Here is a 72,089-nt window from a genome sequence, read left to right as displayed (position 1 = left end):
GACGAAATCTCAGGAAAAGAGCTCCTAGGTGCCACTCGAAGCTCAGAACAGAAGATCAACCTTCCCTTGAGGTCGAACACTTAATCAGCTTGCCACCCTTAGTCACAGCCATGTTGGGATTTCTACACTGGTGTTTGTAAGTTCACAAAACCCCTCTCGCACACACAAGCTCCACTCTGGTAGGGAAACCGCATTAACGCTTAAGCCGTGGGATTTCCTGGGGAATGAGTTCTGGTGGCTGCCTTTATGCAGGGGCACAACACAGACTGAGCCGCACGTCTTCAGGGTGGCGGTGCTAGCAGGCACTTGTATTAATTGCGGCAGTAATTGAACAGTTGTCTTCATTAGTTCCAGTCCTGTGCACCCAGCTCAGCTCGCAGGATTCCCAGCGATGTGCTCTGTGTGGAGAGAGGCTTTAAGACCTGAGGCGGATTTAGAGAGCATCGCAAACTCTCGGCCCCCGAAATCTCTGAGAAGACACGGATGCTCACCGATGTCCACCGCCGCCGAGTTCCCTTAACAACCACGGCATTTGGAAACAGCGAGAAAGACACGGAGCAGAGGGATACGGCAACAGAGAGGAGCACGAGGAAGCAGCCTCGTCACAACCAACCGTGTGACTCCACCTGCAACACCAGCCAATCAGACATCAGTCCTGACTTCTCCTGCTCAAAGGAAGCAGCTTAACACTGTTGGGAGGCTGAGGTGAAAATGCCTTCAAACCAGCAACTACTTTCGTCATGTAATTTGCTCTGAGGTGTGAAATAAAAGAAGACAAATAAGTAAAGAACACGCACGTCCGCCTCTGGCAGGCTGGTGCACTGGGGGTCAGGAAGAGCGGAGAGAAAGATAAAGTGAAATTAACAGCAAGGTCTCTGACCCCACGCACACCAGTTTGAAATGGCCGGAACCATCCGGAAATCTTCACACGCAAATACAAAAGCAGCGTCTGACCTCATCTTGAGACTGAAGAGGTTTAAGTGAGTTGACAAAAAAAAATAAAAACAAAAATACGGCGGCAAAGAGAAAATGGTAATTTGACTTCCGAACAGATATTTCCAACTCACTTTAAGGTGCATTTTAATACGCCAGCTGCAATTTGCATCCAGTAAAGCTGGCCAATTATTACAGCATGAGGCAAGCACGAGGCTTCAGGAACATAAATAAAAAACAAAAAAACAAAAAAAAAAAGCAGGTAAGAAATAGAATCCAGTAAAAAGGGGGTGAATTTAGGTAGAGCAGGCTAGCACAGCCTTTGATCTGGTCTTTAGGCTGTGCTGACATACAGATTATGATGGAATTATTGTGAGTGCTCTCAGACTCCCTCTGAAAGTGAAGAACGGGGACATTAGCAGCTACATAATGTTAATGATCATTATTGGGTTGAAATGCACTTTGCAATCTGTGTCATTTCAGTAGGTTTGAGTTGAGAAACGCAGCACTTGACTAGTTTAGAACAAAAACCTTTCACACAATCTGGGGGGTGTGACAGAAGGCTGGATGGGGGTGGAGTCAAGTCTTACTTTAAATATCATGCCTAATGCTCATCAGATGCTTCACACGACACCTCCCTCTTCTTACGGATTTGTCGATTTCCTAGTAGCTAACAGCTTCACGATATGGGAACTGATTGCGCAAAACTGGAACAAACAACAACGCCTGTAAGCACCTAAAATTGATCTTTTATGAATATTCAATGATGGGGGGAACTGAACTCCTCATTTTCACCTTCCCTCCTTTCACTACATTGCAGCTTTTTCTTGACTGCATAATTAATGAGCATGAAGTGGAGTGTGAATGTGTTGCGAAATAAAAAATAGAGGAAGACTTTCATTCTATTTCCTTGTTATAAAAGAGAAAAAAACAAAAAGAAAAAAAGAAAAGAAAACAAAAATGTATTTGGGGTTGGGATCACTTGTCGTTTGTTTCATAGTAAAATTAAATTAGTTACAATAGATGATTAAATGTTGCAAAAGAAATCATGAGAGCTGTCGCCAGAGATTAGACTCAACTCAGCCAAACAGAGGTGGTGTCCATGAAACATGCACTAATGAACTATCATACACTCATACACACACACACACAAACACACACAGACACACACACACACGGGCACACACACACACACACACACAAGCACATACACACGAGCACACACACACGAGCACACACACAAACATGCACACAAACACAGAAATTAGGCTCAACTCAACCAAACAGAGGTGGTGTCCATGAAAGATGCACGATCTTGATGAATGAACGATCATACACACACAATTACACACACTCACACACACACACACACACACACACACACATGAATATGTGATCACACACACACACATGCTCACAAAGATTAGGCTCAACTCGGCCAAACAGAGGTGGTGTCCATGAAAAATGCACTAATGAACTATCATACACACATACACATCTCACACACACACTCACACACAGACACACACACACACACACACATGCACACAAACAGAGATTAGGATCAACTCAGCCAAACAGAGGTGGCATCCATGAAAAATGCACTGAACTATCACACACACACACACACACACACAAACTCACACACACATACACATGAGCACACATATGAGCACACACACACTCTCATGTAAGTGCATGCACAAAAAGCCACACACACACACATACATGCACACATGCGTACGCACGCTCACACACACACACACACACACACACACACACACACACACACACACACACACACACACACACACACACACACACACACACTCTCTCTCTCTCTCTCTCTCACACACACACACACACACACACACACACACACTGGAGTTGAAAAATTCCCACCCTCATACAGATTTGTTTCTCTGACATCAATCGCTGATCCTGTAATTTTCCCGACCTTTCTGTACGTTCTTGCTCTCTGTGCGTGATGTGCTTTTAAAAACGCGTGTGTGCCATTTGCCTTCAAGTAGACAATTGGATACAAAAAAGGAGAAAAAGGAAAAAAAAAACATCAAAAAGAAAGAGATGGTAGCAGCATATTTGCTCGCTAAAGAGATCTGCTTATTTTCCAAAGGTACACAGATACCCCCAGGAATAGATTTACTGGCCTAGAATCGGTTGTCAGAATTTGATACATTCAGAAGTTATGCAGAGAGCCGTCTAGACAAATTCATGCATTTGTGATCTCTCCCCGTCGCTGCTGTGTGCTGCTGGGGAAGGGGAACATTAGTGGGTTGGCTCCGGGCAGCAGAACAGAACAGCCATACGAGAGAGTCAGAGAAGAGGAGTCATGTAACCATAACCTAAACAGGAAGTCTCCTCTCTGCCCTCCCCCAGCTGTAGACGAGTACAGAGAAGACGCTGTGTGGAGGTGCAGCAGGGATGAACATCTAGCAAAGGTTGGGAATTACGTGTTTAAAATTCAGTCTAACATTCCTATAATCAGCTTCTTACTCTTTTAGTCACAGTATTTTGTGGTCAGGGTTAGTTCAGAGTCAAGGTTCTGAGAATATTTTTAGGAATTTTTTTAAAGCAATTTATTCAATTTCTTTTAATTGTTCAATCAGGAGCAAGATCTTCTGCAAAGAAACCAGGAGTTGTATAATAACGATTCATATGAGCAACTCAGCAGTCCTGTTTCTAATTCTCCTCCACCTCTGAAAAACGTTCTTTAAAACATGTGAGTATATGCCAGATCAAAAGCACCAGGGCCAACGCTCAGATGGGATTCCCCGCCACAGCAAGCAGCTCCAGCTGCTCCCAGAGAAGGTTTCCTTCTCCCCTTTATTTAGATTTGTTTACCTGCATGTCCATCTCTCCACCTGCCTGCGGTGCAGAAGGCCCCCGCTTTCCCCCCCAGCTACACCCTCACAGCCCCCCACCAGCTAGACCCCACCCCCAGCTAGACCCTCACACCCCCCCCCCCCCCCCCGCTGCGCTGGCTGACCACGTTCGCTCTGTAAATACTTCGGATAAGTATTTTGCTCATGTGTTTAGGCAAATATCAGTGGGGTGGCGTGGCGGCTGTTTGGTGGCCATTAAGATGCAGAGAGCGCGCTAGCTCTCAGACACCGCCTCTGTGTGTAAAGGTCAGTACCCCACACCCTACCCCACCATCCCCATCACCCCTCCCTGGGTAAATAAGGGGCCATATACAGATGTGGCCAACTGGGGACACGCTCACCTTAAAAGGGTGTTAGGCACCATGACACTGGGATCCACATCCCTCTGTTTACCTCATGCCAACTTCTTTCTCAGTAAAAATGGAATCTTTACACCTTTATTTATACCAACGTTATATGACTTTAACGCCACCACAGTCCTCTCCTGACTTGCCTCCCTCCCTCACACCCCACACATTGCTCACCGCTTTTCTCTCATCGTGCGCGGCATCAATCCTGAGATGCAACACTGTCTGCTGTTTATACCAATGCAATAAATGAAGATGGTACTAAGAAGACAAAGTGGTAACCTCCCCAACGTTTTAGCTGCCTATTTCGCTTAAGTCTGTCAAACTGTGCAAAATAATATTTCCAAATAAGCTCAATCATTCGTCAACCTAGTCTTTTTTTTTCTTTTTATCATTTTTTCATTCTGACCCTCGATGCGTATATTAACTTTTCAAAATTAGGAAAGAAATTTAAATAAACCAAATTACAAACAAGGCAGAAAAATACAGCAATTGAGAGGGACTCTTAAGTTGTGATTTTCACTGATGTCTCCCCAAACCCCTCAAGCAGATTTCAGTGTGAACGGTTCACTCTCAAGCTTCCAGCAGTATCTGTCTCTCCAAGCTTGACAGGTATCTCTGCTGTCAGCATGCATCAGACCACCAGCCTAACCTGCACTGGCAGCAGCTGACTCCCCCATCAACACACCTCAGCTCAGGCCTACCCACTACTCCGGCCCCAGGCATGGCTGGGCCTAGCGGCGGCCCTGGTTGTTCTCGCGGGCTGCAGGGGCGGTATGCTACTTTTGGCAGACTGTCTGTGGACGTGGTTGACAGGTGGATCTCGGGTGAATGGAGTGAGTCATTCCTTACACGTTTCTTGGATTCTTCCTTACACGTTTCTTCCCGGCATTTGGCGCTGGCTCCCTCTGACTTCTAATGCCACATTTCATTTTTTGTTTTGTTTTTAGTTTCTGCCTTTGTCTGTTGTTTTCTCATTATTTTAGCCTAACATATTTGTTTGGCCTGTAGATTTTCTCTGTTGTCCCTCCATTTTTATAACTCATTATATCGCCCTCACCTGCCGCACATTGGGGGGTTTTTGTTTTTTTTATTTATTTTTTTATTTTGGCTTTTTTAAAACAAATTATTCATTCTAATTCTCATTTCAGCCTCTAATGTGGAGCGTCCCAGAACCTGCGACTATTTCATCTCTTTCTCTCTTTTGTTTTGCCCTCTGCATTTGTCTCTCTCTTCTCTGCGGTTCCACCTCCGCGTGGCTGCGTGAAGGTCTCTGGAGGCCCTCCGTGTGTTCTCTCCCTGTTTGTCTGCTCTCGCTGGAGACTGGGGGAGCCTGGCGGGCGTGGCACAGCCCCCCGCTGAGATGGGTCTGGTTCAGGCAGCGCTCTCTCCCACTGGGGATTTTAAACAGTAACAATGGGGAAGTTAACAGAGTAAACAAATGGGTTACATAGGTAAAACAAGTAAACAAGTTACATAATGCATATATTGACCACACTAGTGATTTAACAGACAGTGCTATAAACATGGAGAAGAAAGCACGCTGCAAATGTAGTTCCTAATTCTCAGCTCCGGATTAGGTTCTAGAGCTCATTTGAACCGGGGAGGGTCGACTCGAAGTCCATATCACTTTACGTCTTTTAGAAAACAAATATAACACAACTTAATATAACGGCCAACTCTCCTGAGCTGCTTGACGCTTGGCATTGTGTACTTAAGGAGAGGATGTTCAACTGGGACAAGGACAATTAAAATACAGAAGATGCTTTTTTTCCAATTTGTGCCTTTTCGTCCATTAGTCTTTTGTACGGCAGTTAGCCAAGAAGGGACAAGCTCTCATTTTTAGTTCTAAACATCAGACGGTGAAGTGCAGACTAAAGCAGAACGTCACCTGTAGAAAGGCACTTACAAAAGGCCGTGTGGAAGATGAAAGGGCTTCTCTGGCATACCCCATTTTACTTGTGTCAGGACAACCTTGCATCCGAGAATTATTAATGGCACCCTTGCTGGCTGTCATCTTTTTTTCTTCGTCTTCTCTCGTATTTGCCTCCTATCCCTACCAAACAGTTGTGCAAGGCTGCGTGGCGCCATCCTGGGACAGCACCTCCATGTCACGTATGGGGAGAAGAAGGAAAAGACAGTAATGCAGAAGCAGAAGGAGGCGCTCTTAGGCAGAGGGTGTAGGGAAGGGGTTCATTTTGATATCTCCAGATCTCCCATTGTGCTTGCGTGTGTGAGCCGGTGTGTTGCGAGGAAGCCGGGGTGAAGGAGTGGGGGGGGGGGGGGGCTGGGCCCAATAGCTGCTTCTGGAGAGACGTGTGGCCTTCACTTAAACAGAGCCATAAATCAGAGTACTGACGTGGGGAGAGAAAGTGAGGGGGAGGCGAGGGGGAGAGGATGAGAAAGGGGGAGAGAGAGGGGGGAAGAGAGAGAGAGAGAGAGTGAGAATGAGAGCGGGAGAGAGAGGGGCGAGAGAAAGAGAGGGAGAGGGGAACTTCAAATTGCTTTGGCTCATTCTCGCCCACTTCCTTTCACGTTTTTTTGTTGATTATTCATCTCTTTTTTATTTTTTGTTTGTGTGCCATTCACCACACCCTTTTAAGCGCTATCTCTCAGATGCATTAGCCTTTCTCCCCCTCTCTACCATGACGGCTCTCTCCACTGTGGCTGGGTTAAAAGTTAATAACCATAAGCCTGCTCCTTCCCATAGCTGCTCCTCTCACGGACTCCGCTACCCTTCTCTCTCCTCCGTCCTGAGCAAACTCTGCCGGTAACTCCCCAGGGCTCGCAACCAAATGTCACGGCCATGTTAACCCCCATCCAAATGCACACCACTGCCCCTTCTCTTTCGGTGGACCCTGCATACATTAAAGCCGGCGTGTCCTCTACGTGGCTGAGGGAGGACACCACCCAACACCCCGGCGTCAACCACAGTTCAGCGCCTGAAGAGGACACCTACACGGCACAGCCCAGGCAAGGGCAATGCATTCTGGGATGCACACGGTGACTGCACAGCCTTTTAACATGCACACAGCCTCTATATCTGTATTCTCACTTGTATGGCACGTAGTTGAGCACTACATACGTTCATTATAGGAGACAGCATGCCTTTTAAGACCAAAACCGGGGTTAAACTTAATCCTTCGAAGGATATAGTGAAAAATAAGTGAGCGTGTTTCGTAATTATCCAGATAGAGCTCCATTGCCCTTTAAACCGTAGTGGCAATCATAGCCTCACATGTGTGGTTCCTAAACACCCTGATTAGCTGGACCAGCTCTGAACAATTAAGGCTAGAACTAAGCTCTAGCAGTAGCGTTGGGTATTCCTATTACCATCTCTGAAGCACCCCAGCTGCAAGGATGGTTAAAGTATTTTACTGTAAAAGCTTTTTCTGGTCGCAAAGTGCTTGGGTACAACAAAGCATCCTTTGCAGTTGTCACTTTTGATTTAATCATTAGGAATCTAGACCTAGAATCCACCAGAAAAGCACCATTTATATTAATGTATGTTGTTGAAAATAAGTCTAAATTGAATTGATCAAAAACCGATTACTGGCAAAGGGTTAGCAGGGCTAGTATAGGCACCAGCCATCCAGAGGTATAGTGAGCTCTAGGGTGGTGTAGATTCAGCACCATGCACCAGGGGGTTAGTGAGCTCTAGGGTGGTGTAATTTAGGCATCATCCACCAGGGGGTTAGTGAGCTCTAGGGTGGTGCAGCCATCCAGCTAAGAGGGGAGGGGTCACAGCACCACTCCATCCCTGTGCTGCGAACACTCAGCCAGGCACAGAAGTGACACGGTTGCTGTGTCTCCATGTGATCACCTGCTGTTGAAGCTCTTGATGGAAGCAACACAACCTCTTACTAAAAACAAAATAAATTATTGTAAAACACAATTCTATCATCTTCCAAACTGCGATCATCAGCTGTGTATCTCTCAGAAAACGTATATCTGGAACTCCAGGGGAAGTGTGGTGAAGGTTAAAGAGCTAATCCAGTGACAACTACATGTGAAAACATCACAGATACTGCATGGTGCCTGCTGCACGTCAGCCACATAACAATGGGGGTTCATTTTCTAGATCTTAATGAGTTGTGCACTATCACAAATCTGGATGCCACTGGTAGTAGAGAGTATATGCTACTAGATATCTCTATATATACTAGAGAATCATCATCCCACTTTATGAACAAATGAAATCAGAATGATCAGCAAATAATTTAATTAAGAGTGTAGAACTAAACACAATATTGGACATATAATATTTATATAATACATTTAAATACTATCTAATATTACTTTAGAAATATTCATAGTCATAGTGAAATACAACATTGCATACATTATCGTGCTTTCTTGTCAGTTTGGCAGAATAACTCTCTCTTGTTCTAGTTTTTCATCTCAAATATTTTCAGAACAGATGAATAAGCAAAAAAGACTTGATTTAGTTCACTGAAGTGTAATTATGTTTCATAATGCAAGATGAATAAATGTTTGTTCAATAGCTGCAAGTTTAGCCAGACAATGCAATAAATAATGTAATATTTGCATCACTAGATCATACATACATATATATATATATATATATATATATATATATATATATATATATATATATATATATATATATGTATAACATCCCATAATATTCTAGTTTAATTCTAGTCTTAACATGAACGGAATAACTGACTGTACAACATTAGGTCCAATGCATGTTGGGATAATCATGTGATTATCTTCATAAGTCATTAATTTTTAAATGTCACTCATGGTATTTGGGATGATATTGAATTCCGGTGAGGATGAGAATATCTTGAAATAAGATGCAATAGAAAAAAATAATATAAATCTAAAGAGCATCAAGTGAAGCTTGCGGAGGGTAATAGTGGCATTCATATTTCAAACGTATGAAACGAGAGAGGAGCACAGTGTTTTTCCCCTGCAGACACAGCTGTGTGGAGAGCCAGCGTTCCCTCTCGGCTGTGGCTTGTTGTGTTGCCTTTGCATGATTACTATTCTGCTCCACACCGTGCCACTGCACCCCAGCACACAGGACCCAGCACACAGCTCCCAGCTCACATCTCACACCCAAACTCAGCCCAGCACTGTGCACAGCAAGGCGCCGGCACTACTGCTGATGATGACAATGGCCGGGAAGATGAGGATGATGATGGTTGCAGTGCTAAGATTAATGGCAGTGATGATGATGATGATGATGGAGTGGGGGAGGAAGAAGGCTTGTTGGGGCCTGGGGAGAGGGGGGGGTGTAGATTACAGTGAGGTGTGGAACTGCCCCCCCACCTCGGGCGGTGCTCCAGGCTGGGGCGACGTGCGGTGTCCACTATAGCACGATTATGCAGGAGGAGCACAGACGCTGCTAATCTTGCTGTGGGAGGGTGCGAGGCATTAAACGATTGCACACGGGAGAAAGAGAAAAGAGGAAGAGAGGAGGCAGATGAGATGAGGAAGAGGAAAGGGGAGGAGGAAGGGAATGAGAGAGCGAGGGAGGGAGAGAGAGAGCCAGAGAGAGAGAGAGAGAGGGGGAGAGAAAGAAAGAGAAGCCCCTTAGCTGCGATTATGAAACGGTCTGTCACAGATTAGAACCGCAGGGAAGCAGAGGGGAGATGAGCTGGAGCCTCCCACAGACACACAGGCTAGGGAGGACGCTTCTGCCCAGATTACCTGCGGATATATGCTACCAGCTGCTAGCGAGCACACACACACACACACACACACACACACACACAGATAGATAGGAGGGTGAGAGAAAACGAGAGGGAGGGAGACACAGAGAAGGATGAGAGAGGAGGGTGAAAACAAACCTAACCCAAATGGGCTCGTAATTTATAGAGGGAAAGCGGAGAGAGTGTGAGACGGAGACAGAGAGAAAGAGAAGAAGAACAGTGCCTGAGGAGAAAGTGAGAAATAAAAGAAAGATGGGGCTTGAAATGCCGGCTGCCAAACCAGCAGTGACTAAAAAAGGCCTCCATGGCTATTGTCTGGATCGCAGAGGACTGTGCAGATAAACCCACATCATTTATCTGCTTCTTATCTTTTTTTCCTCGAGAGCTTTGCCATTTAGATTTCCTTTCTGTTACTAAGAGCAGAGAAAGATGTGTGTGTGAGAGAGAGAATGGATTAATTATAATAGGATTTCTCATCCTAGAGTCCTGTGTTGTCACGCTTGGTAGTACTCCGAAATATGTAGAGAAACAAGCGTGTAGGGGTGAACATTTCTCAGCTTCTCATTAGGTAATTGACATAAGCTGATTCTGGAGCTAAACCCATAAACCTGCTTTCTGTCAGGGTCACGCTGTGACACCATATCACCCAAAGTCAGAAGAAGAGAGACAAACCCCCCCCCACACACACACACACACACACACACACTCATTATGGTGAAAACACTTCCCCTGAATCACAGGTGAAGGCTTACTTATGAACAGATGATGCAATTAGTAGAAACAAATTTTAAAGTGATGTTTCAATTATTTTATAACATATATCGTTACAGAGGGGTTGAGCCATTTGGTACAAGTCAAGTTTTGTTGTGTTGTTTTATGCCAGATGATCGAAATAATCAGCTAGTATGGTTAGAAAAAATATCACACACACACCAGCAGACAACACATGAATTCAGTTCAATTGTTCGGTTGTGTTTCATAGCAAAAGTCGTGGATATTAAGGATACGGATTAGATTCTCATCTCACAGCTACTCAGCTGTGATGTAGTACAGACCTCCTGCTGTCACCTTTATGAGGCTTTATAGCAGTTCAAGGACGTCTGAGAGGAATGGCCCTTTGAACCGAGGGACATCGTCCCACCGTCCCGCTGCTGCTCGGTCCGTTTCAGGAGCCGCGAGACTGTCGTTGACGCGTGCGGAGACAGGGGCCTGGAAGTCGTGAGTTATTACGACATCACTCTCGCCATGCCCATGACAGCCTGCGCGCGGCAGAGATAATTGCCCTTGCACTTGCCGACTAATGAACATAATTGCACGTTATTTCCCATTCACCCTGTGATTAATTGTTACAACGTTTCTTTGTTGGGTTCCCGACAAATTGCCACTTCGTAATGACACTATTGCCTCTCTGCTGAGCACACAATCAAAAATGGCACCGGCACTCCGGCAGGCAGTCTGGGGTCCTCGAGAGCCAAGTTAAAATTCAGGAAGTGGCCTAAACAGTGAAGACAACATGGGGAGCCCAGTAACCTCAAAGGCATATAAAAAAATGCCAGTTGTTTCACTTTGTGTCAATACAGATTTTGTCGCTACAGTATTTGCTGTTAAAGCTTGCATTTGCAAATGGAAACGACCTCTAAAAGCCATTCAGATATGTCACAATGAAGGTAATGAAACAGCCAGATATTTGTTAACATGTTTGTATTACTGCTTTAAATAGATTTGCTCCTGAGCAACTGGCCATCAATTACAGCATCTGGCAATATGTGTAGTACTACACCTTTGAATAATTTGTGCTCAGCTAAGACTGGATATCTTTCCCTATAAACACAACATTCTTAACATAAATCAGTACCCTTCTAATGCCCGTATGTTTCTTCTGAAATGCTTGTGTGTCTGTTGGCTGCAATTGAGAGATATACACTTGTCCCCAAAAAGTTATTGGCAAGGACAAGAAATTTGGGGATGTTTTGCTATAAATATCTAATTGAAAGGCTGTCACCCAGTTAAGCAAGGCCTGTCTTAAGAGCATTTGTTTAATAAGCCATGTGCTAATGCAATAAGGTGCTTATTTCCAATCAGCCATAACAAAGACTAATTCATGCAAGGGAGCGCAAGGTAATAAGGCATAACAAAGGGAAAGTAATGCTAGCTGAGATCAACCACCGTGACGTTGCCTTGAAACTGCAATTTGGAGACATGAGCAATGGACAGTTGGCACTGAAAGCAGAGAAAACAAGGCGGCACCGGTACATTGTGTTTGAGGAAGATGAAGAGCTGGTTAAGATGAAGGCTCACGTTAAGAGCTGTGACCCTCTTTCAAGCCCTGTTCTTGTTCCTCTGTGTGATGGATTCACTTGAGCGGCAAATCGTTCATACTGACGAATCGCTCGGTGACACCACAACACAAAACTGGGCCCGCACCATGACACCTAACCTGTGAGGAGAACCAGAGCCTTGGGAGGGAGAGACGGGGGAGGCAGCGGGCTTTGGCCCAGCAGGAGACGGTGTTCCTCTGCACGCCAAGCCACACCCCCACCCCCCAGGACTGATGTATCCCCCCTCAGTTAATTTATCCACGAAGGCAAGGGGACGTGTGTGTGTGTGTGTGTGTGTGTGTGTGTGTGTGTGTGTGTGTGTGTGTGTGTGTGTGTGTGTGTATAATGTGATCCATCTCTACGCTGTTTGGGAGAACGCAGTGTCCCTGATCACAGACCCTATCAATCTCACTCTGAGGGTGACATCAGTGCTGCTGTCACAAGCATCACTACACACACTAGAAAACACTGTACCTGCACTGTAAAACCCAACAGTTTGGCAACGGATCACTTAACATTACACACATCACTACTTCAGATAAGCGTACTGCCTGGTCAGACTTCATGCTATATTATGCATACATTATGCATTACCCCAAACATTATATTATACTTTTATAGCATATAAACCAAACACTGGATTTTACAGAGTCGGTTATGATGCACTGTGGCACTGCACCAGAAATGTCAAGGCCAAATAGCACCAGGGTAAAGACAGCTACAATGTAGCCACACATTAGTATCAATCACAGTGTGCAGACATTCACACGTGCAGCCTCAGCCACACCCACACCTAAGTACTTCCTCATCAGAACACACACACACACACACACACACACACACACACACCTAAGTGCTTCCTCATCAGAATCGGCAGGCCGTAAAGGGCTGTCCCTGTTCAACACAGACACTATAGACTGATCAAATTAGGTCCGACCAAAACATGCCATTCAGACAGGCTGGGGCAGGGTGTACACACTCACGTACACACACACTCACACACACACACACACACACACACACACACACATGCATGCACACATGCCCACACACATACACATATGCATAAAGCAAAGCCCAATCCGTGCTCTGACCTTGGGACCAATTAGCATGACTGCAGAGCCCTGAGCAGAATACCGAACCTGGTCTTATACTGTTATACACAATCTGCCTATGCTGTCTGCCTGAGATTGAATACATGTCTTCAGCTGTATTCTGGTCATCATGCAGCCAACTATTGACACACAATGACCTAGCAGTACTCTCTATCTAGGCTGCTATGTTTTTGTACCACAAGCTACTAAGACACAAAGGAACCAGCTAACAGTATCAACACTAACTACTAGTTGAAAGATTGTGCTGAAAGTACTACAAACTATTACACTATTACACAATAGTCAGCATTTTGAGACCAAACACGGAGCTAAGTATGCCAAAATTAGACATCAAGAAAAACAACTAATCACCAAAGAATTAAAAGGCAAACTGCAATCACAACAGAATGTGTGCACAACCACAAACCATGTGGCAGTAAAAGCTAGTTTGTTAAAAAAGTCTTTTCAGTCTTTTTCAGAGGGAGCGATTTTGAAGCATAATTGCTATTTTAACAGTTATTGAATATTCTAGGTTTTGAACAAAGTAAATGTGATATCTTTTGATGTTACTTTAAGACAGTTTGACCGTTGATTGATGGAGTAGTGTGGGTTTCATAACCTACCAAATTAAAATGATTTATGTTACAATAACAGCAACAAGCAAACATAACATCTATGCAAATATATATGTAATATTTGTAATTTGAATAAGTAATAAATTCAGAGTTATTTAACGTTAAGGAGTACTTACATTTATAAGTTACATATGGCCCTCTGTGGGCAACGATTATGTTGATGTGGCCCGCAGCCTCACATTACCTTGTGCTGTTTAATGTACTGTACACACTGGATGTTAGAAGAAAACAAGACACAGTCAGCAATTTGTACATATTTCTGTTTAGAGCAACTCCTGAAATCCTGTAAGTCACATCAAAACATTTCGAGGGGCTCTTTACAACAGATGTCACAAAGCAGCGTCATGGGTAAAGATCTGTGCCATCACACGGCTGTGCAGGTCTCCAAATACATATTTAAGAGTAAAGATGGCAAGCAGTCTGGCTGTTTGTATTCAGTAGCTTACTGTGTTTGAATTGTTATTTGAAAAAGTATATTTGTTCCTGTGATGTACCTGTGGACAAGACACGGGGTCTGGTTCAGGTACGAGTCCCAGTGTTGAAGAAGACAAATTGAATATTTATAAAAGGAAAATAAGATATTAACAACATATATTGTAATTGTTTAGCAATTTACTGTCCATTCATCCAAGTATCTCATACAACTAACAGTAGGACTTTTATAGAGATACACAGGCTGTGACGTCACTTCCTGGATTTTAGGCTGGAAACTAAACCATTAAAACGGCCTAAAGAAACACTTTTTCCTCCACAAAGAAGACATAGCCGCCTTCCTCTGTGTATCATACACTAGTAAGTTTTTGCCCCAATCAAATGTTCATGCATATATATTTTTTTTATCATAGTGGAAGGCAACCCCATCACAGTGCCCCACCAATGAAAAAACAAAGCAATCAGTCATTAGTAACTACTGAGTTTTCTAAATACTCTATAACGAATGCTTGTGACTATGTGCAATGTGCAGACCATGCTAACCAATGAGGTGTTACGTCTATCCCATTTGAGGTTCAGCAAATCCTCCAGGTGGCCAATCAACTGCCCATCCTCCTGTCAATCCACTGGAGACTCTAATGATGTCTCCATGTCTCATTTTTGTCTGAGTTTAACCCACTATGGGCTTCTGATTAACAGACCGAACATGGGACACTACACTCCCTTTTGATGGGAGCTGCACTATGGGTCCCATATGGGGCCGTACACCTGAAGCATGAAGTTCTGGTCCCACTCGCCACTAGCCACTCTCAGACTTCTTTCTGAACCTCTTGCAGGATTTCTGGTGCTTCTACACCCACGTGTCTGGTTTCCTTCTCTCGACTAAATATCATAGGCATAGTTGTTCAAATATTTGTCATCCATTCCTGTTGATTAATGCAAGTTTGAAGGTGTGCGTGACAGGTAACAGGTAGGACAGCGGCTCTCTTTCAGGTCATGTAGGGTCCAGCTGAACTCACCTTTACTTTGTGGGCGGTGATCAATGGATCACCAGATCACCAGGCTGTCTGTGGTAGAACCGGATCACTGGTCCACCCAGGGCTACTGGTGGTGGGCTGCGATCACTCACTGGGAGACTCTCATTTGCTCTGTCACATCGTTCTCTTTTCCACAAGTCCCCAAAGGGACTAATAACTGCATTAAGGCACCAAAGACATGCTTTGAAATATCTGAGAAAGCACAAACCTCAGCTGGGACACACACACACACACACACACACACATACACACACACACATATGCACAAGCTTCATTCTCACTTATCCGCTCTTCTAGTTCATCAGGCTTGGTATACTTGTTTACTAGATGATGAGAGTGTACATACATCTCCATGTAGACCCAAGAAATTAAATACACAAGTTAGGATGCCCAGCGCTGCTCTATAGCATTGCTCTACAATCCCCAGTCTATAGTAAATGAATGTCAAAGAGGATTATGGTTGGTGTACACTAGTACTCCATACCACAGGACCCCATCAAATCTTTCATTTTTTTGGTCACATCCCACTTATGCACTAGAACCTCTTGCCTCTCAGAATTGTAATTCTGCATGTGCTACTGCTGCCGTATGCAGTGTGTTTCTTCTGTGCTCCTCATTCTTACAAAAACACTTGTCTCAACGCTCCTTGACTGACATCAATCACCAATATGAGCGGTTTATGAAAATCTGACTATGCCACAACAGGTGATGAAGTTAGCGCTCTCCTAAGCTCATGAAAAAACTTTCCTTGCAGTGTTGATCCCACCCAGACGTCAAGGTTATTTTGGGAGTGTTCAGACGTGCCACCAACCAATGCAATGGTGCTGCAATCTTTGCAAACCCCTCCACAAACCTTCTATAATAACTACCAAAACCCAGGAATGACCGTAGTTCAGCTAAGTTAGTGGGAGTCTTCCAACCGCTTACCACCACCACCTCGTCTGGGTGTGTAGCTACAACCTGAGAGAAGAGACCATATGCCAAGATACTTGACTTGATTTTGAAAAAAAAACTGACATTTTGACAGTTTAATCTTCACACCTTGATTTTCCGCAACCTGGGAAGGGCTCCGAACGTGTTTCCGCACAGTGGATACAAACAATAACGTGATCAAGCTAGAGACCTCGGGACTAATGATGACAGTCAGCAAGCATGTTCTATGAGATTCCGGAAGGTACCAGGGGGCGTTTAAAATCCCTAAAGGGATATGACTGAAATCATAAAGACCAAGGGGCGAGAACATCACAGTACTACACAGAGAACCATCTCGCTGCAAGAGTCTTCGGTTCACAGCACCAGGGAAGCGTCTTTACGTCTCTGCATTCAAACTGTGCATGTCAACACATATATCTCCATTCTAGTGTCATTCTTCACCACCTTCACAGTGATCATGCATGCTACAAACTGACAACAGTTTCAGCTCATAAAAGCAGATCTAGCAGAAGGGTGTCAGTTCATCCAACCAGACTGGGTAGTAGGGCACTGTTATCATATGCAGAACAGAGAAACCTGACCAGATATGATCCAATACCACGACGATTCATTTAGGACACGTTAATAAAAATACCATTATTTCCTTATTATGGTAGACGTATGCAGTGACACTGCATGGTTTACCAGACCACAAAGCAGCCACTGATCTCACATTCTATATACCCTATAACATTATGTAAATCCAGTCCGGTGTGTGCGCTTTTGCAGAAAATAAGCTTACAGTACTTACTGATATATATTATCACATACACTGGATTTAGAGGCTTGAAGCATGGACATACATGAAGTAAACGGAGAAAGCCTGTGGAGACATGACCATAATCCACAGGTTCCACCATAAAACTCAGCATTCATAGGCAGCCTACAGCCATATCTGTGCTGCATTAAGTTGAAAAATTTGGTGATTTAATATGAAGAAATATAAACAGGATCTTCCACTAGGTTATTGTGTAAGTTCAACAGTGCTGAACAAAGGCAAAATAATCCGCAGAACTCTGAACACCGCATGAATTCGTTGACTGTCAGAGTATGTGTGTATGCATGTGTGTGCCATGAGGGCAGGAGCGCACTGTCATGCTAAGCTCTTTCATGGATTTAGAGTATTTGTAGTATGAGTTTGTCAGGTGAGAGTTTTCAGGCTGGAAACATAGTGATGTTTAGTCATGTCCTATATTTCCAAAGATAGACAATCCTCCATAAAACCCAAACACACACCCACGGACACACACACACACACACACACACACACACACACACACACACACAAAAGAGAGAGAGAGCTCTAGCAGCATGCCAAATCACTGAGTTCCTCTTTACTGTAGATCATAAACAAAGCATCACTATCTATCATCACTCTCTCTCTCTCTCTCTCTCTCTTTCTCTCTTTCCCTCCTCCCCTTTCTTTCCCACTGGCGCTGAACCTGTCTGATGCTTACACGTTTAATAATGATCAAATATGTTTACATGCACTAACAAATCTCTACATAATACCCTGCTCTGGTTGCATGCACATGATAGTGCCGTAGTATTATGTTAAACACCCTGACATTCATCCATAACAGCAAACGTACGGGCTTTTCCACCCCTCTCTACTCATCTTTATTCCACTTCATTCTTTCACCAGAACAGGCTGGTTCTCATTATGCAGCCTGGTCCCCTACCCTTTTATTTAGCTGATCCTCTCATCATTCACACAGGTGATGCCACTCCCCCTATCAGCTGTATGTCTGGCTTTATGTTGGCGTGGAACTGTACACCGCTGGTGCATGTTCATCTCACCTGTACACTATACCTTTTTTTCCTTAGAGGTACAGTTTGAAACAATTTGTGAACTCTGTATAAAGTGCACTGTATGTTTCCTGGCAACCTGCACTGCTTTACAGATCTGGTATCACTTAGTTAACTCAATTTTTTACTATATTTTTACATTAATAAATATCTCCCTTACATGTGTATGTTTAAAGTTTGAGTAAGAGTGTTTATTTGTAGTTGCTGACATGGACCAGTACACTCTCTCTCTCTCTCTCTCTCTCTCTCTCTCTCTCTCTCTCTCTCTCTCTCTCTCTCTCTCTCTCTCTGTGTGTGTGTGTGTGTGTGTGTGTGTGTGTGTGTGTGTGTGTGTGTGTGTGTGTGTGTGTGTTTTTATTACTGTCAGTAGATACGGGTAGAGCCTCATGCACATCTAGGACCTAAATGAGTAGAAGAGTTTGCGGCCTTGGAAGTGCGTGTCCTGCCCCGAAGCTACATTATTGAGTAATGCTAATAACCTGTCTTCACTCATTTAAACCAACTTTAACACAATTCTGCAATCTGTGTACACCTTATGAATTTCATACCTTATGAAATAGCAAGCAAGAAGAGTCAGTCAGTTAGTCTCTCTCTCTCTCTCTCTCTCTCTCTCTCTCTCTCTCTCATTCTTTCCCTGGCTCTCACCCTCAGCGCCGGTAGCGCGTGTTTGCACAGGTTTTAATAAGCGCGCTGTTTAGGAGAGGCTGCGGTAACGAGTTGCAGCGGGCGCAGCGCAGCCGGAGCAGCGCCGCGTGTTTACTTTAGCAAGCCCTCGCGAGCAGCAGAGCTCCGCGCGCGCACAGCTTTAGCCGTGTTAATTGGTCATTAAAGGCAGCGGTGTGTGGGCCTCACTAAATCTTTAAACAGCGCGTGAAATAATAAAAGAACCGCGCTGCTGGCCGTAGCGCAGCCGAAAATGACAGGAGTGGAACTTTTGGTCAGTTTCCTCAAAATTTGCATGTTTTAATGATAATTGATTTATTCGTGTTGACATGTATTAGTGTTTTTTTTGTGAAAACAATGCAAATGTAATATATTAAACATGATTTCTGTCTCCACTGGTGAAACTGGCAGGTTTTCTGCTACCACCTTTAAGGCTATAACTGCTTTAATAAGGTTTTAGAAACAGTGAAGTGTATGTTGTTAGGAAATTAAATCTTTCTACATTTTTTTGCACAGACTGTTAATGCGTTCGTCTTGAAAGCCTTTCAGATGTACCTGCTTGATCTGATTCTGAGACAGTTCAGGACACAGAGCCCCTGTTGAAAAGGCTAGGCCTATGTGAAATGCAAATGAACACTGGCACCTTTCTGAGATGTGAGTCTAGAGTCCTGCACCAGGATAGTGGCCATTGTGATGCAATATCTAGTGGTGTGTGTAACTTTAGCCCACTGGTTAGCCATCAGATTAGAATCATGTGTCATTTTATATACTGTGAGGTGCAGACATATTCTTCTTCACACATACTCAGGAACTACCTCCACCTTAATGGAGCATGCAGAATCCTTAATATGACATTTCTCCAGCCAAAACACAAACCACTTCATTTTGTGGCATAAAAGAATTTCCAGTATCTGTTGGAGTTTAAAGTGGCTGTTATTAATTATGTGTTAATTAAGTGTGGCCCACTTCTCTATACAACACTCACTAAAGCACACAACTCCTGCTGTCCTACAGCAGCGTGCCTTTGCAATGTTACTTGTGAAACACTTTTGTTGTTAAGAATCATTTATGCATCATAATCATGAGAATCAGCTATACATCTTCATCATCGTCGTCATCATAAGTATCACTACTATGCATCATCATCATAAGCATCACCTATACATCATTATCATTGTTGTCATCATCATAAGAATCACTATTCATCATCATCATCATCATCATCATCATCATCATCATCATCATCGTAAGAATTGCCTAAGTCATTATTTTACATGCAGTATTTACAGCATTTCCAGTAGTCACTTTCTCTGTGGAGAAAATTATCAAGATCCATCAGTCCTTCCCCTCCAACCTTTACACAATTACTTTATTATCTTTTATTAAATACACAATATCTTGAGCATGTATTTTTACAGTAGGTACAACATATAAACATGGAATGAAACTGTAATGACATAGAACCTCTGCACACTGGGGACACGTTTTGACAGCTGAAGTTAAAAATTCTTTTAGTACAACACATTTCTTGTGGTTATTTATACAGATGGCCTGGCTTACAAATCTTCAAATGTGATTCAGTTAGCAGTTTTGCATTTAAACATGTACAAACAAGCATATAAAATCAATCACTTTAAATGTCAGGGGTCTTATTTATTAAATTAAAATAATGATCACCCAAGACCCCACTTTGCAACACATGATCATGTAGAAGTATCTGTGCATGTTCCTTTCACCCAGATCGCAGGTCTACTTTGGATGTGCATGTGTGCAAAATACCAGCAGTCGCTGTGTGAAATGTGTGTGCGTGCGTCTGTCTGTGCATGTGTGTGCATGTGTGTGTGTGTGTGTGTGCATGTGTGTGTGTGTGTGTGTGCGTGCGTGTGTGTGTGTGTAACATGACAGAAAGAGAAGGCCAGGGGGTGTTTGGGGGTGTGTGAGGTTGTGTCGCGGGGTCCCCCGGTCTCTGTGACATCTGTGAAAGCAGAAGCTCTTTGTTGAGAATATCAGTTCAGCCCGTCGATAATGGGGCAGCAGAGTGTGAAGAGACGGGCGTGACCGAGTGGGCCCTGGTCCCCCAGCCGTGGTTCCCCTGCCCTGACCAGCGACCCCCCCCCCCCCCCCCCAGGACTCTCGGGCCGTCTGAACCCACCCCCCCCCCCACCCCACCCTGGCCCCTCACCTTTCACCCACTCTCCTCTTTTCACCCCTGCCATGCTTTCGATCATTTCATTGTCTCAGCTGAGGAGAAGCTAAGTTCACATCAGAACCCAGTGCTCTTAAGCGTCTGTGGAACATTGCTGGAGGGGGCTGGAGTACCGCAACACGCCTGCGCACTGCAACTGGCCTGCGCACTGCACAACGCCTGCGCACTGCAACATGTCTGTGCACTGCACAACGCCTGCGCACTGCAACACGCCTGCGCACTGCAACACGCTTGCGCACTGCAACACGCCTGTGCACTACAACGCCTGCGCACTGCAACACGTATGCACACTGCAACACATCTGCGCACTGCAACACGCCTGCGCACTGCAACATGCCTGCGCACTGCAACATGTATGCACACAGCAACACATCTGCGCACTGCAACATGCCTGTGCACTGCAACACGGCTGCGCACTGCAACACGGCTGCGCACTGCACAATGGCTCCACACTACAAACTCACATGCTGCTCCAGGACCAGCACTAAAGCTGGCACGTTAGGAACTCCACAAACAAACAAACAAACAACAACAACAACAAACAGCTGAAGGAATGCGGCCCTGTGAAAAACGACATTTTCTTCATTTTTAATCAAAGTTTTGAGAGTGACTGTGGAGTGGGCAGCTGGTGCTCTGTAGACGCTAAGGACAATTATTAAAACTGGTGGCTGCCTTTGGTATATTTCCTTACATGAGTGAGGATCTCTGTCTGTCTGTCTCTCTCTCTCTCTCTCTCTCTCTCTCTCTCTCTCACACACACACACACACACACACACTCACACACACATACACACACATACAAGGGGTGAATCAGGTGAATTTGGTCCTATGGAGTAATTCTCTTGCAGTGGATGGAATTTCAGCTGAACTGATTCCTAAAGTCCTGACTGCCATCTACAGGCCACTGGTATTGTTGCGCTCGTTTCTCTGTAACATCAAACCTGGCCGCGTTAAGTCAGGAAAATTAAATATATTACTGTGCAGCCAAGGTTTGAAATGGTACATGGAGTGATTATCCCTGTTTAGAGATATGATTTACCAAGCATCGTAGTAGTCCTTTATAAGCTTTAAAAAATATTTATTACCTCATTTCTTTAAGAAAAGCTGTTTTCCTTATTAAAAACAGTAATATATATTTTTTATGAGTGCATGGTACTTACAGGATGGAATTAAACAGCACAATAACACTATCTATTAAACTATTATATACTACTATATCTATTAACTCTTTGATGTACAGTGGATACATGGAGCAAAGGCGACTAAAGAAATGTGATTGGAACTGTGAAACTGTGGGCATGCGTCCTACAGCCTGTTGTACCATTGAATAAATCTGAAGAGTTAAAAATAAAAAGGCAAAATATATATATATATATATATATATATATATATATATATATATATATATATATATATATATATGTACAATTTAAAAGTCGTACCTGTTGGAATCCTTCCATTACACCATAAATGACTAAGGGAAAAAATTTGTATAAAGAGTCATGTATGCGAAATATGCTAAACAATTTCAGTAGGAGTCTAATATGTGGCGTCTAGGAGGCACAGACGTTGGCACTGTGGTGGTCTTGTGCAGGCGCCACCGACGCTCTCGCAGGCAGGCCGAGCAGTCTGGCCCATGCCGGCATGTGCCCCGTTCCCACCGCTGTGCTTGCCTAAAGTGATTTCCTCAATAATGTATTAGAGCGCTTGTTTATTATTTACTGTTTACATGGGCGAGGCGGCGGGGCTGTCGGCGAGTGACATGTTCTGCCCGTGTCGGAGCAGCCGGGCCGGCGGAGACAGACGAGCGCAGCCGCGTTGCACGCCACGCTCCGCCAGAGCCGAGACGGCTGGACCGCGACATGAAAGACGTTTCCCTTCACACCGGCTCTCCCACACGGATCCGGAGGCTGTCAGAGGATACAACAAAACAGTGGGGAGAGGAATGGGGAGGTGTTAAGCGATGGTATTAATATTAATGGCCCTGGTTAACTGGTAGCCACTGATTCTATTTTATCTCGTTGCCTTTTTCTGCTTGGTGTCCATATATGTGGAGGATGAGAGGAGAGAGAGAGAGGGAGGTGAAAGAGAACAGGACCTTCTGCGTAGCTCTGCTTCAGGGTAATTAGCATTTGTGGCCGAGGTCCAGAACTGGCCTAAAACGTACCTCAGGACGAATTCTCATATGAATGGGTTATGGTACAAACCACAAATTCTTCTCATTTCCATTTGTGGTCTATTTGAATATTTTCCATGACCCTTTTGGAGATTTAATTTAAATGTTCCTATTGAATAGGATGCATATGGGAAAATGAAATAGAGTCATCTGCGACTTCACACTTGTGTCTTCACAGTAGGTATTGAGGTCTACGAGGTGTTAACAGTGAAGTCACATTCATTTTTGTGCCACTTTTGTAGGAATCCAGAGAGCACCCACACACAGACATACACATACACACATATGCAAGGCTGAGCAACACACACACACACACACGCGCGCACACACACACACGCACACATGCACACATACATGCACACACACAATTTTTGCAAACCATAAAATGAGGGACATCAAATGCAGTTATTTGTTTGGGGCTTGTTGTCGTGGGAATAGCAAGTGTGACTGCCTTGCTTGATTAGAATTCCTTTCAAGTTGTGGAGAGCCCCCTCCCTGTGTTGTGCTCTCCATATTCCCTGACCCTGACACGGCATCATCATGGGGCTGGAGGAGGGGCGGGGCATGGGCGCACACATGCACGCACGCGCACACACACACAACCTCCCAAACATCGTCACCCGTCCTCGGCACCCTCTCTGGGATGAAAAAGTTCCACCTTATCAGAGCCCGTGAGCACTGAGGAAGAGTGTGCGTGCTGTTTTCTCACAAGTGAGATGAGTGAGAGGGAAACTCTTGGGTATTGTACATAGGGGAGCTGAGTGTGAAAAGGTGTGAATGTGTGAGAGCTGAGAGACTTCGAGAGAAACAAACTTTTCCCACACTCCTTGTTTACAATGGAATATATTCAGTCTTTACCACACTCCTCTGTCAGTAACAGTTCTGTTTCCCTACAGGAAAAGCAGAGACTCATCTCCCAAACACTTCACTCGTCTCAGCGTTTGGAATAAAGGACTTGTTATTTGTCAAAATCATAAAACAAACCCAGTTTACATACATACAGACTGATGATATATATATTTTTGTTTTAAATAATACTGCTGGGTTACGATGAGGTCTGACCTAATAAATGATGTTAGAAGGACCACAGCACTTTTCAGACACCTTTCTTCACCACCCCTGGTTCTCCTCACACTCACTGGGTGTCGTTGAGTCATAAACACAAAGCCTGTGACTCTAGATTCACAAAAGCTGGAGCTTTAAGACAACGCAAGGTGCCTCCCATCTAGATAAACAACCTCCTTTTTTAGATTTCATGGCAAAACTGAGCACAGTGTTTAATTAGTGCGAGTCATGGGAAGAGAAGGTGGGGTGGACGCAGGAGGGCGGGGGCATTGGCAGCGGCCCGGGGCAGAAAGGCAGGGGCAGGCGCCAGGGCACGCAGGGGGATGCAGGAGGAAGAGGAGGAGGAGGAAGGAGAACAGGAGCCTGGGCGGCCGATCGGTCACAGACCGCTGGCTGTCTGACGGCCCAGAGTCAGCCTGTCACCCGGGTGTGTGTGTGTGTGTGTGTGTGTGTGTGTGTGTGTGTGTGTGTGTGTGTGTGTGTGTGTGTGTGCGTGTGTGTATGCACAGGGGTGGGGGTGGGGGGTCAGAGAGAGAGGGATAGAGAGAGAGAGAGAGTGAGATGAGAAGTGTCTTACCGAGGCTCCTGTACACCACTGACCTCAGCGCACATGTGCAGATGGTGCTTCAGTGAGAAGCCAGTGCGTGTTCTTGGGAAGAGGACTGCAGTGTTTATAGAGTGACCACACTGTGTGAAGGCTGGAGTGTTGGGGACAGGCAGCCAGAAACACCACACTCGTACTGGGGTCATTTGAGACTGTTTAGCTTGTGTGTCTGCCATGACACCATCACAGACAATCACTTGCTCTGTGCTAATAAGAGCAGCATTTAGGTCTCAAATCTAAAAGTAACCTGCTCTGTTGCCCAGGTGGACAGGCTGAACAACTCTCTCCTCTCCTTCACTCCAACTCTGCCTGTGTGTGTCCAAGTCATTATTTGGTTGCATGCTTCTGTGTTTGTTTATGTATATTCCTGTGCAAATGTGTGAGAGAGAATATGTTTATTTACAGTGTACATTAGTTTGGGAGGGTGAGGGTGTGTGTGTGTGTGTGTGTGTGTGTGTGTGTGTGTGTGCAGTGGGGTGGGGGGCCTCAGGGGCCCTTGCTAATGAGCTATTTGTGTGTATTTCTAACGAGAGTGCACTGCAGTGCCCACGGCACTGTCATCAGGGGCCACGACTGACCTTGCTCTGCTGATAGGCTCTGTCGTTTGCTATATTTATGGCACCTAGCCTGTGTGTGTATGTGTACATCTGTGCATGTGTGTGTTTGGGTGTGTGTGTGTGTGTGTGTGTGTGTGTGTGGCTAAGGCAGGAGGGAGCCAATTCAGGAAGCAAATACTGTGTATATCAGCATAATGAATCAAGTGCCTGAGCAGAAGAGAGGGAGAGAGAGAGAGACAGAGAGAAAGAGAAAGAGAGAGAGAAATAGAGAGAGGGAGAGAGAGAGACAGAGAGAAAGAGAAAGAGAGAGAGAAATAGAGAGAGGGAGAGAGAGAGACAGAGAGAAAGAAAGAGAGAGAAATAGAGAGAGGGAGAGAGAAAGAGAGAATGAGAGAGAGAGAGAGGGAGAGAGGGGGAGAGAGAAAGAGAGAGAAATGCAATAGGGAGGCAGGAGAAAGAGGGCCATTTTTCCTGTGTTTTTTTCCCTTCCGGCAACAAACCCCTATTGTATTTCCTGTATTCTTCATCTTCTTGCTTTAGTCTGTTTGCTCCTACTTCTCTGTCTCTCTGTAAACACAGCAGCTCCCTCTAATCCCGCGTCTCTCTTTAGCAGAGACTCTACAAGTAGAGATCAGCGGCTGGTGAGCCTGCACGTCTGATCAGCTGTTACCCGCCAGTCTGACACATGTGAGTCAGAGCCCATAACATTAATGCTCTGATTCCACATCCCGTCTAGCTCTCTGCCAGTGTCACCACCGCCGCTCTACACACACCCACATCAGTGGCGAGCCGCACGCCCCGCACCTCAGTTCTTACCCACCCAGACATGGGCAGGAGGCAGGAGGCAGGAGGCGTGTGTTAGTATCAGTATGCAACGTCTGGGCGGCGTGTTAAAAGACGGAGGCCTCGTCTCGCATACTCATCCTCGTCTGGCATGGAGGAGAGCGTGTGCTCCATCTCCACATTACCTGAGGGGACTTAGCGGCATGAGCGGATCTAACCATGTAGGACACACACACACACACACAACAAACACACACACACACACAAGTGCACACATGCGCGGGCACAAACACGCGTGTGCGTGATAAGCAGCAGCAGGGGGAGAAGCAGGCCTGACCGAAAGTAAAAGTTTTTAATTTGTTCCTCCGGGGGGTCTGCTTACTCCCCCGCCCTCCCTCTCCTCATCCCTCCTTCCTGCCCCCTCCCCCCCACTCCTCCTCCTCCTCCCCGAGGAGGCACTCCCACCGAAATCTATTCAAATCGCATTTCCACTGGCTTTTATTGCATTTCTCATCTCACCCCATCACCACATGACAAATCACCTGAGAGGCTGGAACCGCGCTCCGTCCTCGCGCCCGAGTTTGGACTCGCAGAAGTGAGCAACTTTAAGCAGCTTACGCGACACGCGCCGCCGTTCGGGTTTTTTTTTTTTTCTTTTTTTTTTTTGTCCTTCGTCTCAAGCTGATAAACTCCGAAGGCGCTCGGCCGTCCCCGAGACCCCCGCTCTCCGTGGCAACCCTTAAAAGCAGACGAGATAAGAGACAAGCGAGGTGGCGACAGCTCCGCACCTGAGCGTGCCGCGCGCCTTCTCCGCAGGTCCACCCGCGCGCGAGCGCCCACCACGCGCCCCTCCTAATAAAGGCGCCCAGGAGAATGTCGGCAGGGATAATTAGTTTATCCCGACGTGTGACAGCAGCGCGGGCTGCATTGTTATTATTTCGGCGGCCCGGGTTGCCGTGACACTCGCGCCGTCGCCGCCGCCGTACCTCCGCACGAATCCCCTCCCTCTCAGCTTTGCGCCACTTGATATATTCCTAATGTTCCTTAATATTTTCATTTTGATGTAATTTGTGGCCCCGGTTTTTTAAATATCCGCTCTGTAATAATGTTTAATTTCAAGGGTCAGTCTGCCAAGGAGTATATTAAAGCTGATAAAACTCATTTTCCAAAGCTCCAATATCGCGCCCAGATCAGGTTAGGAGGCCAGCCGCTGTGAATATTTCATCTTTTATCATGCCGATAATGGGGGGATGACAGAGGCGCATTATTACAATGAGAGAATTGCTCATTTTCCAGGCACGGGGATGAGCTGCTGAAAAGTAGGGGGGCCCAGGAGTGTGTTTGTGTGTGTGTTTGTGTGTGTGTGCGTGCGTGTGTGTGTGTGTGTGTGTGTGTGTGTGCGCGTATGTGTAGTCTCACTCGATAAAAGCCAATTCTTCCACAGAAGAGCAAAGACTGGTAAGTGAACGAGGCGAATAGGGTGGGATGGAGGGAGGGACAGAGCGCAGGAGAGAGGGGGTGGAGGTGGGGGTGGAGGTGGGGGTGGAGGTGGGTAGAGTGAAAAGCAACTTTTGCTTGTCTGCCTGCACTCGTTTGATTGCGGCGCATAATAAATGTGGGTTGGGAGGTGCGGTCAGGAGGCTCGGGGTGCCAATGAGGACGTGTGATTGGGCCTTCTGGAATTAACCTCTTTAATTGAGCCATTATCAAAGAACAAACGCGAGGTAGAGGAGCAGGGAGGAGAGCCCGGTGACGGGAGCTCATCAGGACTCCGGGAATTGGACTCGAAAGTGGAATGACTGGGCCAGCCATCTCCTGCACTCTAGCCCATAATAAATGGGCCCAATCAGGAAGGTTCTGTGGGCCAGCTGGGTCCTGTATGGGTCAGAGCCATTAGACCCAGATTAGCCTGCTGATAGACCCATCACCCCAGTCCGTCTGCGGTCGTGCTCATCATCATAACCCAATCCCAGCAGGCTTAGAGGCACGCTGCAGGGGGGGGGGGGGGCAGGGACAGTGGTGCTACCCCATCCGTGAGTGGCACAGGAGACTATGGAGTGTGTGACATCACAGCTAGTCTAAGTGAAGGGCTTTGAGACTCAAGAATCGGGACCCTTACAACTGTGTGCAATCCGCTCGCCTTCACTGAGTGTTACTCAGTAGACTGATTATTGTCAGTTCAGAATATACTGCCCTTCAGTGCATTACTAGACCCGCATGTGTTGGCACTTTGCCTCCTAGTTTAGCAGTGAAATGTTTAGACACAAATTCTGTAGGTTAGAAGAGGCACCGCAGGCTGGAATATCTGTCTTGGTGGAAAGGCTGAAACTACCCCAGGTGGTCATGTTCTACACATATAGCCTACCTGCCTTTAACAGCAGGAAATTCAAGAGTGGAGCAGAGTCATCAAGTCATTCCCACAGCCCTCCCTCCTGTCTCTCCGTGAAGTAATCAATGTACCAGCCTTTTGAAACTGAACCAGGATACTCTATCAACCCCCTCCCGTGCTCATGCAAATATTAAAGAGACAAAGTGGTTCCACTAAGTGACTAAGTCACGATATGTTGAATACTTTGCTAGGTCTTGAAGTTTCGTAGTGCGCAAAAGCTTCGACGTGTTGAGAATAGTGTTGGAATTATTTGTCAAGACTTTTCTTCCTTCTGTGTTCCAAGACTAATGAGACGTACTACTACTTGGCTACAGCAACAAGCCTTGGAGACTAAAGTCAAGTAGTCAGGGTCACACACAGTGTAGTCACACACAGTGTAGTCACACACAGTGTAGTCACACACAGTGTAGTCACACACAGTGTAGTCACACACAGTGAGGGCAGTGAGGAAGCTTTCGTTCGAGTTAGCTGAACTTGTGTGTAAAATTGTGTATTTTCTCTTTGTTCCCCTGTGATGGTAATTGTCTAATTGTTCAGCATGCTAGCTTGTTTTCAGCAACCAACAGACCAGGGTCTCACACCATGGAAATAAACAACCATGTAAAACCTGTGTGAAAACATGCACACAAATCAGTATCTGCTCTGATTCTGAAGGTAATTTTCAATTAGCGCAGGAGTTCAGTGAGAGAACGCAAACATGAGACTCAACTGTCTGGCACAGCGTCATGTTTTTGGTCTAGCAGGCCACGTTCCCCAGTGCTGGAGGTCAGATGTTAGTCAAAAATGCTACTTATCACACTAGATACAACATTTTAATCAACCAGCCCTACATGTGGCTAAAGGGTCAAGCTGGTCCAGGTTAAACAGAAGACCGGTGACAGTGGACTCCAGGGTGAAAAGGGCAAGCAAGCATCAGCACAGCACGGTCCAGCAGCGCTAAGGTGGGAGACAGAGGGAAGCTAAGACAAAAAGCCAAAGAGAGGAGGGGGTAGACGTCTGGGAGGCCGGCGGGGTCAGCCGCCACACAGCCAGGCACGAGGGGATGCCAGCGTCCGTCCCCAAAACACCGGGGGGAGGGAGGAGGGGGGAGAGGAGCAGGCAGACTGAGGCACCTCGGGGAGCGAGAGAGGAAGAGCCATGCACCATGTCTCCCGCTCCTGTTGTTCTCTCATTTGATTTTGATGAATAATGCATGGAGGGGTGGGGGGGGGGGGGGGGGGGGGGGCTTGGTCTTAAAGGGGCATCGCCTCAGTGGGAGTCATTACTGAGCAGAACTCACTGATGAGAGAGAGGGAGAGAGAGAGAGAGAGAGAGAGAGAGAGGTGGAAGAAGGGTAAAAACAAACAAGAGAAAAAAGACAAGCTGAAAAGCTCTTTGAATCCTCTTCAAACACCCCAGACATGCTTAATTTTACATATCTTTTTTTACACTGTGTTTTAATAAACAAAATCACTTTGCTGTTTTGGTTATGTTTTTTGTTTCATTAGTGATGCCTATTCTATACACTCTATGTCATTACCTTTAACAAGATATTGTTTGATATTCCAGCTGCTGGAAGAATTACATGTGCTGAATGTACTGAAAAAGGTATAACTGTATTCAGTGCAGATATTATATTCAGAGACAATATTCAGGGATCTTTAACATTGTTTATATGTTATCAAAATGAACAGATTAAATAATCTCCTGTAAAGGGTCCTTGAGAATAATAAAAGCTCTCTAAATATAAAGCGCTATATCACACAAGGCGACTAACATAAAATAAAAAAATAACGAATTGTTTGCAAGTTCTAAAACATGGGAGAGCCTCCCAGTCAACTGTAGCAGATAAAGCAAAGCTCTGGATCCAGTGCTGCCTAGCAAGTCATTTGTGAGTCACAAATACGCAACTCTCCCACAGGAGCAGCAACTTACTGAGGGCACCTCTGAGACCTCGCCATTTTCATACACACTGAGAGATACATAAAAAAAGAAGAAAACCAGGAAACTGTAAAAGGACTAGAGAGATAGACAGAGACAAGTGGGGGATGGAGAGACAGGAGGAGAGAAAGAGCAAAAGAGTGTAGGTGAATGAAGGATAATCAGAGCGGGAAGGAGCGATAAGCACGAACGGAAAAAGTGTGAAAGACAGAGAGTCGGCAGTCCTGGGCAAGGCAGTGCGGCGGGCGCGGTGCCGGTGTTATCAGTCATTGTGATTGGGTATTACAGCATGACGGATGGGGCCCCCGCGGGCCACCGTACCGCTCCTCCGCGCTTATTACGCCCGCTCTTAAGTGGGAGTTGATTTAGCTTAAATAGGTTGTTTCATAAGGAGAAGACACCGGCGCTGTCACCGCGCTTTGATTCTCCCGCACTGTAACCCGCCACTTTAATTGAATAATGCTTCCTCTACATACCTATTAGGGTGCTTAGCTACATACCATGCCCCCATAATTGCTTATACAACCTAGCTAATTCTACCACCACCCCTCCCTTCAGTCACACCCCTTGTGATATTTCATGCGGTTAATAGCGCGTGTTCTGGTGAGGGGAAGACGCCGTGTTTAAAGGGTTATCGGGGCCGTGCAGCGGCGTGTTGTCTTTTATTTGGCTGCAGTAATTACTCGTGTAATTATTAAGCTGCTTTTTATTGAGGTTTTAGGATTTTATTAATTTGCATATGCGAGCAATTTTGTGGCGCTTTGCGCATATCATTAGGATCACATACTTCCATTGTTATAGCGCTTGTAAAACAGAAGCAAATAAGGTTTTAACATCTGGATGCAAAGCGGCTGTTAAGAGGTCATAAAGAATCGGATACAAAAGGCCCAGCATATGAAATGCCTTTTGATGCTGCCACAAACAGATACTTTTGATTTGCAGTGTGCAAATTGTGCGTAGGTGTGCATCATGTGTAAACGCTGAGTGCAGCACAGACATCAGGCAGTATTGGATATATTGGATAAATTGCATTGTTTCGAGAGCTGTCAGTGAAAACGGTGGAATTCCACTGGCTAGAAGAGAGGAGTTCATTCAGCGTTTACACCAGGGACACACGGTGACACCTACTACCATGGACAGCTCCACACACTTAACTCTGCCTGCTGCCTGTACCCCGTGTTCCCATCACGGCTCTGCAGTCAAACAGGATGTGCCGGTTCACAAATCAGCATGTTTTGGTTCATCCTCTACACTGAATCTTTTTGGTGACTCTTAAGACCATTAAAGCTCCGCAGGTATATTATTTATATGGTATTATTTTCCATTATGCCAGATTTCTGTGATCTTCATCTGGTTTTGCAGGCCGTTGAGGGAGAACATTCCTGAACATGAGCAGCGTGATCCTGGACTGATCATTATGAATCGGTCACCACTGAACTTCTCCAGTCTAGGAGTGCTGATCCCAGGACTTCTGATGCGCTTGTATCAGATCAGGGGATTCAATGTAAAGATGTAATGTTGCCAAATGCTGAATCGGACTCAAAATGGAGTTTTGCAGTGTGATCCAGTAACATGCGTCACTTAAGAGTCAGATAAACTTTGCCACATTGCTGAGGGGGTCATTCGTTTAGTGAATGAGCTGAACTCCAGATCTTGTTTACAGAGAGAGAGAGAGAGAGAGAGAGAGAGAGAGATGGCTTTAGTCGCAGATGCAACACACCCAGAGAAAACTGAGTGTTCAGGCACCACTGCAGCATGCAGAAATCGTGCCAAATCACTCAAAGCAAGTACAAGACTAGATGGAGCTGTGCCAAAGACTACACACACACACACACACACACACACACACACACACACACACACACACACACACACACACACACACAAAGGCAATGACAAGTATTCTGCCAATCATATTCCACAAACTTAAGTATGCTCATTTTTCATGATCCCCCCCCATACATGTGCATGCACATACATACAGTACACGCACTACCCTCCACACTGGCAGCTCAGCCTGTCTGAGGTGCCCTCTGGTTTGGGGTGATTGATGATGCCGATTGAGAGGCAGATCATTTGGGTGCCTCTCTCTACCAAGGACGTAAATCACAGAGGCCTGTGCTAATGATTTTCCCTGGGTCCATTTGGCAGAATCCACAATAGCCTATCGAGTGCTGCATGGGAACGAACTAATATATATAAATCAATAAAGTCATATAATGATTGTGCTTAACCGCTTTTTCCAGCATACGCCCTTTTTATCAAGGTTAAAAGAAAACGTCAATGCTCGCGTTAAACATCTTGTTGGTGGGTCAGGAGAGCCGTGCTCACGAAGCCACTCCACAGGCGGGAACTCTGGGGAGCCTTTGTGGGTGTTATACGAGGTGAATGGGGCTCCTGTGTGCTGATGTGTGAGGGGTGAGCCAACAGCCCCGTGGACACCGCAGGCCCTGAGGGGCAACCCATTTCACCACTTCATTAAAACGTCCACCTCTGAAACCCTGATCTGCAAATTTATGATGCCATTACTGACTAATTAGAAGCACATTTGCAGAGAGTTACATCCCCACGTAGCTGCTGCACAGCAAATGTGCAGCTGCCCTGATAGGAGCAGTCTTAGCCTCACAGAGAGGAGCAGTCTTAGCCTCACAGAGAGGAGCAATCTTAGCCTCAGACACTCTTAACCTCACAGAGAGGAGCAGTCTTAGCCTCACAGAGGCCTTAGCCTCACACAGTCCTAACCTCACAGAGAGGAGCAGTCTTAACCTCACATATAGGAGCAGTCTTAGCCTCACAGAGAGGAGCAATCTTAGCCTCACAGAGAGGAGCAGTCTTAGCCTCACATATAGGATCAGTCTTAGCCTCACACAGTCTTAGCCTCGCAGAGAGGAGCAGTCTTAGCCTCACAGAGAGTAGCAGTCTTAATCTCACAGGGAGAAGCAGTCTTAGCCTCACACAGTCTTAGCCTCGCAGAGAGGAGCAGTCTTAGCCTCACAGAGAGGAGCAGTCTTAGCCTCACAGAGAGGAGCAGTCTTAACCTCAATGATAGGAGCAGTCTTAGCTGTTGTTTTTTCTTAAACCATAAACATACAAAGTATAATATATAAATTCTCCAAATATTGTATTAAAATACTCCATATGGAAAAATGACCATATTTGGTTGCCCTGATACTGTTCATCAGCTGTGGAGGATGACACACCTGTACTCCATGAGTTTCATCACTATATGAAGGCATACCACAAAAAAGAGAAAAACCTGGAAGTTTAGGAATGAAGAATGGCACATGCGGTGTGACCCGCTAATACCCGGGCACGTTGGCGCCAGATTGTAGAGCCTCTTTGTGTGAGGCTACGGTGTCTCATGAGGTTAAAGTGCTTTCCTGGACATCTAAACCACTTTACATAACATGGGATCACCTCAACTACCCACGATGTGCAGACCCATGTGAATGATGTAATGGCAGAAAATGCCCACGACTGGGCTCATTACCAGGCACCTGGTGGGTAGGAGTGTGGTAGCCCAGTCATAAACACGGATTGTAAGAAGGTCATTAATGAGTTTCACAATGACATCTGGTTCCAGTACAATTTCACTGTAGAAAGCTGGCAGAAGTAAGGGGAGACGATCGGTTTGGCGGCAGACACCATTTGCAGCAGAAATAGGTTTGCGCATGGCAGTAAATCTCACCTCATCACATGTCTCGGGTTATTTGATTCTCTAGAAAAATATTACTTGGGCCGTGATCATATTGAGGCCACAAAGAGGCCATGATCAGAAGGGTCAAAGTAGAAATATATTGTAGGTGGAGACAATCTCCTATACAAAATGGCTAGGAACATTTAAAGTGTGGTAAGCACCATGGAGATATCTCCAGTATGTCTACTCTGCAGGAAGGAGGGTAAAAAAATATTTCCAGTGTTTTCATTCTCTTGACACATTCTAAGAAAGAAATTCGGTTCATTTGGTATTTCATTAGGGAGGTTTGCAAAGCATGTACTATTAACATAAGTATACAGTATTCACTAACAAAGGAGAAATACACCATACAAATAATATCATGTTTTAAGAGAAGAGCTGAGAATGATCTGGTGTTAGATGTTCCTGCAGGAAGTGTGCTGGAATACCTTTTTTGAAAGCTTGCAGTCAGAATTTCACCTTCAAAGCATGCTGAGGACTTTAATATTAGTGTTGAATAAGTATGCAAACAACTAAACGGTACTAAAAATATCAGATAATCGTGATGATACAAAAAATTTTAAAAAATGTATTTTTAAATTATCTGCTTATATCAACTGAAAGGGAAAGATTGCTGCATTTTTGCAAGCTATGCCAAAGTTGAACATTGAAAGTTGAACATTTCTGAGCACTTTGTGGAGCTGAACCACTTCCTGCTGCTTACCAACCTCACTGGAGAGTTTCAGAGAGGATGATGTTACATTCTTGTATGTGCTTCATAAATCTCATAAATACCTGGGAAGGTCTTATATCTATATTTTCATAGTCAATAGTATTTTTATAGTCAATCGATTTGTTATTTTTCTCAATTAAACATCCTAATAATAAACAAATCAAAAAGCATCCATTTGTCAGGAAATTTTGATAAAATATTTTTATTAGGGATTAATAAAGTATAAGGACACCATATGCAAAGATGCCTTTGTACTGTCAAGCTCTTGCTAAGATCTTCCCTGCCATGGTAATGACTGTCCTTCTCATCCTGCCCTTAAGACGAGCATCTCATCACAGCACGGGCACCCATGTGTGAAAGTCGAGCCTCCGCGTGTGTGTTTTATTTATTCATTAGTGACACGATGCATGAGACGGAGACGGGAGGTTCCATTCAAATAAGCTCACAGTCCCCAGAGCAGGGCTGTGCGTGTGTGTGTGTGTGTGTGTGTGTGTGTGTGTGTGTGTGTGTGTGTGTGTGTGTGTGTGCGCGTGCGTGTGTGTGTGTGTATGTGTGTTAAGTGGGGGACTGCCTGGATGGATGGAGTACTTTCTTTTAATTTGGAAGCCCTTAGGGGAAATGTGCACACGCAATTACAACAGTCATCAGTGAAGAGAACGAGAAGAGAGGAGCAACGAATGGAAAAAGTGGCGATGATGAAGGAAGAGATCAGATGATGTGGAATATCATCACCGCATCCAGCCCACACACCCTATCCACATACATACATTTACAATAAGTGCATGCATGGCTGCGCACGCACACACACACACACACACACACACCATCTTTTTATGCAAGAAGTGATAAATGTAAGTAATGTGGCTATAATCCATTATGACTAACTGACAGTCAGTATGAATACGGGTGAGAAGTTTTGGTGCGGGGGGGGTCATAATCATCACCCAATTATCATCTTATTACAGACACTAAGTGGCCTCATATTAGGGTCACTGCCCTTCATTTCAGAGAAAAAATAATTGTTAACCCATTTAATGGTGATACCCAGACACCATTTAGCAAACCCTGAGGGAAACCCATGGGGTAATCAGTGAGAACTTTGACAGAACAATATTGCTGCCATGTAGAGTCTATCCATAATTTTACTTTGGTCACTTCCAGACCTTACTGAAAGAAATGAATTCATAAGTGCTGCTCAAAGAGTATTTCAAGTAAGCACAAACTTTAATGAAGTGTACTCTTTAAAAAGGAAGCCTTCATTAGCATGGCTTGCAGGGTCCAAACAAGCTTGGTTCACTACAACTTATATAAGTATTGCAGTAAACTTTATCATTTTTCAGTTAGCCATTCTTGAGGCAGGAATAAATAAAGCACTTTTAAAAGATGAATGGAAACAAATCTTTCCTCTGAGGTGATGATATCATATTTTACAAAAAGCCACATTCAATGGCTTCTTTTTCATCTATCTAAATGTGATAGAGAAACCCTCAGGGGACTGGACTCTAGGGTGGATCCATCTTGATTTTAGGTTTGCTCTTTATTTTATGGACACTCTCCCCTGTTCCCCTCCTGCTCTGAGCTCATATTGAGGAAGACATCACCAAGGACAGACTGGCTTTGCAGGGGAATATCCTTAAGTAAGTTTCCTGCCTCCACAGGACCCCTGATTCAATCAAAGACTTACTTATCCATTCTGTTTTCTTCACCAAATTCTTCCCCATTCAATCCGTCTCATCTCTGCTATCCTTCACAATTTCATCATTGTTCTCCCTGGTCCACAAACTGGGCAAGCCACTTACAAATTTACAGTATTATAATGGGCTCCATTATGAGACCACAGGAGTAGGCTAAATAGAATAGATCAACAGACTAAATAACTGAAAGAAAGAAAGAAAGAAAGAAAGAAAGAAAGAAAGAAAATATGATGTGCTTTTCTAAGTAAGAAAAGTGAGTGCTAATAATATATTCACTTACTCTTAGTACCCTCCCTGTTCTTTAAGCACACTCCCAATACTGTTTCTGTATTTCTTCATAATTCTCTTTTTTTCTCTCCATTTCTTCAGTGAAGAATTACTGATCATGCTTGATGCTACATGATAAAGAAAAAAAGAAAAAAAAACTTCTCTCTGGTTTGTTTGCCCGCAATTGTCTGTCTGTGTCACATCAGTGACAAATTTATCTTGCTAATGGGCTCTTTAAATAGCTACAGGAGCATTTTCATTAAAATCAAATAAATAATGAATAGAAAATTATTTCTATGTCATTTTGTAACTGTAAAATGATGTATGGTGCTTTACAACAATCAAGTAAATGTAGAAATTGTAGTTTAAAGTGGCGATTCACTGATATTCACTACACATATTGGGATTGTCCCTCAGCTGCAGCCGTGAAGACAGTAGAATGAAGCTCACTATGTATCTGCAGTTCAATATTTAGGGTAGTGTACTTACTACATATTTGAGATTTGCCAGCTAATGATAGCTATGTTAACCAAAGTATAAGCTCTGTAAAATGCTCTTCAGTTATTTGAAATACTTTATACTTCATAGTTGTATTCCTAAATCACATATAAAGAGAGATTAGTAAGGAGTTGTCTATATATTCTGTTAAAGTGACTCTCACAGTGACTCTCTCTTAAACACTCACAGTTAACAGTTAAAGTTTTGTCGAGGTTTGAAAGAACACTGGTAACACCGGTTAACACTCTAAGAGGAAAACCATCATCACCTGATTATAAGACAATCATATTAACTCACATGCCTTGTGTAAATATGATTTAGCCTACAATATAACAGCACATACATAGATCTGAAGAAAACTTTCATAATTTATTTATTTACTGCCTGCCCATTAATGTATGAGACTGGTATTAGAGCTGAAGAAGTAACGGAAATGTGGGTATCTGGCTATGCCAAACATACATACATACATACTGTACATATATACATACTGTACATACATACATACATACTGTACATACATACATACTGTACATGCATACATACATACATACATACATACACACACATACATATTGTACATACATGCATTTGTGTGTGTGTGTGTGTGTATGTGTGTGTGTGTGTGTGTAAGTGTAATAGTCCATTTAAATGCTCAGCGTCATGCTCGATCGACAGGTACATGTCTCGGTGTGACACAATCAAAGAACAACGATGTGGTGTCCACAACAACAAATATATTTCCTGCATTTTCTTGCCTAGTCTGACAAGTCCTATGATGTTTTCTCGACATCGACCAATAAGATGACAGAATGGTCTCTCACCTAAATAAAGAGCAGTGTGTGTCAATTATAATGATTGTGAAACAACCTTAAACACATCTTACATCTAAGAATCCCCCAAACCCAATCTGTCTTTTTGTTCTGTTTGTACCTTCAGTTTGTTCCTTCTGTTTACTCTCATTGAACTTGATAGATATCGTTATGTATGTCATTATCTTGACACAATAACATATTTGTTACCTCAAGTTCTTTTTGAATGATAGACAACCCCAGTCAGGTGCTAGAAACGTCAGCGTCATACCTTGAAATACAATCCTCGCTAACTTAGCCTCTATTTACATCCTATAATTAAACTGGGATTTCACCCAAAATGACACTATAGCTGTTAATTACATAATAAATTAAATTACCCATGATTAAGTGTTATCCTGTTGGACAGCCAGATCCTGCCTGTTCTTGTGGGGGTTTAACTTGTTTTTTAGCCCTTTTCTAGATGGCTAACAGCATCACACACTAGATGGCTGTGTGATCAACACTAACATATCTTATGTCAATATCTCTACTGTGCTGTGATTGTGGGATTAATGTCAATCCATTTTGAAAGAGCGTCAATAGTGATTAAAGAACATCTTTGCACAGGAAGGGCGCGGCGTAGTCAGAGTGAATTTTTGACTAGGGTTTCTCGGGCGACTCCCATCACTCCTTGGTCCAAGCCCTGCTGTCACATCTAAATGATCTCACTATGCTATTATATTATGATATATGCATATGTACTCATTAGCATCATTCTTCTCCGCACTCTCTGTTATCCAGCTTTGGAGGTGCTTCCTTTTCATTAAATAGGTAAATTAAAATTACAGTCAATACAAATTGTAAATTAATGACCATGTTCTGTATACTAAAGATCACAGCCAAGCCGCCTTTATCCAGCTGTGAGTCGTTTCTCCACCAGAGTGATATACAAAACTAGTGGGTTTATCAGTGCCATCTCTCCTGTGATATGACAGCACACACTCCGTAAGGGGAGCAGGAGCTTATCTGCTGAATAGTGTCTTGGAATTCTGCGTTTTCTCGCTCTTTTTTGTCATTCCCAGTAAGCATCTTTTTCTCAGGGGCTTATGTAGTAGAGCTGGGAGGACTGGCAAGTTTGGCGAGAATTTCTTATAATAGTTCAACATATGTAAAAAGGCTTTTAGCTCAGAATACTGCAGGGTGCTGCAGTGTCTACTGGGACCTTCACTTTGATTCCACAGGACGCAGCTCTTGAGCTTCAACTTTGGGGCCTAAATATTCCACCTCATCTTGCCTGAACACACACTCACTCCATTTTAGATGAAACCCTACCATCTACTAACCTCTTCACAACCTTAACGTTTCTAAGCTAAGCAGGATCCCATCTAAACACAAGACTCTTAGATGCACCTGCAAAAGCCCTTTCATCTCCCTTTGAGATATTACAGGTGCGGATGGTCACGGTCGGAAACGTTTTGGACTCCACCTGCATCTGCTGAAACTCGTGCCTTGTTTCCAGCTTTGAGATTTGCTGACCTTTGACCTGTGCTACACACAGGTCCACATGAAGGTACACAGGTGCACACAGGTTCAAATGAAGCGGCTGTGTCTATGGTGAGTTTATAGTCACCATAGTTCTTCATGCAGGCTTGAGAAAAACCAGCAGAACTTCCTGGAGTCTCTTCTTTTGTTTTTTTCCTTATGCACTTTGTTTGCTGCTTTATTTTGCACCAGTCAAATCGTTTCCTCTAACCGTCTTCTTCCTAGTAGGTCAGGTCATTGAAACTTCACTACATGCCAGATAGTGTTTGTAACTTTCACATTAGTAATTCCTCATGTGGGCCGGCGTGTGTATGGCTCAGTCTTAATTTCTGTCGTTTTTAAGACTGGGCTGTTTTCTTCCATGTCTTTTGTAATATATTTTTTTCTTTTATAATAATCTTTTTATAGTTGTCAAACTGCACCCAGTGACAACTTCAAAATTCACATTTTGTCCATTTAAAATCCATTTAATCTGTCTACACCTACTTTTGTTTGTTTTTTTCTGTTTTTGCCCACAACACTTCTTGATTTGTGAATCTTTATTCCTGTGCTGTGTTGTTTGTTGCTCTGCGTGTGGTGCCCTCTGTTTGTTTCGTACGTTGTGTCACAGCACTGATGCAGGTTTCCATGGTGAATCTTGAGCGTTGGCCGCTTCCATTCATAATGCAATTTTCAGTAATGACGTTTTTGAAGTGCGTTTACAGTGTTAACTGAGTCTCCTGCAGCCACTGCCATTCTTTCATCGTTCATTCTACAGTACTGCAGCATCTGCAGAAAAGAGTTGATGCCATATTTGCGGTCCTGTCCCATCCCACGACATTCTGCTACATAATCACTGGTCCTGTTGGGAGTCAAACTTGCACCTTTGGACTATCTCACTAAGCTTTGGTCAAAGCAATGATTCAGGAGGTCTACCAACCATCACTATATTTTATCTTTAGGTTTCTCAGAACTGTATCAAACTGAACACTCTGGAGCCCACTGCACTAGTCAGACATTTATAGCTCCCTGTATTTAGCTCTCTATCGGTCTCCATCAGAAACAGATTTAACTTTAGAAAACTGTTCCAGTCTCCATCACACTTACCGTAGCACCAACTCCCAGCTACCATCAACACTCCTTCCAACATGATCTCATCACCAGAAATATGTTCGAACTCCTGAAAAACACACAGATTAAGACTTTTTAATGGTGTTCTTCAACAGACAAGGAACTACCCAGTTTAACAGAGACGGCAGCAACAAAGCTCCAGACTCACATACTGTATATACTGTGTACTGTGTGAGATGTTAACAGAAACATGGTCTTTAAGAGAGAACAAGAGACCCACTGCTAACCAAACGCTACAGCATTACCAAACATATTTAATGTATTACCAAATGAATATCACTGCACCCGGATACCGCACTCTTATTACAAATTACAAATTTGTGTGATTACTGAATTCACACAAAGTCAAATGTTACTAAACGGTTTTCATACTTTACGTGTAGTTTTAGTGACTTTGCCTGGATGAAGTTGCCATGACACAGCGAGACACTGAAGGAGCGGAGCAGAAACACAGTTGGCGTGTGTGTAGCGCACAGCCCCAACGTGTGTGTAGCGCACAGCCCCAACGTGTGTGTAGCGCACAGCCCCAACGTGTGTGTAGCGCACAGCCCCAACGTGTGTGTAGCGCACAGCCCCAACGTGTGTGTAGCGCACAGCCCCAACGTGTGTGTAGCGCACAGCCCCAACGCCAACTCCGTCCCTCTCTTAACGCTCCGTTCTCAAGGTCTTCTAATCGAGAGAGGCGCAAAAACACACCGCGGCCTTATGAATGGCGACGGCTGGTGTGCAGAATGCCAATGCGCCATTCTTATCCTGCTGCTACCAATTTATATTTTCCATACGAGTCCTTAAATTGCAAAAAGAAGTCATGATGTGCCCTCCCCTGCTGAGACGGCTCCCCCCTGGAGACAGAGCTGGTCAAAAGTCAAGGCAATTCTAATTCCTCTCCACCTCAGCAGCACTGCAGTGGTACCCGGCATCTAGTGTTTGACTGGGCAAACTTCTCCTCCCTAGCTAAGAGAGATCCCTTAGTATTTTAAATGGTAATTACTATGGCTTTTTGGAATGTCTAAAGCTAGTCACATTGCAGACAGAGAGACAGAGAGAGAGGAAGAACATAAAAATGAAAAAGTGGCAACTATGTAAATGAAATTTGAGCAAAGAGTGGATGTGTGTGTGGGGGGGGGGGGGGGTATGTGGTAGGGGTGTATAATATGGTGAGTTGACCTGCAGGTCATGTGTTGGGGGATAGAGGTAGGGAATGGCGAGGTGAGAGAGGTTCAGTGTCAGCACAGTGGTCATGATTATTTACGGGGAGGTCACTCTCCCTGAGAGCACAGAGGTGAGGAGCAGACCCACGTACAGGGAGGAGGGTGAGGAAACGCTCTGACGACTGGGAACACTGTCCTTAATGATGCCTCTTTTCCCCTCACTATACACTGCTGGCCTTCCAAAGAAAGAAAACACACTGATAATAAGTTGGGAAATAATTACATTTTTTTCTATGAAGTTTATAACTTCCCTCAAGATAAAAAAATGATGATGAATATGATGCAGTGTGTGATACGGATTCTCTACTAAAGTGTAAAACGTCTGAGGCTCTGCACGTCTTCTGCGGCGCTGCGTAGAAGGCGTTTTAGTATTTAAAGCATTTGACTACTGAACAAGCCACATGTAAAGCAGGAAGACTCAACAAGAGGTGAAGCTGACTGCATCTTTCTCAGATATGTGACAGGATTAAGCTTGTCAGAAACAGCAATTAGACAGCATTTCATCCAACAAAGGCCTCGGTGCACCAAGGGAGACATGTTCGTGTGAGAGGCAAACAGGGGCCTTCGAGCGAGACCCCCACTCGCTTTACTGCCGGCCTTTCCTTTCTTTCTTCTCTCCTCCAACAGCACGTCTCTCTTTTACCCCGCCAACAGATTTATCACGGACCCAACTATCCTCTCCACCCGCGCCTCTTTCCACAGGCAAGCTAATTAGTTCTAAAGAGAGAACCCTGATGTGGGGGTGTGGAGAAAGAGAGAGAGGGGGGGAGAGAGAGGGAGAGAGAAACTATCATGTCCGTCTGTGCACTTGTAATTGGTATTGTGTGTTTATCCTTTCGTTTTTGCCCCATTCTTCTCTTTTTCCACTGAAAGAAAGCCTTCAAAGGAGCGATTGTGAGCCGCAGGCCTGAAGTGGGCCGTTGGGCAGCGGCGGTGGCGAAAGCAGCACAACACAACAAACATGGCTGCGTCTAATCAGAGGCCGCCGCTAATGTAAACAATGTCATTTTTTGCCCTTAATGAGCCAATTTTCCCTGGATACGAGAGGCTAACAATTGGGGCAGCGCCTTTGATGTGCTTCATTTGAAGGTTTGTTTGTGATCGTTGGCACTTTTGTCGGAGGCCCCGTGCCGGGTCCCTTTCATCTGCCTGAAAAAGGGGAGCTACAACTCACTCGCCGCAAAAAAAAATGAGAAAAAAGAAGAGAAAGGGGACGACAAACTCCACATTTTTTTTAATAAACAATTTTTCTCATCAGCTGACCCACAAACTGCCCCGTGTGGCCTCCTCCTCCTCAGAACAGAGACGCACGCAGGCGTGTCCAGGAACTATACAAGGGCACAGGGCTGGTGTCTATGGTGTTCAAATGGCAGGCTCATTAAAAGGCACCCCAGTGTGTGTGTGTGTGTGTGTGTGTGTGTGTGTGTGTGTGTGTGTGTGTGTGTGTGTGTGTGCGTGCGTGTGCGTGTGTTGCTGACGGGGCTTAATTAACATGGGCTTGACAAAAGGTGACACAGACCAAAGAGGCAGCCGGCAGCCAGGTGTGTGCACAGAGCCTCTCAACATCACGTAGCACCCAGCTTCCGCACTGACCAACACTGGACATGTTCCGCCTGTGTGTGTGTGTGTGTGTGTGTGTGTGTGTGTGTGTGTGCGCACGGGGGGGATTGTGAGAGGGAATATACGTAGGTAGAGACATACATAGATCGAGACTCTTAGAAGTTTTCAGAGAACTAAAATAACTAAAGAACTCAAGGCAGCTGTATAATGAGAGAAAGGAGACTGTGCTTTGTTGGAGAAGCGTGAAAGTCAAACTCATGTGTCCAGACTGACATCAGTTCATTCACTGGAGGTAAGGGGCCCCAGAGCTGCTCTTTCTGTCTCTCTGGCCTCTACACGGCACCTGCTGGGGCCGGCGGACGCCAGCTGTCAGCTCACATGTGCTCTCTCCTGCATGCCGGGGTGTGGGTTTGGCTGTCTGGAGCTCTGTGTGTGTGTGTGTGTGTGTGTGTGTGTGTGTGTGTGTGTGTGTGTGTGTGTGTGTGTGTGTGTGTGTGTGTGTTAACCTGAAAGCTCTTGCTGGTGTTGTTGCAGGAAGTCTAAGCATGGAGTCCATCAGGCCTCCCCAACTCCAGCATATACTGGTAAACACACCTCACCTCCCGCACACAGCAGCCCTGGGAGAACCCTCACCTTCACCACCTCACCTCCCGCACACAGCAGCCCTGGGAGAACCCTCACCTTCACCACCTCACCTCCTGCTCACAGCAGCCCTGAGAGAGCCCTCACCTTCACCACCTCACCCCACACACAGCAGCCCTGGGAGAACCCTCACCTTCACCACCTCACCCCCCACACACAGCAGCTCTGGGAGAACCCTCACCTTCACCACCTCACCTCCTGCTCACACAGCAGCTCTGAGAGAACCCTCACTTTCACCACCTCACCCCCCACACACAGCAGCTCTGGGAGAACCCTCACCTTCACCACCTCACCTCCTGCTCACAGCAGCCCTGGGAGAACCCTCACCTTCACCACCTCACCTCCTGCTCACAGCAGCCCTGGGAGAACCCTCACCTTCACCACCTCACCTCCTGCTCACAGCAGCCCTGAGAGAACCCTCACCTTCACCACCTCACCTCCCGCACACAGCAGCCCTGAGAGAACTCTCACCTTCACCACCTCACCTCCTGCTCACAGCAGCCTTGAGAGAACCCTCACCTTCACCACCTCACCTCCCACACACAGCAGCCCTGGGAGAACCCTCACCTTCACCACCTCACCTCCCACACACAGCAGCCCTGAGAGAACCCTCACCTTCACCACCTCACCTCCTACTCACAGCAGCCCTGAGAGAACCCTCACCTTCACCACCTCACCTCCCACACACAGCAGCCCTGAGAGAACCCTCACCTTCACCACCTCACCTCCTGCTCACAGCAGCCCTGAGAGAACCCTCACCTTCACCACCTCACCCCACACACAGCAGCTCTGAGAGAACCCTCACCTTCACCACCTCACCCCCACACACAGCAGCTCTGAGAGAACCCTCACCTTCACCACCTCACCCCCCACACAGCAGCTCTGAGAGAACCCTCACCTTCACCACCTCACCTCCTGCTCACAGCAGCCCTGAGAAAACCCTCACCTTCACCACCTCACCCCACACACACAGCAGCCCTGAGAGAACCCTCACCTTCACCACCTCACCCCCCACACACAGCAGCCCTGAGAGAACCCTCACCTTCACCACCTCACCCCCCACACACAGCAGCCCTGAGAGAACCCTCACCTTCACCACCTCACCCCCCACACACAGCAGCCCTGAGAGAACCCTCACCTTCACCACCTCACCTCCCACAGAACACACTTCACACAGCCCCTTCTCTCCCATTGCTAGATTACAAGATAACAGCAAATACCAATTTCCTTCAATATAACTTGCAGACCGAATGGAGTGATTATCACATGTACACATATTACCATCAGCATGTTGAATCATTTCACAGTTGGACAAACGATGAACTGTTCACATGATATTATTTAGATAAAGAAGAAGAAAGTTCCTTGCAATGGGCAGGATGGGACTGTGGACAGGTGCTCTGTATATGGGCCACCCAACAAAAAGGAGATAGAAAAGAATGGAAGAAAAAGAAAAGACAGAGAGACACAACAGTAGTGAAACAGGCTGTTTGGGAATCAATAATGTCTTTTGATATGATTCAGCTCCCAGCAGCACTCTCTCTACTGTGTAACCCTGTTTTCTCCCCCTGAGGTCAAGTGTGTGTGTGTTTAAGCCTCTGAGACCGTGTCCAGGCCTCTGCTGGAGGGTATTAGTGTAGCCCATGTCCACGCAGGCTGAAATGCATCATGGGAGGAAATCCACTGGGCTGTTTGGCCAATATTCACCGCATAATCCATGGGGTTGTTCGCACAATATTCACTACCATAATCCACTAATACATTCTCCCAGAGTTCACTGTCATAATCCACTGGTCTGTTCTCTCAAAGTTCACTGCCATAATCCACTGGTCTGTTCTCCCAGTATTTCTTACTGTTAGCTAAAATATATCCCACCATATCTCCCACCATTATACACTATGATAAAACACCACAGTCATATATATATATATATATATATATATATATATATATATATATATATATATATATATATATATATATTCCTTTTCTCCAGTAAGTGTTTTATCAAAACACACTGTTTTTTGACTTCCGAAGTTCTAAAACAAGAATTTATGATTTTGATCATTCTTGAAGAAAATAAGATCATTCATATTTTCTTATCATTAAGAGTGGTCAGTCTAGTTAAATAAACACAAACTGACAAAAGTGTTTGAAAAACACTAAAAAAAGTAATTTTTTTCATTTATCCTTTAAAAATAAAGGATTTTATAAAACAAAGAAAGAAATCTGTCTAAACATGGGCCTATGTATTGCCTATGAATGGCCTATGAACTGAACTGCACAAGATAATTTTATTGTTATGTTCTATCTATTTGGTTTTGTTTCCACATTGATTATAATTACAATAATTAATTTTTGAAATGTTATTGTCCAACAAAATGAATGGATGTTGCTATTTTCAATTTCCAAAAAACTTTTTTACCAATATTGTAATTACTGAAATTATGTTTGCACATTAGAGGTTAAATGTCTCCATGTTTATATCCAGTAATGGATATAAGTCACTCAGCTGTAAGAGACAGGCTAGTCCTAGTTAAGTGAAGATCATAAAATTTGACGGTTTATACCTACATTTTCTCAGACTGTTCACTTTCCCACTATGAAAATCGGCAAATCCTCCCTTTTCTTACTGTCCCTGGTGAGAGCATGTTTGCATAATGGTGTTGTGTTGGGAGACGCGGCCAGGCTGGCGCTAAGGCTGGGCTGTTTCCTCCACCCTGACCAGCCCCCCCCCCCCCCCCCCCCCCCCCACCCCCCCCCACCCACATCCGCCCTCCACCCCCTGTTCCCTTGGCCTGCTCTCCAACCTTCATCTTCCTCCTCCTCCTCTCTCCCTCTCTGCATCACCCCGCCACACTCACTGTCCCCATCTCTCCAGGAGGCAGTTGTCAATCACCGCCGTCTCCCAGAATCCCGCTGGAGCTCATTGTGCCTGCGGTCGCCGGCGGAGGCAAGCGCTCGGAGGCAACGGTGGGCCGCAGATGGAGAGCGCGCTGTCAATCATTGTCACTAATTATTAATTTCTGTCACTCAGCCCCCGTGGCAACCACGCTCTCTGGCTTCCAACCGCCCCCCCGCCCCCATCCACCCTCCCTCTCTCCCTCCCTCTCTCTCGCTCCCTCTCTCTGCCTCTGTGCCTGTGTCTCTCCCAGGGTGAGTTGATTTGGTATGCCACCTCGGCAGGAGAGAGTTCAACCTTTCATTATGTCTGTGGCACGCACGTGCACCTCTCTCCCAGGTCAGTGTCCTTTACTTTCCTCCTGGTTTTAATTGTATTTTACCCTTCACCTGCCCTAAACCCTTAGCCCCGCCCCACTCTCCCCGCCCCCTGGTCCGCCATCCCACCTGCGTGGAGACGAGAGGAGTTCAAGTGTGCTGCATGTGACGTTAGATCAGCTCCCACCAGCATGTGATCATTAGCGAGCGAATCCTCTGATGGGTGTTAATAAAGGAACGCAGTCTGCTGTGTTTAACTTCATTGGCCAGTTACACATCTTGAAAACCAACTATCCTCTTCCACCCATGTTCGAGCACCCCCTCCCTTTGCCGCCACCCCCAAATGTGCGCACATACACACACACACACACACACACACACACACACTAACCTCTGCTACCGCTGTAAGAGCAGAGCTGTTCCACAGTTAATCCAGGCCTGCACGCCCTCCTCCCTTAAGTTTGCTTTAATATTCGGTGCAGGGCCCGACTCTGGCCCGGGCCTAATGATGTGCACAGGCAAAGGCCAGCTGGACATCAGAACTCCCTCCAGAACCCTCTCGCCAGCCCCTCGCGGACCCCATATCCGGCTCTGCATTGCACACATTATCATTCCACTACCCTCCAGCCCCGTCACTCAGCCCTGCTCCACTGCCTGTCTGTCTGTCTGTCTGTCTGTCTGTCTGTCTGCCCATCCTGCCTGACCCTCTCCTAATTTCCCCCTTTCTTTTTGGTCCCACACACCTGTTTCTCCTCCTCCCGTGTTTCTCCTCCTTTCCTTTGACTTTTCAGTTTCTCCCTTGCGTACAGTTCTCATCCCTCTATTCATGAGCGACGACTCTCTCCCTCTCTCCCTCCACCAGACACGAATTACAGAGGAATAAAATACCCCTCCTGGATCATCCCTGCCGCCTCTTTTGAATTTGTGAGTAATGAACATGGGATCATTTCTGGCATGGGCACACTCGCACGCACACGGACCTGACAGCTGGCAACCGTGGTCTTGTGCACATCAACGCACAAGCGGGACAGTCCTGCAAACCAAGCAACTTAGGATCAACTTCAAAAATGCAGCGAAATAGTTGCTTATATGATGATGTTCAATGGAGAGTGGCTGACATCACACAACTACACTGTTTTATTTATCAGTTTAAAACAATCGCTGGAGGATTTTCTTTGATGCAAAAGCAAGTGAATTGGCATCAGGCCAATTCAGGGGGATGAAGAGGGAGGAGGAGTGAAAGTGGTCAGTGTTGGGGGAGCACACACACCACCTCCTCACACCATTTAAAGAGTCCTATTAACTTCCATTTTATCACAAAGTTTTTTAGCTGTTTTGTTCATTTTTATTTATTTATTTCTTTTTTTGGTGGGGTGGGTGATATTTTAAAACTATGAATTTATGAAGAGTTATGGGAATAATTGTAGGAGAGAAACAGAAATGCAAATATGTAGTAGTTTGGAGACGGTAAAGCAAGATCTCAGTCATAAGAGTAACAACCAATGAGTTCACTCAACAATGAGCTCACATGAAGATACGGCTTATACAGATTTAACAAATACAAGTATCTCTTTGGAACATCATGCCATTTTTTCAGTTTAGTAGCAAAATAATATGGTTGTATTTCTTTCATTGTCATTTTAATATTTTTAATATGCTGAAAAATCTTTGAAGGTTTTACATATATAATAAACAGAATAATAATTAAAACTCCTCTGACAGTTTCACACAATAGCAATAAAAAGGCTTACAGGAGACAAAATTATTCTCAACACTGTGTGTGTGCTACTTGCTACGATGAAGGTGGCATGACTGTTTCCCCAAATGTTCACAATACTGTAATTATACTGTAAATGCTAATAGGTGATAATAAAGTGATACTTGCTCTTCGAGACCGCAGTTACTACAGAGACGCTAACCTGGTCGTGGCCGTGCTGGGACATGTGTGGATAGATACTCCTGAATCAGATTCTCTAGAACTAGCTGTGTTCTGAAATGTTGAGAAATTTAAATGGCAGTTGTAATCAGGTGTTTGAATGGGTTTTTCTATAGTCTTGCACTGGGACTAAATCAAATCTAAGCAACTAAAGGCCTAAAGTTTGACTTAAAAAATCAACATGAAATACCAGTTAAAAAAAAATTACAATTAAATACACATTTGGTACAAAAAGTAATACAATAAGTCACACAAAAAAGTAAAAAAAAAAAAAAAAAAAAAACATGACTGGCTGGCTCTGACACTTATACAGTAACAAATATAATAGACATAAGTTGACAAGGTCAGGAAGATTTCATTTTTGGACCCTGAAAAGTCCATACGTTGTGGTATATTTCATGTCTTGCTGCAAGATGAAGATCCATCCATTGATTTTTAAGGCATTTACTTCAAGCAGAGAAGGTGACACACTTCTGATAAACTCCAGAATCTCCATCGCACCTTATGTGAAGTCTTCATTAAAGCATCACTAAAGGTGAGTGAGTGAGAGACTCACCCAGAATACCATGTACCATGAATGAACTATGAATTGGATTACAAGCAGTTCTTTTTTTCTCTGAACACTGAATCTATTTCCATCCCTCTGGCACTGGTTTCCCATTGTCTTCTGTGTCCAAAAGCTTTTGTTCCAGAACTCTATAGTCTCTTCAAGGATGTTTGTTGTGTTCTGAAAGCCGACCAGTGGCTTGAATCTGCAGATCAACTATTTTGACCATGCTGCTGTACACTTATATAGTATAATCTCACAGTAGAAGTGTGGAAATGTTACAGGCACATCCTGTAGATGGTTATTCATTCATGCAACCTTTTTATATCAACCGCTACTCACTTAGGAATATATAAAAAAAAAACTGCACATTGCTGTAATGGCTGGCGAAGACATTTTCCGTCCAAATTCTGACTAAATTGTCTTCCTAGAATACATTTGTTTAGGTTCAGAGTTGGCCAGTAGAACTATAGGCCCCTGTTACACTCAATTACACTGTGCACAAGGTGTGTAAATACTGTTGTGTAACACAATAGTCTTGACTCAGGTGTGTTTGTGCCCTGTTTGTAAGGCTAGTCCCTGGAGCGTTGGGTGTAAGATGCTGTTATAATCAGGGCTCTTATCTTGCCATCCCTCTGTAGATCTTAAATGTCATGACTCAAGTACAATGATTAAGATAGGTGCTAAAAATTGTATGCGAGTGTCACATCATCTGGTTAGCACACTGGCCTTATGTGTGCTCTTTGTCCTGTATCTGAAATGTGTGTGTGTGTGTGTGTGTGTGTGTTACAACAACCTCCAGGCTGCAAGTCTTCAGGGGATGACGAACGTAGAATGTGAGAAGGTGAGAAGTTGGGAGAGTGTCAGCTTGAGTCCTACAGCTTTGTGTGAATATTCTCTCCAGTGTTGGTGAGAGAGAGAGAGAGAGAGAGAGAGAGAGGAGAGAGAGAGAGAGAGAGAGAGAGAGAGAGAGAGTTAGGCCTAACATTTGTGCTGGAAGAGAAGTGAAATGACAAGACGAGCTGTAACAGTTAACTGGAAGGTATGAAAGAAAGAAAGAGAGAGAGAAAGAGAGAGAGGATGAGGGAGAGGCATAGCAACAGACAGGCATAGAGTGAGCCGTAGGCAGGGGTTGAGGGCTTATAGCAGCTACACAGAGATGGAAAGGTCTGTGTGCACAGTGGCAGCTGCAGCTAGTACCCATAGCCCAAGCACCAAACACGCTAGATCAGCCTAGCAGGCAGTATTACCAAACACACTAGATCAGCCTAGCAGGCAGTATTACCAAACACACTAGATCAGCCTAGCGGGCAGTATTACCAAACATGCTAGATCAGCCTAGCAGGCAACATTACCAAACATGCTAGATCAGCCTAGCAGGTAATATTATCAAACACAGTAGATCAGCCAAGTAGCCAATATTACCAAATAAATCTTCTTACATATCAAATCATTCGGTACCTCAGTTTCACTTTGTTTTCTTTTCCCTCGAGTCATTTTCTTGTGGCATCCTACTTGCTCTGGGTGCCCACACACACACCTACACACAGACACCCACAAACACACACACACACACACATTGTAGAGCCCAGCAGTTATTTAAAGCCTAAATTTATTCCAGTAGTTTCCCGTTCTGCAGAATTTTAATTAAAATTTTAGCCTCTGTCTAAGATGCATTAATTAAAATGTTTAAAGCAGAAAAAACACATAATTCATTTTGGACAAAGCTAATAAAATCAAAACATTCTTAAAATATTTTAAGAACTGTTCAGTTAACTAAATATGCAAAGTTGTGATCTCGTCTTCCTGGGTTTCTGGTTTTAGAAGCCTGTGATTTGGTGTTGTCAAAGGTGGTCAGAGATGCTAACACACACCTGTGGTGACCAAGGCACCTTTACAGTGGAGACATAACCAGAGTGAACAACCAATCAGATAAGACAGGTGCACTTGGCTATATTACTTTAATCTTCCCTTGATCTGTTTCTAAAGCCTCCAGTCATGTAGGGTAAAAGCCCTATGATGAGATTAGTCTTTAAACAGTAGTGGAAGATTTACTGTGAGAGGAAACTTACTTAAGCTCTTCTCAAACACAACGTAGGTAACCTTTAGCAAGAAGTACCACAGTCTAGCAAATATCTAAATATTCATTACCTTGCTGTAACTCTGTGAAAAAGAGATTTCAGCTTACTGACATTCAACTGACATTTTATACATATTTTAGAAAAGAAATGGTATAAAAAATCTTTGAACGTTATTCATCGAAATTTATATCCTCATTCCTTCATTAGTAGTGTGCCTTGACTTTTCTGGCTGGACTGAAAAACATGGAATTGCAGATTCATACAAGCAATCTGTCTCCAGGACAAATTCCAGAAACATTTAGCAGTCCACCAACCTCCTCTAGATCTCGTTCAGCTTCAGCGTGTTTCTGGCACTCAGCGTGAAACTGCACCCTGCAGCCGCATCTAGTGGTCAGAAAGACTCATGACTAAGAAAAGCCAGCACACCACAAAGTTTAAAAGGTTTACTGCCATATAAAGCTAAAGCTGCAATGTAATATTAAAAACACACTACTTGAAAACACTTGAAAACCAGTATGGTTAAAGCCTGTCGACTTGCAGACTCGAAGCAGTCATGATGGATACAAACTAAAATGTTCTGGGTCACTGCAGTTACAGTATTTTCTGTCCACATAAGAAAACTCCAAATTGAATGCAAATTCATGTAGGTGCTTAGGCTCATAACCAGAGGGAAGATTATAAAACCTACATCTCAATACAGATCAACCCATAGAGCAAAAGTGACTCAGAATTCCTACTCTGTAGGAATTAGTTTAACCAATGGCAGGCCAAGGTATACAGTATGTTGGACTGCTCTGCCAATAAGAGAATTGCTTTTGGAGTCCTACCCATCATCAGTTATCTACATGCATCATCTATATATGCATCGTCTTAACGGTGTAAAAAATGTATTCTGCATTGATTTTATAAATTAATGAATGCACTTTGACATTTTATGAAGTGCATTTATTAATTTTCCTCTGGACTCCTCCGAAGGGCTGAAAGGCGTAATATCTGTCCACTGCTGGATTTTTTAAAACACTTTCAATATATACTAATGAAAGCAACAACCTGTGAGAAATCTTTAAAACTGGACATCAACTGGAATTGATGAAGGTGCTTAGGTTATCAGGCCACCACTACCAGTCCTCGCCCCTTCTGGACACATGACCCTAGAGTGCACTGATAGGAGGATGAGTTAGTGGCTTTGACAAGCACTGCCTCAGAAACACTACAAACCCGAGACATACCAACGTTTTTAACAGCTCATAAAAAAAAACACACACACACAAAATACCAGATGGATGTATCATATCGATAGACAAGTGTGTCTATAGCAAATACAGCAAAGTGTATGAGAGACTCCTTTCTATGTTGCGTGTAAAGTGCACGCCACACTCACAAAGCACGGTCTCCTCCACCACCCGCCCCTCCTCCCGTCTCAGAGGGAGCTTCACGTCTGGCTTGAGACCCGCAAATGACTTGAAGGGTGACAATCCACTGTCAACAGCCACCGCCGAACTACACATCACTGTCCCACATGGCTACACCGCGCCGAACGCGCTCACATTCGTTACACCCGGAAAAAAACCGCTTCCTAACGACTCCCACTCCGCATAAGCCCTCTGCTCCCCGACGCACGACCCCAGCGGTCCATCTGCAGTCCCCCCAACCACCAGAACATCCCTAGTCAAGCGAGAACAACACATTTCCAAGACGGGCCTGATGAGAGTGGAGAGCATGCGATATGTTTTTCATGATCCCTGTGAATAGGCAATGAGGGACGGCTGAGCGGGGCCGGGCCCGGGTGCACGAGTGCGGACGGGTTCAGGCAAGGGGAACAGGACATGCTTGCGCTAGCCATTATCCAGTCCTTCTCCATCGTGTTCCATTAAGTTTAAACAAGCGTGCCCGAGGGGTGAGGGGATGAGGGAGGGGCGCTCCCGCCCAGCCCACCGTCCCAGCGAGGCCCGCCCGGCCTGGGCCGCACGTCTGTCGCTGCTCTTTTAGTGCCGGTCCCTCCTGTGCTGCCCCACTGGCTGACTGCTGGCTGGGTGCCCCAACCTGACACGCTCTGATGGTGCCCGGGCAAAAATGCAGGAGACTGCTGCTCTCTCTCTCCCTCCCTCCCTCCTTCTTTCCTTCTGTTTATCCCTCTCTTCTTACCGTCTGTCTTATTGTCACTTTGCTCTCATATAGAGGGCGGTGTGACGCTCGGCCCCGTGGACCTACGTGTGGACTAATGAAGGCGGGGGTCCAGACTGAGGCAGGGCTACTGCCTACACACCCACAGCCAGGCCGTCCCTGACCAACTCTCGTCAGGGCCTGAGATGACCAGGAGCAGCTCCTTCTCTTCGTAGAATTATGCTCATTAGAATATGAAAAAGTAATAACAGATATGAATGAATGATCATGATCCCCCCCCCCCCACACACACACACACACACACACACTTGCCAGGATACACTCCACCCACCACCACATCCCTTCACATAAATGTAAAATTGAGAGATTTTCACATTTCTCCACAAATATCTAGAACTGAGCTTTGGATTAGTTTGTCTGGTTTTGCCATTTCGTACAAATTGTCCTTTCGAGATACATATCAAGAGAAAATGCAAACTCACATTGGCCATAGCGCAAACCCAATCAGTACAACAGCAATCACAAAAACATACCTAAATATGGCACTTACATTATTAATGTGTTTATTCTCTGTGCTATTTAAATTCAGGAAACAGAATCTTATCACAAAGTGATCACAGACTCTACCTTAACAGCTCACTGACCTCATTCATAATGCTATTGAAAATATTGATGTATATTATGTTATTTAAAAAAATAAACAATCCTGCTCAGACAAAGCTAAGATGCAGGCAGTGTATTTCTGTTTATTAGCCATTGGTCATTAATGTCTGTGAGAGAGGAGAGACTGGGGACTGCGTCTGCAGTTTTGATAAAGCAAGGCAATTTCAAGGACTGCTATTCAGCCAAATTACAGTTGTACATCTTGCTGATCCCCCCATTGTACAACTGTGTGATGTTAACATTTCATTCGCGTGTCTGCCACCACAGAGACTAGGTAAATGAAGAACCGTGTTTCAGAGGGGCCCAAAATGTGCCAAATCAGGAGCACTGACTCCATCTAGTGGCTACAAAAACACACTTAAACTAGCTGAAATTCATTACAGCTTCTCATTAGTCTGGTTGATAATACCACACTTCCCTCTCTTTATCCATTCCATAGTGTATATACCTGTTTTTCTCTTTACTTTGAGCTATTTCCCACTACAGGTACTTATATTTAAGTATCTATATTAAAAATATGCTGACTGCAATAAATAAAATAATATTAATTTGTTATTTAAAAAACAAAATAAATTCACTAAATGTATACCCTTTGAAATATGTTATTCAAAAGGCCAAATCAAGAAGAACTAAAACAGGACAGCGGCCAACCAAAGAACAGCTCTGAGGTAGCAGACTTGATAAACACATAGCGCATGTTTTAGCGGGACTGCTGGTATTACCTGAATTATGGCCTTCAGTGCTGGCTGCTGATTGAGGCTTTAAATCATAAATTACATTTATCAAGAACATCTATTCTGCCTTATACTGTCAAGTGGAAACAGGTGAGAAACGCTCTCTGGAACATTAGTGGTGTGCTCGACCTCCACTGAGAAATCAGTTTGATTTATGTGCCGAGACAACAAAGAAACACAGAAAGACGTGATGAACCATATTGACTGTAGACATTACAGAATTAGGGTTTACTAAAGACATCTACCATTTAAAGCCCAGGAAGTGTACATTTTAATTGTGTAGGCCAAGATCTATGAATCTGGCCTCCACAAATAAGTAGATCTTATTTCTGTATACATCAGAAAGCTCTTTCAAAATGAAACATAGTTTGTATGCAAGTTTACAGAGCTCACATTTCGATTCTGACAACTAAACATTTACATAAATAATAAATTTTCAAATGCAAGACCCAGAGCATTTTAAAATAGCTCGGTGGATAACTTCATAGAAGACCAAATGTACTTAAATGTTTTTCCATTGCTTCCAATGTAATTTAGTTGACCGAACACATCAGTAAAGGTTTAAAGTAGATCCTATACATGCTTTGGTAAGACACTAGTAATTCTAAACCAAAAACACAATTGTAGGCTCAACAATTAGTGCTGAACCAGTGTGCTACTTCAGGCCAGCAGGAAGCCATTTAGATGACTATTGCTGAATATTTACCAGAAATTAGTAGCTTAATGAAGTGGATAAAATTCTGTCAGTGTCATTGCATCTAAATTGTGTGGAAGTGGGATTTAACTGCTTTGCCTGCTTGTTATAATGAGTCATGACAACAGCTGGAAGGCATTTTGGCATCCCTGTCATCTTATGATCGGAATGCCACATTAAATGATGTGAACAATTCAAACAATTCAGGATGTTCACTGATGGCCTTTTCCTTCCTTACTACTACAATTGCAAACAGATGTCTCATATCTATTTAAGTATTTTTGCAAGCTGAATCCAAATATGCTTTCAGAATTGATCGCCCATAGTTCTTTGTTCTAGTATACTTGCAAGTATGTAAAGTATGAGAAAGCGATACCAAGGAAAGTGGAAACACCATGCCTGCAGACTAATTCCTGATAAGTGAAAATTAAACTTTACATTTTAGAGGTAGGCTTTGACATTTTAAGAGAAATGTTAACCTGCTCCATCACTTAAATATGCCTAATAGAAAAAATAATTCATATTTAGCATAAGACTACAGTGGGTACGAAAAGTATTCAGATCCTTTTTAAATGTTTCAGTTTCATTGCAGCCATTTGCTAAAATCATAAAAGTTCATTTTATTTCTCATTAAAAGTACACTCAGCAACCCATCTAGACAAAAACAAATGTAAAAGTTTTTGCAAATGTATTAAAAAAGAAACGAAATATGTGGTCATAAACGTTCAGACCCTTTGCTCAGTTTTGATTAGAAGCACCTTTTGATCTAGTACAACCATGAGTCAAGTTTTTCACACCTGATTTTGTGTATCCTCTCCAGTTCCATCAGGTTGGATGGTGAACGCTGGTGGACTGCCATTTTCAGGTCTCTCCAGAAATGCTGAATTGGGTTTAGGTCAGGGCTCTGGCTGGGTCAGTCAAGAATGGTCACAGAGTTGTTCCAAAGCCACTGCTTTGTTATTTTAGCTGTGTGCTTAGGGTCATTGTTTTGTTGGAAGATGAACCTTTGGCCCAGTCTGAGGTCCAGAGCACTCTGGAAGAGGTTTTCTTCCAGGATATCTGAACGTGGCCACATTCATCTTTCCTTCAATTGCAACCAGTCGTCCTGTCCCTGCAGCTGAAAAACATCCCCATAGCATGATGCTGCCATCACCATGTTTCACTGTTGGGATTGTATTGGGCAGGTGATGAGCAGTGCCTGGGTTTCTCCACATGTACCGAATTAACACCAAAAAGTTCAATCTTTGTTTCATCAGACCAGATAATCTTATTCCTCATATATTGGGTTTTTTGACAAACTCTAAACAGGGTTTTATGTCTTGCACTGAGAAGCTTCCGCATCTCTCTACTGCATCTCTGGAGCTCAGACACAGTGATCTTTGGGTTCTTCTTTACCTCTCTCACCAAGGCTCTTCTCCCTCGATTCCTCAGTTTGGTTGGATGGCCAGGTCTAGGAAGAGCTCTGGTCGTCCCAAACTTCTTCCATTTAAGGACTATGGAGGTGCTCTTAGGAACCTTGAACGCTGTAGAAATTCCTTTGTAACCTTGGCCAGATCTATGCTTTGCCACAATTCTGTCTCTGAGCTCGAGCCATTGCTTTGACCTCATGATTTTCATCTACGCTGTGAACTGTGAGGTCTTAGGTGTGTGCTTTTCCTAATCAAGTACAAGTAGTGTAATTAATTGCAGCTGGACGCTTATGAAGGAGTAGAACCTTCTCAAGGAGGATCTGAAGAAATGGTCAGCATGTGAGTTAAATACGAGTTCACAGCAAAGGGTCTGAATAGTTTCTGTATCCACTGTATATGGTCCACATGGTTTGTCAAGACACCAAACAAAGTACAATATTTCTTCTTAAGAAAAAGCTCAAATTAAAAACATTATACTACCAAATAATGAAACAACTTACTCTCTGCTTAGGTGTGTTTCCTGCATCAGTGGCCTAACCACAATCAGAGGTGTCAACTCAGTTTTGGTTTGGTAGAAGAGCATGCAGGTCTTAATAAAGGGTGATGCTCCTCACTAAGGAAGCATCCCTCCAGCTGAAGAATACTAGTCCATCACATCAACTCAGATCACTGATGGGTTTCATTTACATCACCATTCTCTCTTAAATGAATAATGAACACCACTTAACTTAATCCTGCTACAACAGGATGGCCAGTTCTGTCTAGAAGGGTTAAAATATACTTCATACCATCATTTTAATTAAGAATATGGTGTTGCACAACATGGGATTATTAACTGCACAATCTTACTACTTCTCACAAGGTATGTACAGCGAAGAAGTCGGTGATATTTCAGTTGTGTATGTTTTATTTCTTGTGAATGGCAGAAAATCTTTGGCAGAACAGAAGACAGACGTAACTTTATATGCAGTCCGAGAAGCAAGAATCACAGGAAACCTAGACATCCCAGTTAATGGTTAAATCAGAAATGTGGTGGTTTTCCTTCTCCGATTTCATTCATATTGAGTTAGCGCATATACCCCTACAATTACATACAAAATGTTTTGCTGAATATGACAACCTGGAAGGACGCTGCACACATGCCTGGAATGGACAAATAATTGAGAACATGAAATACCGAACCCTATGATTTGTGCAATGGTACTTTCTCCATGGTTACTTTTCCAAGCCAAGATTAATATTGGCAATTCTGTGAAGAAAGAGAATACCAAAGTCAACACAAACATTCGGGCACCAAATCTTCGGAATGTCATTTTTCTAAAGGTCATTCTGTCTTAAACAGCCATGTGCGAAGGATGCGGTAACTAAGGTCTCGGAGTCTAAGCAACTAAAAGACACGAGCACAGTCACAGTGTCCTACAGCATAACTCTACAATTATGTCTTTCTGCAACACTTAGCACATTCACATTGTGAGACTAAGGCTACACAATTGATCAGAGTCGACAGAAATAAACGCTTCATTTTGAAATTAAGAAACTAAAATTAAGGGGCATGTTCACTGCATCCCAAACACACATGAAATCAATATTTGTTTTGAGTGCACTGACATCACAAATGTTCCCATTGTTTTGTGAACATTTTGACAAATCACACCGCTGCCCCCTCCACGGGTTCCTACGGCATGTACTGGGACACCAAGAACTGTTCGTTTCCATTTAGAACTCCATAATCACACAAAAAACTTAAATTAACTTGTGTTTTTGTTGAGCACCCCTGTGTAAGGTCACAATATCTGTGAGAATCCTACACCTGACTCAGTACTCACCTAAATACATACATACACACACACGCCACACGATCATTTCAGTCCATTCCCTCCTTAGAAACCCTCAAAGCATCAACAGTAAGGGCAATAGGATTATGTGAGTTTGTAAGCAGGTCAGCTCTACATGAGGCTTCATATGTGTGTATACTTGGCCAGACTAGTCAAACGGGTGCACAGGGTCTAGCATCATCCCACAGTCTCTGCTACAACTGCTGAGGATTAAACGAGGGGCCCCACTCCATCACCTCTTGTGACTAGCAGCAAAACAGTACAGTGGTTTTTTAATTTTTGCGCAATGCGTGTTGGCCAGGTAAGTCTCGGAGTGAAGAGTGCTTGCACAGAGAGTCAGGGCGCTCTTCGTGCGCTGCGGTCAGTCTTCCCGGACAGTACATTAATGCCTTTGCTCGCACAAAGAGGGCTGTGGTTCCCGCCTCTCTTCATACATCTTCCCATCTGTCCTATTGTAGCTTAGCGATGCCCCCCCCGAGGCTGCAGCGTGTGCCCCATCGCGGGGGGTTTGGTGGGATGGAGTCCCGTCTCTCCAGGGTCTAAGGCTTGCGGGAGCAGAGAGAAGGGGCCGGCACGCCGCCGTGCCTCCCGCTTACTGTCTTTGCCGTGTTCGAGCTGCCTCCTGCGTCCGTGTGATTCTGCACCCCCCCGCCGGGCCGCGTGGCGTCTACACCGTGCTCCTGGGCGTCCCGTTCAGGGCGAGCGCCTTCATCATGCAGGGCGTGCCGGCCAGCGGCAGCCCAGACCGCGGCGTCGAGACACCCACCTCAAACACCTCGTGAATCGCTTTCCGGAAACAGTGAAAATTGTAGTCTATTAAGCCTGAAAGGCAAAGAGGACGGTTCATTATACAGCACAGAATTTTATAATCAAAACGAGGTTAATAAGTATCGGAAAAACGTATCGGAAAAACTAGACCACTGTTCTAAAAGTATTGAACAAACAACTTGAATGCACTGGGAACGTTCACTGCTGTATAGATGAGTTTGAACCTTTGCGTTCGAAACTCTCCTCTCGCAGGATGCAGACAAGAGCGAGGAACTTGGTGACTTCTTTCAGGTAGAGGACAGTGGTGTTATTGAGTTTGATGATGGCCATCGACTCCTTATCGTACGCACTGCCACTGCCATCTTCCTTTAAACTGTGTAGTTAAAATAATGAGTTAGAAAGCAGGACATGGACACCACGTTCCAAAGTACACAACAGACACACCTTAATATCAGTCACTGTAGGATAAAGAAATATTAGACTGTAGGTTAGTAAGAGTGGTTACATTTTTATACACAAAATGCACATGGCCCAAGCAGTGTTAGCATTCAAACACATGAAGCAAGGTAAACCACAATAGTGAATAATACATGAATTCGCACTTACCCATAGATACAGGACACGTCAATGACCACATCGATCATATCACAGCACAGCTCATAGGACTGCATGTCCACCGGTGAACTGTCTGTGGCTATGTAGATCTTACTAACTACGTCAAACAGGAAGGCCTTCTCAATCCCTGAATTCTGTCATGTGGAGACACAGGAATGAACAGAAAAGAACATAATGCACAACACCCATTTCAATACAGGATACGTCAGCAATCAACACAATACGAATACAAAAACAAACAGATGCTCATGATTCAGAAATGTGGAAAAGCCACCATTTTTTTTTTTGCGAGTGAAACACAGACTCTTTTCGTTTCATTATCTTCTCACAATAACACGGACACTTGCATATACATAGTCTGATATATAAATTTTTATGAGAAAAACGAGGGCAGTTATGTTAGAAGATGACAAAGCACATACAGAAATGAAGATGTTGAGCAGGTTCTCCAGGGTGGGCAGCTGAGGGATGAGTTTCTGAACCACTTTACTAAAGGCCTCAAATATAGAGTGATCGTAGATACTCGTCAAATAGAAGCTGTAAAAGACAGAGAATTTTAAAAAATCACGGTGAAGATCACAGGTGCACAGAATGCTACACAAGTTTCCTTACATCATCACAAGGGAACTTGCAACAACACAATTAAGTAGAACAGTCTGCCCCTTACACCAGATCAAACTTGTGCCAAGCAGAAGCAGGAATGATGGAACATGCCAGCAGGCCAGAGGGTCAGGCAGCAGAGTTGGCATGTCGGAGGCTGAGGAACCGTAGGAAAAGCACTCTGGGAGGTTTGGTGGCAACACCCAACACACAATCCCAGCACTTGGCTGGGCAAATAAAGAATGGCAGGAGGCTGATGTGTGTTTGTGCCCAGCCAGGGCTTCTCCAGAGGGGCCTCGGGGAATGTGGCAGAGCTAAGTGGACTATGCGGAAGACGGGAGGTCTGCCACTCCCTTTCCCAGCAGATCCTGGAAACACATGCCTTACTCCTCATTTATTCTACTGAAGCCCTTCACACAATGATGTCAAATCCACAACAATCTCTTTTCGACTCATGTGTGAGCTTAGTGTGGAATAGATATTTCCATCTTTGTGTGAACTCTTCTTGGCAAGGCACGATGCTAAAAGGTAGCTATAGCATACACTATTTAAAATATTGAATTGTCTGAAATTGCAATTGTGTATTTCCCTCAAAGTAAAAATCACACAGATCTTTTCAGTCTGTCTATGTGAAATACTGTGCATCTCAGAAAAAGACATCAATGACATCAAAAAAACAAAAAAATTTCTGAACCGTGAACTTCAATAGTAAGCTTGTGACACAAAGAACACTGTCCAATCAATCAGTACAGCAGATACGTATAGGTGAATTCATTTATACATTAGCACGTATCTTATGAAACGGTTGTAAGCTGTTAGAGAAGAACTTTGATTGGCTTAAAATTTCAGAAGTGTGCCTTCGTCAGAATGTACAGGAACACAACATACACCACCAAACCCTCAACAATGAGACACAAAGGTCACTCCTCTCAGGGATTCTGGAAGAAACGGCGCCTCGTATACCCACGACAGGAAGCTCAAGTTTACCTAAGATGCAGTTTCTCCAAGCTGGCATCAGCTAGGTCGTCGTTGGCCCTCTGGTGAATGTCCCTCTGTGTCTCAATCTTGTGGTCGTCCGATAGGCCGTCCACTTTATGGATGAACACTTCAAAGTTTATTTCAGGATTCACTCTGTAGGCCCGAGATACTGTGAGATGGAGTCTGCCCAGAGCCTCCACATAGTCGTCCTAGGAGAGACCAAGCGGTCACAGAGCCATGTGAGCAACTATATTCCCTGAATCACACAGTTTATTGGATATGTGGGAACAAAAAGAGAGACAGCACGGTGCAAGGGAGATGTCCCAGAATGACATGCATAGCAGAGGTGAACCTTAAGTATACGGAAGGTAGTGTTTTTCAAACAAAGAGGCAGCAATTCCCTGTGACTAAGGGAAAGCTATAAACTTAAGAGGCAAACATGCGGTCATGAAGAATGTAGCCTATTTCCACAGTATTTCATGCACTACTCCAACAAGCAGCTCTTTTGAATGGCTACACATGAATATTTATATTTTATAACATTAAAAGATTAATTAAACGATCATTTGTTCTTTTCTGTACTTGTCTACTTTGCCCTATTGCATAAATGTCACATGCTGGATTGTACCGTTATTGCCTGAAGCTGAGAAGACACGAGATACACTTTGGCCAAGGAACGAGCTACTTCTCATTTTTTAAGAATGCGAGTGGGATGTCTAATGGCTTATAAGATGGATATGTCGAGATGGATTGAGTAATCAAAACCTGTTATGAAAACCCCAGCTCAAATGAACAGAAATGCCACAAGAGCCCCGTCAGATGTCTCGGCTTTATCTATCCATACTTGAAGTGCCTCAGGCTTTGTTAGAGACAAAAACCGGTTCCTGAAGACTAGAAGACTGAACTCTAGATTAACTCAAAATCGGTCTGAGCCATGGTTCAACTACCATCTTGATCCATCATCTTGGCTCACAATGGTGAAGCAACTTAAAAAAATTGGCATCTTAAAAGGTTAAATGGAACTATAGCATTTTTAACATCAACTAAACAGCTTCACAAATTCCTACGTTTGGCTTTCACCTAAAACTTGAGCTGTTAAACAAGCTACACCTGAAATGTTGGGACACCGTCCTGTTTTTCAGGGTGATACAGAGCGAGCGTTATACTTGCATTTGGAGAGAGAATATGCTAACGATATTCTGAAGCATCAGTGTAAATGAACTGTTCAGTGCTTTGTTAGCATTTAAGGTTTGCAGGTACAAGACAGAAAGCCAATAGCTTTTTAAAGTCAACAGGGCAAGGAGGCTTGTAGCATCACAAATGGCTTGCCAAAGACAGCCATCAATCAGCCCATGGCACTGAGACTATGGCTGAGACGGGCTCTAGCACTACAAACATGTGTCCATGTTGTAGGAGGCAATGGCCCCGAGTCAACAACCTCAACATTTGCTCATTAACCAGTGGGGATTATTTTCAAGTGTCCAAAGTAACACTGTAATATTTACATATGAAATGTTGAAATCGTGCAGTCAGGTGCTAGTCTGGTTTCACAAACCCAAGGAAGACTTGGTTGGGTCAAAACATTGATATAAACTTGTATGTAAACATATATACATCACCTTCTCTAACAAAAATACTTTTATTTGGCCAGATGTAAATCCATCTGTAGATGTGCCTCATCTTTAATCTCTTTAAAAGAGAACAGTTTTAAGAGGTTTCTTTTTTACCTGTGCATCAATAACAAATATCAAGGCTCCAGTTCCCCTGAAGATCATCTCATAATCAAAGGTGGGGTCAAAGAAGTCCACCTGGCCAGGAAAGTCCCAAATCTGGAAGTTCACAAAGGAGCTGCTGGAGATATCATCCTTGTAGATTTTATTTGTGCTCTCTAGAAACAGAGTCTCATTGGGGGACATCTTATGAAACACCACCTGGTGGGGGAAATACAGCTCTGAATTAAAAGACTTTCAATAGAGAGAAACAATTTATGCCAATTCAAAACGCTCCTTAATATGTTCTGGGCAGGTCCATGTTGTACCTAATACACTGTGTTTGATGGCTAGCCAACTCAAGCAAAACATTCCAGCCAAATGTTTTGGGCATACAATGTTTGTGGTAATGTTCGACTAATACTTTTTTAATGAATAACAAATGCCTGTAATTATTTAATTAAAAAAATGCCACCCCGATGTTCAATAATAATAAATAGCATACTTACAATAAAAAAGAGGCCAAATTTGCATTTTGAATATATATATATATATATATATATATATATATATATATATATAATTTCCATTATTATATTATTATTACATCACACCATATATATATCATGTGTCTAATAAAACACCTATTCAAAAGGGATGAAGGAATTGCAAGTCATTTATTTTGACTCTCTCTACTTTGCAGTTTGCTTCATCAGTTAATCAGGATGTATCTGGCCTAGTCCAGGGTTGTGAGAGTTGGTTTGTTAGCAAACTAACTCGCTAGCCGGCTAACTATGTTATTCTATGCTATGCTAACAGGCTTATTTGGCTAGTTAGCCCACTCAGCCAGCTAGACGGTGGTGGTGGATTCAGAGGCTTGAACGCTTGAGTCTTCTCGCATGTTCTCGGTGTTCATTGTACCTTCTGAATGGACGACTTGCCGCTCCTCCTCAGACCCATGAGCAGTATCCGCGGCTTGCTGTCGGAGGGCGCCTGGCCGTCCTCCATGTCGGCCTCCTCCTCGCCATAGCCGAAGTCTTTGGGAAACGAGTCCGCCACCCCGTAGCTGTCGGCCAGCGGCTCCTCGTACTGAATCGACATCTTGAGCCGAGTCCTCCCGCCCACCTCTACTTTACGCCGACTTGCTTTGGCGGACGGTGGTTATACATCCAGCACACATCGAACCGAGCGTGAATAAGCAGTAAACGTCTATTAATAGAGGTGAGTAAAGTCGGGCGGCAATACTCGTTTTTCCGTCACGAGTGTCTCCCCCCCTGAAACGAAACCATTACTTTAGTCCCGCCCCCTGCACGCTTATTGGACGGGCTGCGGGCTATTCGTACGCCCGTTCGCTCGACGTTCCGTCAGTCATCGCGGCAGCCCCGGGGGACGCGGGGAGATCCGTTCGAGTCATGTGCTCGACAGTCACCTGACTGCACTATTGTGTGTGTGTGTGTGTGTGTGTGTGTGTGTGTGTGTGTGTGTGTGTGTGTGTGTGTGTGTGTGTGTGTGTGTGTGTGTGCAAGGCGTCTTGGCAGCGTCTTCACGAGTTTCAGACTAGGACAAGAGCGACTCTGGGCGTGAACCTTGAGGTGTCACGTTTGTAGCTGACAGTCAAAAACTTGTTGGAGATCAAACGCAGTGTAAGCTGACGCTGGCTGTCAGGTTCAGAACTATTGGCTACGTTGTATAACACAAGTAGCCTATACAAAGTAGCTACTGTGCATAACATAGTGGACAAAATGTTTCGTTTTTTAGTAATTTGTTTGGCAAAGCAGTTATCCAGATAATCATTTCTTTAGTTTGTTTGTCTATTTGCCATAGTACCATATACTAAGAAATACCATTTATTTAAAAAATTATAATATAATATTTATTATATATATATATATATATATATATATATATATATATATATATATATATATATATATATATATATATATTAGTGGTGGGACTTTAACGCGTTAATTTCGATTAATTAATTACAGGAAAATTAACGCACTAAAAAAATTAACGCATTTTAACGCATTTAACGGACGAGACACTTTTGCACCGTGGAATGTTTCTCAGTGCGCGAGTTCCGGGCATACAGATTATGGACACACAATAAGATGATCATGATGGAGATGACTGAAGAGGCTACGCTGGTGGATGGGAAATTTAAATATAAGAAACTTTCAGATGGAAATACAAACAAAAATAGTGTTATTTACACTTTATGTAGGAAGGAGTTCGCTTATCACAGGAGCACTTCCACCCTTCGTTACCACCTCAACGCAAAACATGTTGCGGCTAAAGCTGGGCGTACACTGTGCGATATTTTAAATCGTGTACTCAGCTCCAGCTCAAACTGTACGACTAAATCGCAGGGAGAGTCGGCTCGTGGAGCTGCTTCAACAGTGCGATACTCTCACGAGGAGCGATTTGAATTTCAAACATGTTTGGTGTTCTTGCGACGCTGCGATTTCTGATCGGGAGTTGGTCGTGAGGTGTGAATCGTTCCTCGTTTACCTGTGTAAACTATACGATGCACGACACGCGATTGAGCCGAAACGAGTGAAAAATCGTCTGAAAATGGGCCAAAAATCGCACAGTGTACGCCCAGCTTAACGCGCAGGTCAGTAATGATAACTTAGCTGCTAAATGTATTCCTAGTACGATAGGGTGACCAAACGTACGTAATTCACATCCTGTGAGGAAACGTCCTGGTTTTTAAATGACCTTCATTGGACCATTAAGACTGGATTAAACTTTCGCGAATGGCCGTAGCGCGCGACTCCGCACGCGTTTATACATGATGCGTCACATTATTTGTGTTGTCCGCTCTCTGTGGTCGAAGATAAATGCTTACAAGAAGCGCTGCGAATTGTGTCAACTGATGCAAGTTACGAACTACCGTCCAGGGGTGAGTTTCCCAAAACGTTCTTAGCGCCAAGTACTTCTTAACCTCGTACGTAAGAACGAGGTGACGAAGTACTTGACACTAAGAAAGTTTTGGGAAACTCACCCCAGAAAGACAATGTCGAAGAAAATCCAGCAGCTGTATGATGAGGAAAGAATTAAAACAGGTTATTGTGAAGAGTGCCACAAATGTGGCTCTGACTGGGGATCACTGGACCTCTGTTAGCAACAAGAATGATCTTGGTGTGACAGCTCATATTATAGATGATGAATCTATAGATGATGAAGATCCAGTCATTTGCTTTGAGCATGCAGAAGACCACTTCTAGGCACTATGAAGATGCCTATGGCAGAGGCCTGGGAAATTAAAGAAAGTCTACCATCTAAAATGGTATTAAAAAACATCTTCTGATTTACTTCAATTCTTCCAATATCCTGAGCAAAACTCCCTAAATTAAACAACATTTTTGGTCAGAATTTCCAATGTTCTGAACTGTTTTCTGCACACTACACATATATTGGTCTTCGTAGTAGACTAGTGGAAAAATAAACAAGATGTTGAAGTTTATGATTATGTTCATTGATTCATTCATCATTCAAACTTAAATTAATATTTCTCATGTTAAATACTGAAATGCGATTAAAATGCGATTAATTTCGATTAATTAATTACAAAGCTTCCGATTAATTCGATTAATTTTTTTAATCGCGTCCCACCCCTAATATATATATATATATATATATATATATATATATATATATATATATATATATATATATATATATATATATATTGTGTGTGTTCAGCCCTAACCCTAACCCTCCCAATGCAATGCAGTATGAGGCTAGGTGAAGTTTAACCTGTCTAGATTTATATCCTATGTTTTTTGTGTGGACTCTCCTTTTGCTGATAGTCATCATTATCTGTGATTGGTATCTGTGTCAAAAGCTAATTTGTACAGCTATCTCACACTGCTATCCATTGTGTTACTGCTTCATTTAAGACTGAGGTTTGTGTTAGTATAATTTAACCATTAATCCAGGTGGTTTGGGGGTTAATCCAGGGGGTTGTTTGTTTTGATTGGGAGGATATCTAACCACCTTTAGTGGTAACACTCACCTGTCTTAGTTCTGGCAAAGGGCAAATGTGTTTTTAGACTTGTAGCTAAAGAGCGAATTAGCAGAGGTGCGTCAGACTGGCAGAGCCGTTTGGAGGTTCGCAGCAGGCTAGAATAAAAACATGATGCTATTTCCTTGGCAAAACCTGTTCTTGGTCAACATGTTGCTGCTCAGAGAACCCAGCGTTTGTGTACATCCCCTGAAAATGCAAGCTGGTTGCAAGCTGCAAAACCAGGAGATGTAATTAAGTAGTGGGACACAGCGGTGAAATCCTTTGCTGAAAGTAACGGATTAGGATCGTATTGAACTGGTCAGACAGCAACTACGGGATGAAACAGGGATGATTAAGGTTCATGCTGAGAGGAGAAGAGTGTTGATGAGATTTTGTTGATGAGGTGCCTGTAGGCACAAGATTAAAGTTTTATGATGGAAAACAGATGATTGTCTGATCAGACATTCTGCTCCTATGCATATGATTTGCAGTAAACCCTAATGGGGTCCTGAAGGGATTCCAAACATGTTCCTGATGCTGACAGCGAGTTTCAAGAGCAGTTGGTCCTGGGCTTAAGGGGATGACTTTTAGAGACATGAAACGAAGAGGAGGGTGAAAAAGATTAGAGTCTTGCACATGATGCAGGCTTCAGTCACCTGGTCAGAGGAAGAGGAGACACCTGCACCAAGCAGCCCCTGAAGCTGCACCTGTTCTAGACGTGTTGTAAATGCTACTCCTGCGTTGACCCTTGATACACTTTACCAGGTTATACATGTCTTCCTGAGAGGCAGCTATCTTTTGTATCAAGTCATTCATGGTCAAGAGAAAGGCGAACTTTAGCAGAGCAGACTAAGGAAAATGTCTGTGAAAGGCGGCAAAGGGAGGTGTGTTTGTGGAGAGAGTCAAGGTACACAAGTCATCACTGCTCACATGGCGAGGGAAGAAAGAACCAAGCTGTTTCACCTAAACATGGGGATAGAAAGGAGCTCTCAATGCCTCAGGCAAACAGAATAGTCCTCTGTAATACTCCTATATAACAGTCCTTTAGAGGACTCCACAGGACAGGTGAGACAGTTTCAAAAGAGGTGTCTAGTACTCTCAGAGGAAATGCATTTGGAGACTACTGAAGTTAGACTGGTGTGAATATAAATCATGCTTTAGACACAGGTCAGAGGTTACAACAGTAATTGAATCTCACTTCACACATCCCTGGTCTTGGACGTCCTGAAGGGGCCATCACGGAGCAGAGCGATGGGGGTCCTGCATGTAAAGGCAGTCAAGCGGGTGGACTGCCACCTTCAGGGCTGTGATGGAGGTCAGCTGTACCAGTTCAGGTGAATTACGATGTCCTTGTTTCATCACCTGGTTCTCATCAGTGCGGAGAGCTCCTGGGTCTGCTTGAAAAGCATAGGATCCTTATATGTGATGCCCCCTCAGAGAAGCATGAGGTGAGTTCCAGGCATTTTTGAGAGTTTAAAAGGCACGTGCAAAGCCTTGTCCAGCAGGGCATCCTGAAACAGACCTGTAAGTCGTTGATAGGGAGAGATTTTTGAGAACAGTGATAGCTCTACATTAATCTCATGCAAAGATGCGTATCCTCCCCCACATGTGGAAGACTCACTCGACACATTAGGAAATGGTAGAGGTCACGGACGTAATTTTGGGGGGGGGGGGGGGGGGGACATGTCCCCCCCACTTTTTCAAAAGCCGGCTTTGGTCCCCCCCAGTTTTTACGGTTAAAACCAAATATTTAAATAGCGACGAATCTATGTCCCCCCCACTTTTGAAATCAAAATTACGTCCATGGTAGAGGTTGATTTGACAGCTGCCTCTGTCCAAATGTGGGTAAGTGAGGAAAATTGACCACCCTGTTTGGACCGTTTGAATGGTACCATATGCTAATCAGGCTTTGTAATGCACCAGTCACCTTCCAGCAACTTACGGGGGTGGTGATAGTTGATCTCCCCTTTTATGTCATCCAGATATACCAATAATACATAATTTCCAAGAATTTTGAGCTACTTTGGAAATGTAGAGCTTTTCTAGCATGCATTATAATATTGGTGTAAATGCATTATTTTTAGGTGTTAGCCTACACCTGAAGCAATATACTGTTACTGATGAAGAATTACAGCTGACAAAACACTTTGTATGGGGAAAAAAAGAATAATACAATAGGTAATACACAATACATAGTGAAATGATAGGTTGGTGAAGGGACAAATTGAGTAGAGCTGAAAATCCTGTAACAATTCCATAAATTGGCCAAAGAGGTATCGCTCCTCAACTACAACTACAACTACATTTGATGATGGTAATAGAGATGCAGGAGCAGTTCTGTGAAATGATCTGAATGATTCTGGCAGATTCACTCTCAAAAACGTTAAGATGCCAGAGACAAAATCTCACATAAAGACTTTATTGACAGCGAGTGGCAAAAGCTTTTCAGTGTTTAGGCTTAATTATTACAGATGAATACTGATTTATTATTATTACTTGCTCTTTTTAAGAAAAAAAATGCTATCAAGATAAAATTTTGATAATTTTAAATAGGCCTAAATGCACTATTATCATTAATCATCATTCCCCAAACGTTTCCCTTGGGTGATTCACATGCGCTGTATTCTTTATCGTTGTCATTCCATTATGTAAGGCTCCCTCAGCCATCATTTAGTCTTGCCCCATTAAAACCGTTAGGCTAATCATAGAGCAATTACTGTGCACAAATGTTTCTGTGTGTGCAGTATCCCTGGCCTGTGAAGGCCTGCTGCTGTACTGCGGGTGGGTTTCCCCCTTTGTGCTCTGTGTTTGGGACAGGACTTCTATGGTGCTACATCGGACCAAAGGGTTAAGGAGTGCATAAGGTAAGTATTAAAAAGTCAAAAGGTCAGGTTAACGAAGCTGGAAGCCTTATCTGGTATTTGTTTCTTTCCTAGTATAAAGATTATTTAGACAAGGAAAGATATGTTAAAGCATTCATAGTTGCAATTTCTGCCCACAAGATGGTGCTATTGCCCTACAGAACCGTCTGATAACGCTCGTACTAAGCAAGGAAAATTATGTAGTTTTATAATCATATATCTTAACATGCTCGTAAGGCATATCCAGAGCATGTGCTAATTTTGTACAAAAATAGTATATTGTACATCTACATATACAACCTACACAATTACATATGCAATCACTCTTGGCATAAAACTCATGATTCAAGTTCACAGGGTATTCGTGCATTAGAGCAGACAGAATGGTTGTAAGATGACAGCTCTGACAGCCCTGACAGCCCTGACAGCCCTGCTATAGCATGAAGCTTCCCAAATATTTACATGGACAGTATCACAGGAGTGAAACAAATTTTAATGTTGGTATTTAAATGTCATACGTCACAGTTAATCCCAGTCAGATCACAAATAAAACAACTGAATAGATAAGCAGCAACTTTTCATTAGAGTTGGGTCTCGCATGCTTATATAAATTTGTATTGTTGAGATTATATTGGTTAGATTCAACTATTGTAATCTGTACTAAGGATGTAGTATGGTTAAAGAATGTAGTATGTATAAAGGATGTAGTATGGTTAAAGGATGTAGTATGGTTAAAGGATGTAGTATGGTTAAAGGATGTAGTATGTATAAAGGATGTAGTATGTTTTTTGTCAGTAAATGACAAAATTGACACTTTATCAGCTGTTTTTTCTCAACTCTTTTGAATATAATTGCCCAATGACTAAAGATGCCCAGACATCATCAGCAACACGATGGCAAATAAAATTAATTCGAGTCAGCAAGCAAGATTAAAGCAAGGCAATTAGAAAATACAGTGAGTTAGAGAAATAACAGCAACCCAATTAGAGAAGACATGAATGCCCAACCTTTAAAGAACCCCATAGGTTATCTAAGATTACCGGTACA

General features: G+C 44.0%; 1 protein-coding gene and 1 long non-coding RNA gene across 2 annotated transcripts; both read right to left on the bottom strand.

The window, feature by feature from the left end:
• Positions 1–22,497: 22,497 nt before the first annotated feature.
• Positions 22,498–58,311, bottom strand: LOC143474269 (uncharacterized). Its single transcript, XR_013120715.1, has 5 exons — positions 58,162–58,311; positions 52,352–52,421; positions 51,418–51,496; positions 40,818–40,890; positions 22,498–22,943 (listed from the first exon to the last, which is right to left on the bottom strand). It is a non-coding gene; the product is annotated as an uncharacterized LOC143474269 (long non-coding RNA).
• A 239-nt stretch (positions 58,312–58,550) lies between these two features.
• rragca (Ras-related GTP binding Ca) lies at positions 58,551–65,455 on the bottom strand. Its single transcript, XM_076971679.1, has 7 exons — positions 65,088–65,455; positions 64,185–64,388; positions 62,467–62,666; positions 61,302–61,416; positions 60,871–61,013; positions 60,489–60,637; positions 58,551–60,318 (listed from the first exon to the last, which is right to left on the bottom strand). The coding sequence occupies exons 1-7, from the start codon at positions 65,265–65,267 to the stop codon at positions 60,164–60,166; spliced, it is 1,146 nt and encodes a 381-aa protein (XP_076827794.1). The 5' UTR covers positions 65,268–65,455; the 3' UTR covers positions 58,551–60,163.
• Positions 65,456–72,089: the final 6,634 nt, after the last annotated feature.

Source organism: Brachyhypopomus gauderio, chromosome 13 (assembly GCF_052324685.1).
Source record: "Brachyhypopomus gauderio isolate BG-103 chromosome 13, BGAUD_0.2, whole genome shotgun sequence".
In the NCBI taxonomy this organism is placed as follows: domain Eukaryota; kingdom Metazoa; phylum Chordata; class Actinopteri; order Gymnotiformes; family Hypopomidae; genus Brachyhypopomus; species Brachyhypopomus gauderio.
This window is presented reverse-complemented; position numbering and strand designations above follow the sequence as displayed.

Excerpts from the sequence above, each read along its gene's own strand:
- rragca (XM_076971679.1), bottom strand. The coding sequence starts at position 65,267 with ATGTCGATTCAGTACGAGGAGCCGCTGGCCGACAGCTACGGGGTGGCG. Across the intron at positions 61,417-62,466 it reads TTGGAGAAACTGCATCTTAG|CTTCTATTTGACGAGTATCT; the intron begins GTAAACTTGAGC and ends TGTCTTTTACAG. Across the intron at positions 61,014-61,301 it reads TGCTCAACATCTTCATTTCT|AATTCAGGGATTGAGAAGGC; the intron begins GTATGTGCTTTG and ends TCCACATGACAG.